At 47.7% G+C, this 71,621-nt stretch overlaps 3 protein-coding genes across 5 annotated transcripts; 1 reads left to right on the top strand and 2 right to left on the bottom strand.

Annotated features, from left to right (window-relative positions):
- Positions 1-22,880: 22,880 nt before the first annotated feature.
- LOC112902661 lies at positions 22,881-24,388 on the bottom strand. Of its 3 annotated transcripts, none has more exons than XM_025971813.1 (2): positions 23,840-24,388; positions 22,881-23,755 (listed from the first exon to the last, which is right to left on the bottom strand). In XM_025971813.1, the coding sequence occupies exons 1-2, from the start codon at positions 24,266-24,268 to the stop codon at positions 23,513-23,515; spliced, it is 672 nt and encodes a 223-aa protein (XP_025827598.1). In that variant the 5' UTR covers positions 24,269-24,388; the 3' UTR covers positions 22,881-23,512. The 3 variants fall into 3 exon arrangements, with proteins under 3 accessions (XP_025827598.1, XP_025827599.1, XP_025827596.1); XM_025971814.1 differs by having other exon boundaries at positions 22,881-23,752; positions 23,840-24,385; XM_025971811.1 differs by having other exon boundaries at positions 22,881-23,758; positions 23,840-24,376.
- Positions 24,389-30,599: 6,211 nt separating this feature from the next.
- On the bottom strand, positions 30,600-31,875 carry LOC112901933. Its single transcript, XM_025970804.1, has one exon. It carries the CDS (start codon positions 31,769-31,771, stop codon positions 31,031-31,033), a length of 741 nt encoding a protein of 246 aa, XP_025826589.1. The 5' UTR covers positions 31,772-31,875; the 3' UTR covers positions 30,600-31,030.
- An 18,277-nt stretch (positions 31,876-50,152) lies between these two features.
- On the top strand, positions 50,153-54,536 carry LOC112903031 (protein LAZY 1). The gene is made up of 5 exons (XM_025972236.1): positions 50,153-50,341; positions 50,764-50,836; positions 51,927-52,795; positions 53,750-54,017; positions 54,263-54,536. Exons 1-5 carry the CDS (start codon positions 50,336-50,338, stop codon positions 54,280-54,282), a joined length of 1,236 nt encoding a protein of 411 aa, XP_025828021.1. The 5' UTR covers positions 50,153-50,335; the 3' UTR covers positions 54,283-54,536.
- Positions 54,537-71,621: the final 17,085 nt, after the last annotated feature.

The raw sequence follows: 71,621 nt of genomic DNA, 5'->3' as shown, positions 1-71,621 counted from the left end.
TTCCGTCACAGCCTGCATCTGCTTGCCCCATCCTATCTCGTGCTATCCCATCGAGCCCACAACCATCAACGAGAACCGGGGTAGGCGGGCCTTTTTAATGCTGGTCGCTTGGTTTGGCACATCCTGCCCTGTGGCGATGCCCTGCCCCGGCACGGAATAGCGGCGCTGGGCTTCTAGTTGTTAAACCAAGATCAAACGGCCAAGCCTCCAGTAATGCTTGGTAGAACTAGGCCTTCTAGAGCTCGGGTTCGGCTCATTCGTGCCGTATCCCAGCCCCTCATCCTCGGCTTCACCATCATGAGGCGATTGAATTGGTTCAGGTGTTGGTTCCTCGAGAGGGTGGAGGCAGATTCGTCGCTCTTCATGAAATCGTTGGGTAGGTGCTGACTGACCCGCAACACCCTACTTCTTGTAGGGAGGCGGGGGCAAGCCTTGCCGCACCTGCCCTGATTTCACACGGGACTACCGACTCTGTTTGGTGCCGCATGGCCTCGCTGATCTTCCCTCTTTCTCATGCTCCTCACTACCATTGCTAGAGTCACCTTACTGTGGCTGAGGCGTATATCAAGGCAGCATGAGATGTACGCGTCGACGGCCGCGTACCGCTCCTGCTTCCGATATAACCTCGCTGTTAGGGGATGGACTACGACAGGGTCATCCGTTCCATCTCAGCCCTTGCTGAAGCAGACCTCGGGCAATTTTCAGCACTTCCCTGCATGGTGGCACTTAAGTCATTTGTACTTGTACATGGCCAATGGCCAGCTACCCCCTCTATCCAAAATGTAGGTCATTTTCACAAATATGATTCATGGCTTTCGTTATGTGCCCGGAGCACACCATGTAATTGTGTCCCTTGGTAATTTTGGAATAAAAGGAGGGCTTTTTAGTGCTCAATTCCGATGCCCCACTGTTGCCCCCAAGCCCGTCGAGCGGTCAGGCGCTATCCTTGGGGTTTTTCTGTTAAGGAGGAACACGAAAAACGGGGAGATCTCTCTCCCTCTCTTTCGGCTCCCGCGCCCGCTTCGTATGCGACCACGTGTTAGCGGGAGTCCGGTCGAGAGGCTGTTTCATCTTACAATCGCTTCCTTTCAAGCGTCTTTTTCGGCAAGGCAGAAAGGCTAAGCCGTGCCATGTTTTTCCTCGTTGGTCGAAACTTGGTGCTCGGTGAGCTCTTAGCGGGTTGATCTGAGTGGGGCCGCAGTTCCCGTCCGCAGGGATCCGACGTAGGTCAGCTGGTGACTGACTTTAGATTCTTGACGGCTGATCTGTTTTGTTATCAGGTCCGTTCGACTAGTCCCGGTGGCTCGTTGCCTTTCTTTAGAGAAAAACCATGGATCATGCTCTAGTCAAGACTCGAACACGGGTCGGGATGCCTGTGGTGCTTGCGCGCCTGAGTGTTGGCTGCTAGCGGGCCCATCCATCTCCACCCCTCACTCTTGTGGTGCCCTGGGGTGGTTGTGAACCCGTTAGTGGGCCAACCTACGAACCCTCAGGCTTTAATGGGCCATCAGGGCATTTTCAGCCCGTATCAATTCCTATCTGCGGCGGCCTTTGGCCCCTTCATTGCTGGGCACGTTCTTCGGGGGGTCGAGCTCGAGCGCGGTGCGAGCGCACCTCGTGATGGGACAGGGGCGATGTGACATGACAAACACGGTCATCATGGTGTTTGTGAGGTTGAGGCATCAGTTCGTCTTCCGTTCCCCTCGCCTATAATTGGAGTTCTTGTCCCCTCCACCATCACCTTGCCTTTCCATCTTCCTGCCCTCCTCAACTCCCCGCTGCTAAAGCTCAACTATTGCCCATCTGCGCCCCTACCCTCGTGAGAGAACCTGATCCTCTTTCACCACCAAGGAATGGAGTCGTAGTACTGCTCGGACGTGGGCCAGGCGCGTCTGGGGGGTCTGGTCAAGCGTAGGCTTCTCTGCCCGCAATCCGCTGCAGAGGAATGGCTCTTACCTTGCCGTGAGGAGGTACCAGCGCCACACGATGGCTATGTTGTCTCCTTCGCGCACTTCCATGAGTGCAGGTTTAGGGGTGCCCCCTCATCCCTTCTTCCGGGGGCTCCTCCATCACTACCAGATTGAGCTGCAGCACCTCAACCTGAACAGGGTCCAGCAAATCACGGCCTTCATCATGATGAGTGAGGGGTTCTTGGGGAATGAACCTTACTTCAAGCTCTGGAGGTACTTCTTCGCCATCTCCTTGGTCAGGAAGAGGGACAGGTCGACGGCCCTTATAGGCTACACCGAAATCCATCTCCGTGGACCTCGGGCCCACGAGTACATGGCCATCACCACCACGAAGTCCAACAAAGGGTGGCATTCACGGTGGTTCTACATCAAGAACTATGATGTCACCCCTCTTCCGCTCTTTACCGGCCATACGATTGTGGCGGCTCCGCCGATGTGGTCATGGGGACCTATGGACAAGGAGAAGAAAAGGCTCGCCCCACTCCTGGGCGCCATAGCGTACCCGAAGGGCTACGGCCTCTATGGCGCCAGCGTCGTTGATGGCGTGCGCACTTCTGTTGTATGAGATGGTGCCGGGTGTGCGGCTTGAGGGCATGGTGCTTGACCAGGGTTTGCTCCGAGATTCAGAAATCCAGCAATGCATCCAGGAGGCGCTGGACGAGCTCGACGCGATCTTCCCGGTCAAGGGTCATCCGGTGATACGGCCTGACACCGGCTTCATCGACCTGGGGAGTACTTCCCGACCTCCTCGTTGTGTCTTGCTTATTTCTCGATTCTTACTTTCGACTTCGTGGGTTGGTGTTTGTAGGGACAGTTTAGCCCCTTCCGCGATTCTCGCGCGCCGTTGCCGGAGGATGAAGCTGCATGAGCGGTGAATCATGCTGCCGATGATGCGCGCAAGAAGAATAAGGACACAGAGAAGGTGAAGAAGGAAGCGTGAGAGCAGGCAAAGCTGCAGCGCGGGAAGCATCAGCAGGGAACGGACGAGGAATCGATGGAGGATGATGACAATGATGGCAACGATGTCGACGAGGAGGAGGAGGACGAGGAGGAGCAGGAGTAGGATGACATTGCCTGGGACAAGCTGGCGCGTGACGATGACAAGGGGCCATCCCCTCAGCCGTCAGTATCACCACAGGTGCCCCTAGCCCTACGCCCACCCCGACGCAGCAGGGGGAGGTTGTGCGCATGGAGGCGACAGATATGGATCGTGACACCCCTTCGTGGGCTCCCACCGCTCCCGTGTTAGTGAGGGTCTCAAACGGCAGCGTGCTAAAGAGGTGGAGCTAGGGTCGGGAGGCTGAGTAGGTACCCTGGTGGTGGCGCCATGGAAGGTCCTCACGCTCCGGCGAACGCCTCCGGGGGTGGCCGCCATTTCATCGGGGGCGAGCATGAAGGGTGCCGAGGAAGACGCGGTGCATGCAAATCCGGGGTTGTGGACGGTGGTCAACGAGCCTTCATGGGGTGATCCACCCGTGGAAGAGGTGCTGCCGTCAGCGACGCTCATCAAGGATGGATCTAGAATGGGCATGCCCGATACGCTCCCCGAGGTTGAGCCGCAGACGGCGCCGCTGCCCCATCATGCCGACGCGTCCTCCATGGGGTGGACAAATGAGGAGATGGTGCGGGAGGAGCCACCACCACGCGAGGCCATGTTGGTCACCTAGGATGAGGCCTTCGCTGTTGCTGGCGAGGCAGCCAGGGCTGTCATGTGCCCGCCACCTTGGCGTTGACAGGAGCGTCCGACCCCAGCCATGGCAGGAGGGCCTCACCGTCCTTGGCTCAAACGGGCGGCGATCTGCCCACGTGGGAAGGCGGTTGGGACTTGCGGGACCCTATTGCGTCCATCCTCGCTCTTGGCAATGAGATGGAGGATGCGGAGTGGCAAGGTGTCTCAGAAGCCTTGTTTGCCGCACTGGGCGCATTGCGTGACATTGTTGTCTCGACCTGCCAGATACGGTACATTGGCATACTTGACCCTCGCGCCCTTCCTGGGCACTTCTATCATGTTTCTTCTTCTTAGTTCCTCATGAATTGCAACTAGGATCACCATGCCGAATAGGTGAGATGGTGTAAGGAGCTGGTTGAGCAACTCACTGCAACCCACCAAGAGGTGGCCGATGCCCGAGCCAAGGTGCTTGCAGATGCCGACGCGTTCGAGCGGCTGCGGGTGGAGCAGGACCGATTGGTTGGTACCGTGGATGAGCTTCGCGACGAACTCGAGGCAATCGACCAAGAGCGTGACGTTACCATGCGCCTATCCGAGGAGCGGGAGGAGCAGGCGCGGGCCTCTCAGGGGAATCTCGCGGGTAAGATCCATCTCCTCTTCCCTTTGGATTGTCGATTTCTCAGGCGTGGCGTGTTTGATTTTCCTTCCTAGCATACACCCAGTAGCAGGTGGCACTCGTTCAGCAAGAGTGCACCATCGAAGTGGAGCGAAAGCTCCAAGCTAAGGTAATGGTCGTCGAACTCGCCGTGGAGATTGCTACTAGATTAGAGGAGATTGCTCGCCTGAATACCGAGACGAGCAAGCTTTACGATAGCATGAATGGTAAGACCTCACTTGCCTTGGCCGTCCCTTTGAAGTTTCCCGGCAGGCTTTTTGATATTGTTGACGTGTGTCTGGACAATGCTCGATGAGAAACTTGGGAAGGAAGTGATGGTGCACCGCCAGCTGGAGAAGGAGCTCAGCAGGACAAACACCACACTCCTCCAGGAACCCGACGAGCATGACACCTTGCGGATTGCCGTCGGGTTGGTTTTGAATGACTTCGAGATGACTTCGGAGGCGGGACGAGCTCGCTTGCGGTCCAGGTTGTTGATGTCACGGACCGGGCACGTGGGATGGCGAAACGGGCGCTGCCCCTCGGCGTGCAGCGGTTGTTCGCGATCGCGCGTTCCCATTATGAGAACATCGACCTGCAGCAGACGAGCCACGGCTTCGCGCCCAGCTATGATGACACCGAGCTGGACTAGATCGAGGAGGAGGTGGCCCCCCTTGCGCAGGTCTTGGCTGCAAACATGGAGGAGGAAGTCATTCCTAAGTAGTTAGTTTAATTTTGGCGGTGAGCTGGGCCTTGACATCCGAGGTTGTGTGAACAAACTTTTAAACTTTGGATTTCAGCTGGGAGGGCCTTTGGCGAGGAAAGTTAAAACTGCCTGACTGTTCCTAATATTGAAGCAATGGGAAACGAGATGTGAACGAGAGGACTCTAATCACGCTGGTGAGCGAAGGCACCATAGCCGCTGGGGTGTGGGTTTCCCGCAGTTCGACCAACTTTACTCAAAGCGCGCTCTTTCATAACTTGTATCTTCTAGCCCCAACCGTAGGAACAGGTTGGGTGTAGGTATGGCTTTGGTAGCCCTTGAGTGAGGCCTGACCTCCTACCGTGACTGGCGTTGAGCATCACTGAAGAGCGACGGAAGCGAAAAGTGAAAACTTTTTGCAGCAGAGTTCGACAATATAACATGAAAGTCTACATAGCTTGGAAGTACTAAGGGTAAAAGCGATGTAGCTATTCGATGTTCCAAGCGTTGGTGCCTGGTCTGCAGCTTGCAGGTGTCTGGTCGGAGCCTAGGGTCTGCAGCTTGTAGGTGCCTGGTCAGAGCCCCTCGGCTATGATAAATGGCCCCTCCCAGGGCGGGGAAAGGTTATGACGATCCTTGTTGCTCTGGATGAGCTGTAGCACCAACTTGCTGATGTTAAACGCATGCCCCCGAACTTGGCGGCCATGGTACCATCGCAGTGCTTGCTGATATTTCGCTGATCGGAGGAAGGTGACGTCGTGTGCTTCATCGAGCTAGTCCATCGCGTCTTCGAGGGATGCCTCTGCCACTTCCTTGTCGTACGCCCTAACTCTCGGCGCTCCATAGTCTAGTTCAGTTAGGAGGACTGCCTCGGAACCGTAGACCATGAAGAAAGGGGTGAAGCCGGTCACTCGGCTAGGAGTCGTCCTGAGGCTCCAAAGAACTACAGGAAGCTCAGCAACCCACCGCCTGGCGAACTTCTTCAATTGATTGAAGATCCTGGGCTTGAGTCCCTGCAAGATCATGTGGTTCACGTGTTCGACCTGCCCATTCGTGCGGGGGTGTGCCACGGTGGCCTAGTCCACGCGGATGTGGTAATCATCATAGAATTTGAGGAATTTCTTCCCTCTGAACTGCGTACTGTTATCCATGATGATGGAGTTCGGGACTCCAAAGCAGTGGATGATGTCGAGGAAAAATTCAACGGCCTGCTCGGATCCGATCATCGCGATAGGCCAAGCCTCAATACACTTCATGAACTTGTCAACCGCGATAAGCAGATGCGTGTAGCCCCCAGGTGCTTTCTTGAGGGGCCTGACTAGATTGAGCCCCAAGGCCGCAAACAGCCACGTGATTGGGATCGTCTGGAGTGCTTGCGCTGGTAGGTGGGTTTGCCGAGCATAATATTGACACCCTTTGCAGGTGTGCACGATCTGCTCGGCGTCCGCCACCGTGGTCGGCCAGTAGAAGCCTTGTCAGAATGCATTTCCGACTAAGGTCCTGGGTGTGGCGTGGTGCCCACAGACCCCACCATGGATATCCTCCAGCATCTGCTTCCCTTGTTCAATCGGGATACAACGCTATAGGACCTTGGTGTGACTTTGCTTGTAGAGCTCCCCCTCAATGATGATGAAGGACTTAGTGCGGCATGCGAGCCGTCGGGCCTCTGTCTTGTTAGTCAGGAGCACCTCGCAGAGGAGGTACTCAAGATAAGGCGACCTCCAGTCGGCCGGAGGGTCGGGCCACGTCGCCGTTCCAAGTTGAGCTCAATGACCTCGTGGTTGGAAAAGGTCAGCGGTTGGCAAGCCCCCGAGTCCGAGGCAAGCGGTTCGGCCCTGGCCTATTCCAGCACCTCATAGCAGATCGAGGGCTTGTAAGTCTCGCTAGCAAAGATGTTGGACGGGACGGGCTAGCAGCTCGACGCCATTTTTGCCAATGTGTCAGCTGCTTCATTGAGCCGTCTTGGGATGTGGTTAAGTTTGAGAAAGTCAAACTTCTCTTCCAGCTAACAAACCTCTTGGCAATACGCAGCCATCTTGGGGCTAAGGCAGCTCGACTCTTTTATGACTTGATCAATGACAAGTCGTGAGTTGCCCCGAACCTCAAGTCATCGGATGCCCAGCTCGATGGCGATGCGTAGGCTGTTGATGAGCGCTTCGTACTCAGCCACATTATTTGAAGTAGGAAAATGAACACGGACCATATACCTCATGAGCACACCGAGGGCAAAGACGAAGACGAAACCCAAGCCGGCTCCTTCCTTCACCAGCGACCCATCAAAATACATCGTCTAGTATTCCTCGTTGATAGTTGCCGGGGGCATCTGAGTCTCAGTGCATTCTACGATGAAATCGGCGAGCACTTGGGACTTGATGGCTGTTCGGGGAGCGTATGAGATCCCTTGACTCATCAACTCAAGAGCCCATTTTGCAATCCTCCCGGTGGCTTCCAAGTTGCGGACAACCTCACCAAGAGGGAAAGATGTGACAACTGTCACCGGGTGTGACTCGAAGTAGTGGTGCAGCTTCCTTTTAGCGATCAGGACAACGTACAGGAGCTTCTGGACCTTAGGGTACCGAGTCTTGGCATCGGCCAAGATTTCGCTTACGAAGTATACAAGGCGTTGCACCCTGAGGGCATGCCCCTCATCCTCCCGCTCCACAACCAGAGCAGCGCTGACCACATGCATTGTCGCTGCAATGTAGAGCAGGAGTGGCTCTCTGTCGGTCGGCAGGACCAAGATTGGGGCCTTCGTTAGGAGGGCCTTAAGCATGTCGAGCGCCTCCTGAGCCTCGGTGGTCCATGCAAAATGGCCGGTCTTCCTCAGAAGCCGGTAAAGGGGAAGGCCTCATTCGCCAAGGCACGAGATGAAATGACTGAGTTCCGCGAGGCACCCAGTGACCCGCTAAACCCCCTTGAGCTTCTGAATAGGGCCCATCTTTGTGATAGCCACAATCTTCTCCGGGTTGACTTCAATGCCGCGCTCAAAAATGATGAAACCAAGCAGCATTCCCCTGGGAACCCCGAAAATGCATTTCTCGGGGTTGACTCTGACGCTATTTGCTTGGAGTCTTGTGAAGGTTTGCTCTAGGTCAGCCACCAGCTGGTCGACCCGCTGGGACTTGACCATGATGTCATCTACGTACGCCTCAACGGTTCGCCCGATGAGGTCACCAAAACACCTGAGCATGCAGCGCTGATATGTAGCCCCAACGTTCTTTAGACCGAACAGCATGGTGATGTAACAGTACGACCCGAAGGGGGTGATGAAGGAAGTCGCAAGCTGGTCGAACTCCTTCATCACGATTTGATGGTATCCGGAGTACGCATCAAGGAAGCAGAGGGTTTCACACCCTAAGGTTGAGTCAACTACCTGGTCTATACGGGGCAAAGGAAATGGATCCTTTGGGCATGCCTTGTTGAGGCTCGTGTAGTTGACACACTTCCTCCATTTCCCGTTTTCTTTCATACAAGAACAAGATTGGCTAACCACTCAGGGTGATACACTTCCCAGATGAATCCGGCCGCCAAAAGCATTGCAATCTCCTCCCGATGGCCCTACGCTTCTCCTCATCAAAGCGGTGCAGACGTTGCTTGACCATCTTGGAGTCTGGCCAGATCTTCAAGGCATGCTCGGCGACTTCCCTCGGTACACCCAGCATATATGAGGGTTCCATGCAAAGATATCTTTATTGGCGCGGAGGAAGTTGACGAGCACACTTTCCTATTTGGGGGAGAGCGCTGTGCCGATCCACACCCTCTTGTCCCTCGAGTTGTCGGGGTCGATGAGGATCTCTTTGATGCCCTCCGCGGGATCAAAGGATCCAGAATTCTGCTTGGAGTCGGGTGCCTCCTCCGTGGTTTTCTCCCAGATGACTGTGAGCTCCTCGGAGGCGATGACCTCCGAGGTGAACTTTCAGCTCTCTACCTCACACTGGTAGGCACACTGGAAAGAGAAGCTGATGGTGAAAACCCCATGCGGGCTTAGCATCTTGAGCTTGAGGTATGTGTAGTTGGGGACGGCCATGAACTTCGCATAGCACGGCCGCCCCAAGATGGTGTGGCAGGATCCATGAAATCCGACCACCTTGAAGGTGAGGGGTTGGATCCCAGAACCCTGAATGTTACGGGCAGGTCGATTTGCCCAAGTAGTATTGCCTGCTTCCCCATCACGATGTCGTGGAATGGCGCTCCGGACGGCCGGATGCGCGACCAGTCAATACCCATGGCATCTAGGGTCTCGACATACATGATGTTGAGGCTGCTACCCCCGTCCATCAACACCTTGGTGAGGAGCTTCGTGCTGACAATCAGATCGACCACGAGCGGGCACCTCCCTGGCTGCGGTACGCTGCTTGGGTGGTCGGATCGGTCAAAAGTGATAGCCGACTCTGACCACCGGAGGAGCAAAGGCGTAGCCGGTTCAGCCATGTAGACCTCCCGATGTGTAAGCTTTTGACAATGCCTGGACTCGTAAGCTGTCGGCCCGCCAAATACCATGAGGCAGCCGTCGGTGTCGGGGAAGCCGTCATCCTTCCCCTCAGCGTCGCCCTCCGTTGACTCGGGCTTCTTCTTCTGCTCCCCCTTCCTGGAGCCTCCCGATAGGTACTTCTTCATCAGGGCACAGTCCTTATACAGGTGCTTGACGGGAAAGGCATGGTTCAGGCAAGGCTTCTCCAGCATCTTCTTGAAATGATCGGGGGTCTCCCCGAAGGCCGCCTTACCTCCCTTACGGTCGGTGGTGGCTACGAGGAAACCCCCATTGTTCCTCTTGTTCTTCTTCTTCCCCGGGTGGTTCGAGGCACCCTCACCGGTGCTCTCATCACGCTTCACCCTACCCTTGGCATGATCGAAGATCGCCCCAACCGCCTCCTCACCCTAGGCGTGGCTTGTTGCGATGTTGAGGAGTTCCTTAGTGGTTCATGGGCTCTTGTGTCCCAGCTTATGGACCAGGGACTCGCAGGTGGTCCCAGACAGGAATGCCCCGATAACATCAGCGTTGGTGATGTTGGACAACATGTTGTACTCCCTAGAGAAGCGCCAGATGTACTTGCGGAGAGTCTCTCCCGGCTTCTACCGGCAGTTCTTGAGATCCCATGGGTTTCGGGAGTCCCTCGAGCAGAGCTGCTGCGGCAGCGATGTTCTGACTTGCCCGGACAAAGAGTTGGGGTCCCTCGTTGTCTTCGAGGATCCTCCGGTTTACATCATGGGCGTTGGCGCGTGCACACCCACCGCCTCCGTGACGTCCGATCTTGTGCTCGAGTTTGGCATGTTCCTGCTCTAGCTGGAGGCGTGTCTCCTCGAGCTCCTTTTGCCGTTTCCGCAGCTGCTCCAGCCGCACGCGTGGCGGGGCTTGGTTTCTCTCCCGGGCTCCATCGTCAGAGACGTCCGGGGGAGTGTTTCCATCGTGAGCGGATGCGCCCCTCAAGAGAGTCCACCATGAAGCATTCCAGGGAGGGGTGATGGCTTCCACTGCTAGAGTCAGAGTCAAAGATTGTCTCCGACTCCCCCGCGAGGAGGTCGTGGAAGAACTCGGAAACATAGTCCACCATTCCCATGAATTCATCATCCGTGGGGGGCGAACCAAGGCATAACGCCATGAGGCGGTCGCACGTCCTCCACTGCGTTGCGCAGACCTTAGGGAAATACCATCCGGGCGTTCCCAGCCATGATTTTTGGGGAGAGCGATCCTCCTCCGGAGAGCTGCACCGTGACGTTTGCGAGCGAAAAGAGAACCTGGTGAAAATCCTCCTAGGTTAGTCAGGGACCCAGGAAGATGTGGAGCTGACGCCCCAGCCTCTCATGATCAAAATCGAGGAGCCAGCCGCCCCCGGAGGCGCGATCCCCCGGGGTGTGCAGTCGCAGCCCCTCGAAAGCCTCGACAACGGGGTCAAGGTTGGCGGTGCGGATGGGGTGGACCGGGACATGAATCTGCTCCAGTCCCCCTCCCGTGGCGACGATGAAGTCTAGGCTCCCGAAACGCACGAGAGTGCTTGGGGCCCATCCTCCGGCATGGTTGGCCATCCGCAGCCTGATGAAGTCGTCAAGACACGGAAAGTCCCCTACCTGACGCGCCAACTATCGGTGTTTCGGACCGCCGACTAATGAATTTGTGTTTGCGCGTCTGGCCCGGATGGTGTGCAAGGAAGACATAGAGGTTTATACTGGTTCAGGCGGAATGTACCTACATCCAGTTCGAGCTGCTCGTATTCTTGCACTAGTTTGCAGTAGAGGTTACAAACAGGTGAGAGAGGGAACGGGCTCCCAAGTCTCCGGTGACGAAGTGTTGTGTGGGTGCGTGAGTGTTGTCCAAAAATCCGTCCCCCTCTATGGGAGTCCTCCCCTTCCCTTTTATATGCCAAGGGGCGGGGGTCGGATACACGAAAGAGAGAGCTCGCTAGGATCCCGCTTTTCCTCCTCCTTGCGCATGGTCCCTGCTGGTCCTGTAGATGATGATGGGGGTGTCCCTGCACCACTCCCTGGCACGACATGCGACGTATGTCTCAATAGGGCGGGCGGCGCGGGCCCCCGCGTGCTTGGTGGGCGACGTGCGGCCTGACAAGATGGGCATCATGAGCCCCCGGCGCGTTCTACGGCTTGTCCCCCGGCGCGGCGGACGATGGGGGCCCGCGGTAATGGCCCATGTTCTCCAGAGGTCATGTCGAGGCACGTCCTTACCCATCCCCGCGCTAGAAGTTCGTCCCCCGGCATGACCCGTCATCTCGCGAGACCTTGAGGGCCCCACATCCTTGCGGCGGGTACGGCCAAACCTGCCCCCTCAGGGTCGGGCAAGGTTGAGCTCGTGCCCTTGGGGTCGGGCTAGGCAAAGCCTCTCTCACAGGGGTCAGGCGAGGCCGCGCTCGCATCCTTGGGGTCGGGCGAGACGGAGCCTGACCTCTGGTGGTCGGTTGAGGCGGCTTGTGCCCTTCGCTTGGGCTTGGTATTGGGCCGTTAGTGCCCCTCCTCCTGGTGGGCCGTCCGTGGCCATGCAATAGCCTGATTAGGTTGAGCCGCATACACCAGGAGAGCTAACCTGTAATTAGCTTCCTAGGAAACATACTTTTGGGGGTCTGTGATACTCGCCCCCGACAATGGGCAAGGAGCATATTTTATACTCAGCACGTCGTCCAGGCGTCATTGTTTAGAGACTCTGAGCTGTCTCTCAGGAGTGAAGATAAATGAAGCAGCAGCGTCCCTCCGCTTGTCTATATAAGCAGAGGCAGACGTTCAGGCACAGGACATCGGGAGCAAGCAAGGAAGAGACCAGACAACCTTCGAGTTCTTGAGAGCACTCTTCTGTAGTAGTAATACCAGTAGTAGTAGTGTTTAGCCATCCACTGTGTAATATCCAGAGAATCTATTGTGTAATCCCCGTTCTTTGTAGTTGTTTATGGGGTTTCCCGGAAGGGAAAGCCATATATAAGCATGTTTGTTTTAATGGAGTAATTTATCTTTGAAAATCGTGTTGTCTACTGGTCTGTTTGTGCGAGACGAGTTTCTATGCTAGGGACCACATAGGAGAAACCTATCCGGTCCCGTGTACGGCGTCTGAGAGAATCTATTGATCGCTAAGAAGTGTTCCTTTTGGATGGAACTGCGTGAGGAGACGATAGGGCTCATTTTGCATAGGCACAATTTGGTACATCTGGGAAAGGTTACCTGCTTCTTAGGACAGCTTACGATAGATATGTGTACCGAGTAGGACTATCACAACTGCTGAGACACCCCGGCTGTGTTGTTGGTTTCTGTAAGAATCCTGGAATATATCTGCTCGCTAATATAATTACCTCGCTCTAATACCGCGATCAACATAGACGCAATATTATATACGACGGAATATTTTATATACCCGATTAAGCTAATTGCAATTAGCTTAATTAATCACCCTCTTAATACCCCTCTCACGAGAGCCATACCATCTTAATATATTGGCCGCAATATTCTAATACTCCGCCGTTATTAGCATAGAATATATATGTACTAATCGCGCTTAGCGTGTAATATTTAGTACATCCCGCCAGATATTGATATATGGTGAGATTGACAGGTCCACCGTAGTTATTCCTGGGTCTTTTCCCGCTGAGCATCAAAATTTATTTTTAAAAGACGTTTAGCTAATGCCTAATGGCATTGTGCATTCACAGTCGGTGGGCTCAAAGTATTAATGCTGTACCTGCAATCCATGGAGAAGTATGATTAAGCTAATATAATAGGTTTCCTTATTTTTCGTTTTTTTTTTATAAGTGGCTCAAGGTCTTCTATTTGCAAGCAGAATTTGCTGCTTGCAATGTTTTCAAGGAACTGACGTCAGTACTCAGTGGTCGACTGATCGCACTCACAGCACAGTATTTTTGTAACCCTACTCGCCGAAATATAATGTGCTAGTCGTCAGGGAAATTTACCTTTTGATTCCCAGACCAGCACAAACATCAGGGAAACTGGGGCAAACCGCCAGATGGTTCACGTCTTGAACAGGGAAAGAAACATGAAGCTATGGAGCAACGACAGCACCTCATGAGCAGACCAAGTCTATCCCGGAACCCGCCGGGACAGGAAGACTAGGGAGCACCGCAGGTGACTGCGTGTGGGGACTACTGGCGAGCGGACACCGGCAGTCATCCATCCTGACGACTTATGCTGCACGGTATCTGGAAGAAGGACCTCACGCCATGACGATCAGTCAACACATATCACGTGGAAAGTGGAATCGTGTGGTAGCTGTACTCTAAAATTCCAGGTCGTCGGTCTAGATCAATAGTGCAAGCTAGCATTAGCAGCGAAGTTCTACATGATTTTGACAGCACTGATAATCCATGGTGGTCTGGTGGTTTACTAGTCTTGCTTGACCACTGTACTAAGGCCACCTATTCAACTGCTGTGACAATCACATCAAAATAGTTTGACGCGTCCAGGATATTATTACAAAAAACTAGCGAAAAGTTAAAGAAAATTATTACAGCTAATCATGATACTATAGTTTGTGGAATATTCATCTAGACTAAAACAAATTACGCACAGAACTCAGGGGTTATATATATCTGAACTTATGATATCTTAAGGTAATCTAAAAGTAGATATAGAAAAATATTTCTTAGGAAAATGTCTATTTTTGGCTATCGAACAATCTACTGCGTCTAGATTGAATAATACAACTCTAAAACCAGACATCCGCAGCCACCCAACTCTTAAAACAGTTTATATTTGACCATCAGACGGTTTTCCTAGGCGGTTTTGGTGACATGGATGCCACATAGCGGTGGGGTCCGCCTGTCAGCCCTCCTCTCTCCTCTCTCTTTCTTCTCCTCTCCCTCTCTCTTCTCTCCTATCCCTCTCCTCTCACCCTGCACCTGCCGCCGCCAACCGCACCCCCCCCCACCGCCCCCGCCTCTCCAGCTCGCCCAGCCGGTGGCGGCCAGCGGCGGAGCTCGAGCGGTGCTAGCCTGCGGCGGAGCTCCAGCTCGTTTGCCCGGCGGTGCTCGCTCGCGGCGGAGCTGCAGCTCGCTTGCTCAGCAGTGCTAGCCCGTGGAGGAGCTCGAGCTCGCCCGGTCGGCAGTACTGGCCCACGGCAGAGCTCCTGATAGGCAGTCGTAGAGCCTGAGGGCCTCCTTGAAGCAGCCCTTCCTGTACTGCTCGTGCCCTGCCCTCTTGACCTCCTTGGGGTTAGCGGCCGCCGTGGCCTGCCTGACCATGACCCTACCCTCTTGATGCTCTTATGGCCGTAGTTGGCGGTGCCGGTGTCAGACCCGGGGCTACGGGACTGTGTTCATAACGTAGTTTAAACAGGATTAAGAGATAAAGCCAGTCTTATCTCTTAATTATGTTGTTTTCTACTCGTTTGAGTAGGAGATAAAGCTAGTCGGTACATAAGGAAACTACTCGAGTTATACCCGAGTACGATTCCTTAGCTAGTATTGGCTACATGTAACCCTGACCTCCTGGATATATAAAAGGGGGTAGGGACCCATTCAAAACACAACATCAACACCCGAGGGAATACAAACCACCATACAGGACGTAGGGTATTATGCACCTCGCGGTCCGAACCTGTCTAAATCTTGTGTTCCTTGCACCTCCGAGTTTCTGATCTCGGCGTCTCCTCACCGAAACTTACCACCTCGGGTATACCCCTCGGTGGCCAGCCGGTAAAACACCGACAGCTGGCGCGCCAGGTAGGGGTGCGTGTCGAAGATCCACCGGCGAACTCGATGGCATTGTTTAAGTTCACCAATGCCGTGCTCCCAGAGGGCACGACGCTCGTTTTCGGCTCATGGGTCTGCGTCGCAGCTGGCGCCCACCGTGGGGCCAATCATCGTGATCGTTGGGCGAATTTGAAGGATCTCTTCATCAACATCAATCCACTCAAGGTGGCGGATTGCTACTTCGTACATATGCATCGGCAGATCAATTCATCATCGGATCTTTCAACGAACGGCTACATCGACCTCGACTACTCGGCTCGACTTCACCTCGCGCTGCAACATCGATGCACCGCGACCGCCGAACTCGACGACCCGGTTCAACTTCGGCTTGTGCCGCAATGTCCGCGCGCAGCAGCAACGAGTTCGACTACTTCGACTTCGCGAGGATGATCGGCGGCCGGCTAACGACTACATCAACTACTCACCTCGACTTGAAAACTAGTTGGAATCGACTCCGACTAGTCGAGCTTCATCAACAAATCATCGCAGCTCCATCAACGAGCTCCAAAGTTTCGTTGACATTCGTCCATGAATCAAGCTAAGTGACTTATATCTTTTCCGACTTGTTCTTCACAAGATCGGCTACCTTTTTGGTTACGCCTCTCGACGGGCATGAAACCCTCGGGGGCTACACCATGATCGGCTACCTTTTTGGGTACGCCTCTCGACGGGCATGAAACCCTCGGGGGCTACTCCATGATCGGCTACCTATCTGTGTACGTCTCTCGACGGGCATTGAAACCCTCCAGAGCTACACTTCGCCGACTACTTATCCGTGTACGACTCTCGATGGGCATTGAAACCCTCCAGAGCTACACTTTGTCGACTACTTTTGCGCACTGCGCATCCTCTTTGTCGCATGACGACTACTTTCTGCTCGTTGTCTCCTCTTAACGGTCGCTAATCTACTCGGGTAGCACATGCCTTAATTCGTGAAACCTCAGCTCTTCTATCATGCCTAATGCCTTTACGCGTACACAAGACAGATCTCATACACGCTATGAGCAATGGCTAAAACAGGACCAGGTGCTTAAATGTAACAGGCATACTACTCAGGAGTTTTAAATGGCCTAAAAAAGAGCTCGATACAGCAATTTTTACACCGAATAAATTTTTGTGTCTTCACATTATTACTGAGTACTACTCGGTATCTTTGCATTATGCTACATAATGTATGCATTGTCTTTTTTCAGATCAAGCTTCGGCAACAACTTTTCAGGCAGCACGGCGTGCTATTACAATTTCGCTAGTTCCTAGGCTCGGGGGCTGGGTGATGCACACTACTCGACATGACTCTTTCGGCTCTTCAGGCTCGTAAGCTCGGGGGCTGGATGCCGCAAAACTACTCAAAGACGACTCATATGAAGACTGAGAGTGCAGAAGAAATTTTAAGTCACCGCGCGGTTAAATAAACCAGCGGGAGGCTCAATTTCACTATGCAGAAGGCAAAGAGTTTTTCTCCGAATTTCAGAGTAACACCAATGCCACGATTCTTGCATCCTATTTCCAAACCTAAGAGATTTGGATTCAAAGCTCGGGGGCTGCGGGATACGTAGCATCGACTACTTATTTTTTCAAATTTATTTAAAAAGTAAGTAAGGAAGATTCAAGACTAATGTGACCCTCAGCCTGATTCTCCGATTCAACCTAAGGCTTGGGGGCTACTTCACATGAAGTGCGATTTTTCAATCGCACACCATACAAAGAAGTAATTCGGGGCATGAGCACCTCATAGCTTCGATGCAGCCAAGAAGGTAGCCGAAGAAGAACTTCAAGACGGAGTTTCAAAAGAAGCCGAAGACTACTTCAAAAAGTACTCGAGAAGCCTGCAGTACTCAGCTACGAAGAGCTCGGGGGCTTGTCAGATCCAGGGCTATAGGACTGTGTACATAACGTAGTTTAAATAGGATTAAGAGATAAAGCCTATCTTATCTCTTATTTATGTTGTTTTCTACTCATTTGAGTAGGAGATAAAGCTAGTCGGTACAGAAGGAAACTACTCGAGTTATACCCGGGTACGAATCCTTGGCTAGTATTGGCTAGGATTCATGTAATCCTGACCTCCCGGATATATAAGGGGGGCAGAGACCCATTCAAAATACAACATCAACACCCAAGGGAATACAAACCACCATACAGGACGTAGGGTATTACGCACCTCGCGGCCCGAACCTATCTAAATCTTGTGTTCCTTGCACCTTCGAGTTCCTGATCTCGGCCTCTCCTCACCTAAACTTATCACCTCGGGTATAGCCCTCGGTGGGCAGCCGGTAAAACACCGACAGCCGGAGCCGAGGATGTCGTGTTGTGCGGCCCACGACGGGGGCAAAGGCGGCGGAGCAGGAGGACGGCAGCGGCTTGGCGAGGCGGCCGGAGGGGCAGATGTTGTCCGCCGGGAGCGCATTGGTGAGCAGGGAGGTAGCAAAGCTGGAGCATGCGCTGGCACTGGCGGTGAAGATGAGGGGCCTGGAACCGGTGCGGCGGTGGCCCAGGCGCGCCCCGCGCCGAGACGTGTCGGAGGGGAGCGGGATCTTGCCAGAGTGGCTCCACCTCGCCTCGCGGTGGGGCGCGGGTGGGGCGCCCCGCGCCGAGACGTGTCCGAGGCGTGCGCGGGTGGGGCGCGGGGGACGGAGCCGGAGGAGGCCAAGGAGGAGCTCAGGGTGGGGTGCTTGGAGGAGTGCAGGAGCGGGTATACTGGCGAGAAAGATGGTTAATTTGGCCCGGAGCCGGTGTGGCGGTGGCCCGGCCGGCTGTGCTGGCTTGCAGCGGAGCAGCAGAAGCGAGAAAGAGAGAGAGGATAGAAGAAAGAGAGAGGAGAGCTGACAGGTGGGTCCATCATCACGTGGCATCGATATTATCAAAACCACGCAGCAAAACCGTCCGATGACCAAATATGAACGGTTTTGAGAGTTGGGTGGCTGCGGATGTCTAGTTTTAAACTTGCATTGTCAAATCCGGACGCAATTGATAGATCGATGGCCAAAAATGGACTTTTTCCTATTTCTTATCATACTTGTAACTGAAGAAAAATTAAACCTAGTTAAAATCCAATCCTCTTATTTTCCTACGTATGGTCATTGATGTGCCGTTTTATTGACTGTAGCATCTTTTCCTTTTTAGACTAAGTTATTATTCATCTAGTGGACCGAAGTACTGTTGTTTTTCTGATGAACAAAACTATTAATTCTCTTACTCTTGACTAGGTATGTAAGACGGCTACGTTTCCTGTTAACTATTCAACTGTCACCCTATTTATACCATCCCCCTATAGCTCGAGTATATGCATACACGACTTGAACCTCTCATCAGCAGCAGCAGACGAGCAGAGCTAAGTCCACACACAAGCCAACATATACTCCTAGCCACTTTTCGCTCATGGGGATGAGTACTGTTGCAAATATATTCTTGTTTGCATTGTTGTGCCAGTGCTCGCACGCTCGGATGAATCCCTCTCCGAGGAACAGCAATGCCACATCAAGCGATGAGCGCGCTCTTCTCTCATTCAAATCCTTGTTGCTCTCAGCTCAATCGGGTTTGCTGGCCTCATGGAACACGTCCAGCCACTTCTGTGGATGGCCGGGAGTTTATTGTGACCGTCGCCACCCCGAGAGGGTCGTGGCACTGCGCATATATAGGCGCCTTCAATCTATCAGGGCGCCTCTCGCCGTCCTTGGGCAACCTGTCCTTCCTCAGGGAGCTAGATCTTCGAGACAACCAGCTCATGGGAGAGATACCCTTCGAACTTGGTCGTCTCGGCAGGCTTCAGTTTCTTAACCTTAGCACTAACTTTCTCATGTCCTACAGAGATATCTGGGTGCACCAACCTCAACTCCCTCGAACTTAGCAATAGCCATCTCCAAGGGGAGATCCCTGCTAGCCTTGGCATCATGGAAAACCTTTTCATCTTGGATCTTCAGAAAAATGGTTTGTCTGGAGAGATCCCCCAGTCCCTGGCAGGTTTGCCATCTATAGGATTATTGTTTCTGTATGATAACATGTTAGTCGGGGAGATACCGCCAGCTTTAGGTAACCTATCCAGCCTTCTCCATCTTGATCTAATGAAAAACATGTTGTCGCGGGTGCCATTCCTTCATCTTTGGGCAGCCTATCCAGTCTATCCTGGCTCAGCTTGGCTTACAATAACTTGAGCGGCACATTACCCGATTCTATTTGGAACATCTCCTCTCTATGCGGCATCAATATCGAACAGAATCTGCTCAGTGGCACGATACCAAAGAATGCATTCAGCAAACTTCACAATCTACATACAGTCTCCTTGGACAATAATCTTTTCCATGGCCGTCTCCCGGCCTCAATTGGGAACGCCTCGCATGTGAGACTACTTCAACTAGGTCCAAACGTTTTCAGTGGCATTGCTCCTCCACAGATTGGGAGATTGAGATATCTCAACTGGCTGCTGATCTCAGACACTTCGCTTGAAGCTAAAATAGCCAGAGATTGGGAGTTCATAACTTCATTGACGAACTGCACCAGGTTATGGAATTTAGAGTTTGGTTCAGGTATGTTTGCAGGGATTCTTCCTTCCTCGCTTTCAAATCTTTCAACGTCACTAATGATTCTTTACCTTCCATGCTTATATTTCTGGGATCATACCTGAAAAGGTTGGCGATCTAATTAATTTACAATCTCTTGTTCTTGATAACAACTCTTTTACTGGGACAATTCCATCTTCCTTGGGTGATCTGAAAATCTTCAATTGTTATCTGCACCCAACAACAAAATCAGTGGAAAAATCCCATTGGCTGTGGGAAATCTTAAAGAACTGATCAGTTTGGACCTTAGCGACAATGCTCTGACACATCAGATACCAAACACACTTCAAAACATGACAAAGTTATTGGGACTACGTCTTGGTTTACAGGCACAATTCCAAGTGGACTGTTCGGTATCCGCACACTCTCCATAGTTTTGGATTTATCCCATAATCAATTGGTAGGATCACTACCGGAGGAAATCGGCAATCTTATAAATCTTGTGGAATTTCGGGCAGATTCCAATAGATTTTCAGGCAAAATCCCTTCCAGGCTTGGTGAATGTCAACTTCTCCGGTTTCTCTATCTTAACAGTAATTAAACGGTTCTATCCCACCACTGCTGGGTCAACTCAAAGGCCTTCAATCTCTTGACCTCTCAACCAGCAATTTGTCCGGACAGATACCCATCTTCTTTGGGAACTTTAGCATGCAATTATCTCAAACTTCATTCAATAGATTCTCGAAGGTGAAGTACCAAACATTGGTGCTTTTGCAAATGCTAGTTTAATTTCCATTCAAGGCAACGGGAGACTTTGTGGTGGTATACTCGACTTACATCTGCCTCTTTGTTCCTTCAAATTGCCAAAGAGAAATAATGAACTTCTTGCCACTACTATGATTATTCCTCTTGTTGTGATATTACCCGTCCTTGCTTTGCTCTATAAGATTCGTATTTGGCGCACAAAAAGAAAACTGGAAAATCCCCCAACAACATCCTTGCAAGGGCACCCGATGATCTCATATTTGCAGTTAGTAAGAGCAACAGAAGGTTTCTCAACAAGCAAAGCAATCTGCTTGGTTCTGGCTCATTTGGGTTTGTGTACAAAGGGGAGCTCCAAGCAGGTGAAACAATAAATCATGTCGCTGTGAAGGTATTAAAGCTTCAAACTCCTTCGGCACTCAAGAGTTTCACTGCAGAATGTGTAGCACTACGAAATTTGCGACACCGAAATTCTACACCGAGTTTCACTGCAGAATGTGTAGCACTACGAAATCTCGTCAAGATAATTACAATTTGTTCAAGCATTGATGCCAGAGGGAATGATTTTAAAGCAATCGTGTATGACTTCATGCTTAATGGTAACTTAGAAATTCTACATCCTGCTATAAATGATCATACAGAGCAGAGGTTCTTGAATCTCCTTCAGAGTTACCATACTACTTGATGTGGCCTATGCATTAGATTACGTTCACTGTCATGGCCCCACACAGCTGTTATACATTGTGATCTCAAGTCAAGTAACCTACTCTTGGATGCTGATATGGTTGTTAGAATTTGCCAAAACTTAATATTAGCGGCACGTTATCTAGAATCTTAACATAACCTAGTTCATGACAAATCAATCTAATGCGGAATAAACGGTAATTATTATACCAGTGTTAGCAGTAGCAGCAGCCATTTACGCCTGATCCGTAGAAGAAGTAGGCGTTCTTGTCGGTGGAGATGCAGCAGCGAATCGGCGTCCTCCGGGCACCAACGGGAGTGCTTGGCCTTCCAAACCCCTCCAATGCCCTTAGCGATCAGACTAGCGGTGGCTAGGATTTTAGATTGGGATAATTAGGTCATTTAGGTGCTAACCACGACCTTATGTTTATAGGCACTGTGGGGCTGGGGGCCAGCCTCTGGAAACAGGTCTAATGGGCCTGCTGATCATAGCCCATTAGGGTGTTATCATTAGATTTCCTTAATCACGTTTAGATGGTTCAAACGTTTCCTTAACAGTGAAGATCACAATATCTTAACTGAATTTTTATTTCCAACAATGGTAGCCCATGTTGGAGATTTTGGACTTGCTAAGATTCTTTGCGATGGAAGCTCAATCTTGCATCAGTCATCAAGCTCTATTGGATTTCGAGGGACAGTTGGTTATGCAGCCCCAGGTTAGACTAACATGTTTATTCCGATTTCTCTTTTATTACATACGTTCAATCATCCTTAGATGACCAACTTTTGGATAATCTCAGAAAATAATTTTCTGCTGAACAACATATTTTATAATAATATAGAAACATGTGTTACAGAAATCTAACATACTTTTGGAAATGATGTTGGGAACATGGTGTCAATACAAGGAGATATTTATAGCTACAGAATTTTAGTTTTGGAAACAGTGTCCGGGAAGAGGCCCACTGACAAGCAATTTTGTCTAAAATTGAGCCTTCGTGATTATGTTGAGATATCGATACAGAGTAGAATGAAGGATGCTGTTGACACACGACTACTCTCGTTGGAACTTCAAAACGAGAATCAGAGATTGGATGATTCTTCATACAGTAGAAAAATCGAATGTGTTATTTCACTTCTTAAGCTTGGAATGTCTTGCACTCAGGAATCACCATCAAGCAGAATGACAACCAGAGGTATCATAAAAGAGCTGCATGGTGCAAAGGAAACTCTAGCTAGGGAGAGGTTTCAATGAGGTTTTAACATGTATTTGACATGCGTATTTATTTCTAGTAACAAATTACAGCTTAGTACATTCAAATATGTTTGATCTATTTTTCTATGATTATTCAGAAGTATGACTTTGTTGTAACATTGGAGTCCATCCTTATTATCATATATAGTTTTACCCCAAATCTATTATGTCTTTCTTTCCACGCATGGTTGCATATAACGATTGATTTCTTAACTGAGCTTAATTCATACAGCAAGGTTTCTTGTAGTGGGACCTGTGTTGATATGAGAACGTGCCACACACGCGTCAAATACCGAGCACTGAAAGCGCAGTGCGCAGGGATACACCTCATGGCGCCTCTACGCAGACCGGTTTTGTCAGGGTAGCTCGACAAAGAACCAACAAACCCCCGTCCAGGAGGGACCCGTCGAGGCAGGCACACCTTGTGTTGTTCTAGCTCGTCGAGATGATGTTTATTCTCCTCTCTGGTCTCTACACGAAGGATGATAGGTGCTTGGAATATCTAGTCATCCACCGGGAGTCCTACTTTATTATTATAATTTATCCTATAGTCTGACAGAGCATCCAGAAATACAAAATGAAGCAAATTCGACAAACCAGACTTGATTACAAAGACAGAACATATTAGCAACATTACTGTATAATAAATGATTGTACCGAACCAAACCCTGCATGCTCGATCACAGTGCCACTGCTAACTAGTGCGATGAATCATGACTGAATAGGTGGATATGTATCCAATCTGAATTTGGTCCAGAAACGAAGTCGACACGACGATATCCAACCCAAAATACATGATCCAACAATGCAGGATGCATGATAAGATATCCAAATCCATTCCTAGTTTCACACCTTCCCGCGTGAACTGGTCCTTGAACTTCCGGATACCCAAAATATGCAGGACGTTGATGCTCTGTTCGACCCGGGTTATAATCATGCAGGATCCTGACAAGATCGCCGTGCCTCCAACCCATGTCTGCTCGCCGTGGTACTAGCCCCCATCGGTGCTCGCCAGCTCGTCGCGCCACCATGACTTGGGACCGAAGAGCAGGAGCTGTGCAGCGGCCGGAGCTTGGTGCAAGCATGCCATGGCATGGATTTCTCCCTGCACGAGCGCGTCGATCACATCACGGGGCAGGAGGTGGGATCCTCCTCAATGGACTGGTGATGGACAGCGAAGGCGTAGCCATGGCTGTTGGGGTAGAACGCCGGCGTGGGAGACTGGCGGTGCGCCCTGGCCGCCTTCTTCCCTCTCCTCCGTTTGCTGCCCTTTCCCCCGTTCTGCCCGCCCTTGCCCTGTCCACCATTCTTGTCATTCCTGGAGCCGCCTTTGGGCGGCGCGTTCCCAGCGTTGACCTGCTTCTGCTTCTTCGAACAATGGAGGATAAGATTAATCAGGTCACACAACTAGGAGCGCAGGAAAAACAATCCATCAGTTCGATCTCTTACTGGTTTGTTCGTGCGGGGGTGACGATCACGAGCAGCGAGCTGGTCGATCTTGCTCTCGATGCTGACGCCGTTGGCGGCGGCGAGGTCGACGAGGCAGGTGGTGATCCTCTTGTCCACGTCGTCGAACCTGGCGGCCCTGGCGCCGCTGGTGAGGAGCCTGGAGACCAGGCCGCCGCTCCGGCTGCTGGACTCGACGAGCTTGAGCGCGTCGTCGAGGGCCTCCTTGAGCCTGCTCAGTATGCTCATCCTCGTGGGCGCCGCGTCGGCCCTGGCGCCCGCCTTGGAGGCGCGCAGGACGTTGCCGACCGCCTCCGCGCGCCGGGCGAGTTCCCGGCACCGAGTCCGGTTCCGGCGAGCCGACCTCTCCGCCTTGGCGATCTCCTGCAGGAGCTTGATGATGGTGCCCATGACGCTGCTCACCGGCTCCATCCTGAGTTCCTAATCACACTGCCGCGTCCCTAATTTCTCTGACGATCTCACCGCCGGCGGTCTGGGTAAGGGACTTGTTGAATGAGAAGTGGAAGAGCTGCACTAAGTTTATGACGGGGGTGCGTCAACGGTAAACGGGGCTGGGGACGCGGTGGATAACTCGCTTTCGTGCTTTGCTTGTGCGCGTCAAGGTTAGGCGAGAAAATGAGGACAGCGCCGAGCGAGACAGGCCTGCATGCACTTAGAAAAACTTGGAATTTCTTTACTCCATTTGTGTTAACAGTTCGATGAGGACATGACTAAACTGGGTCCTACCAAAACCAGCAATAATTGAGTAGTCTTCCCTAATTTCCTACTCTCACCCTACTGCAAAATATTTTTCGGTAATGCTATGATCCGGCCGTCCCTGGTGGAAATATCGGATACCGGTTCCACATGAGTCTTCTTTCCCACCTTATTCTTTTACGGTTTCACCTGCACTACTAACATCTTTTTCTCCCTCTCTCGTAAGTCGTAGGCTCTGATGGCTCTATAGTCTTCCAATCAAATCCGCCAACAATGCAGCGCGTGAGCTCGAGATAGTGTAGCCCCGCGCTCCAACATCGACGAGAACCCCTGGTGGTCGACAAACTGGACCAGGGTGGGAGGGGTCATCATCACGGCAGCGCCATTATATTGCAGGGGACGCGCTCGCTTAGGGTGCAGCGTGGCTGCTGCAGCACGGCAAGCACCGGACCGTCATGCAAGAGCTGCCGTTGCTGCCAGAGTGCTAGCATGGGAGGCCATGGTGGAGCTGGAGGAGGAGCATGCTGATTGGGCCTTCTGCCTTCCATGGCGGTTGATCTCATACAGATTCTCGCCTTCATCCTTTCTCCGATGGCATGCTCATCCTCAGCCATGAGGAGAGTCTATCTATGCTGCTCTGTTACAGTGTACACATGATCTGATCTATTGATGTTGCAATGGGTAATTGTGATGTTGGTAATATTTTTTATGGTGTATAAGGTTATGGAGATGCTTCATCAGTTGACCTTTTGATGTTGCATAGTTATTTTCTTGATGTTGCAGTATGTATTTATGTGGTGTTGCAAGGCATTATCTTCATATACTGCATGAAAAATGAGGTAGGAAATATAAATGTTAGATAGCAACGAGCTATTTTTAGGATTTCTTGATGTTGCAAATTGTGTTTTTACATGTTATTGAAGGAATTTCTAATGTTGCATTCGGTATTTTGGCATGTTGCAACGGCTTTAGATGTCTGCTCAATGTTACATGCAACATCTTGCATATGTTGCGGTGGGAGTTTTGTGCCTGATACTATCGTCCAATGCCAGAACTGGACGTCGGACATCCGGACGCTAGCAAGACCGTTCTTTTTTTTCTTGCTAGTTATAAAAAAAAAACTCGACCGGTGGGGGAAAGACCGCTCCCACTGCATTGCACTAAGAAGAAACCTCAACCAAGCCGACCAAGAAAATCCTCAAACCCTAGCTTCCTAGCGTCACCATATAGGACTATATCGTAACTATCCCTCCAGCGAGGGGTTTTTTCTGCCGCCATCAAGATTTGAGCTCTGGTTGGTGTCTTTCTCAGCTGGGAAGCTTTTACCACTACACTATAGGAGCGTTAATTTTTTTGTCTAGTTATTAACTGCTACTTGTGCTCATGAACGTCACGTAAGCATTTCTGTGACATAAAAAATTGAAATGATAGAAATAAGCATAATTTACATAGTTTCTGCTGTTTCGTATAGGTAAATGAATTAATTAACGGGATGGTGACAAGGACGAATAAGAGTCGAGTCAAACGCATGTTCACTGAAGGTCCAGTAGCACGAGCTCAAGGATCAAGGAAATCAAGCTCCCACCCCAAGAAAATAAACTTTTTATTTACGAGACACCGTACAAATGCAGCCGAATGGCGATGGACCTCAACTCGAGAGTACTCCGCAAAGTCGGCATACAAGATGTTGCACCAAGGACCCATACCGCTACATAGCCACAAGTTGATCTCTGGAGGTCCTGGGCACCTTTGAAAGTGAAGCTCTTCCTTTGGCTTGCATTGCATCAAGAAAAGACACTGGACTGATCGCTGGCGCAGGCACGGGATCGTTGATGCAAGGGCGGCCTGCTGACTTTGCGACCAAGAGCCGGATACAAGTGAACACCTGTTCATCTCCTGCTCACTAACAACATTTGGACGATCATTCTAACTTGTTTGGAAAGTACTTTCCCGATCCAGGGGCCCTAACACATTGCAGGAGCAATGCGACCAGCTGAGGACTGTCACACCCGGTTTTAGAAAGGAACCGAATGCATCTCATATGTGCGTCAGAATCAAATTCACACATATACATAGACAATAAAAGTGTATATCGAAACAATATCATAACGAAAAAAGTATTATAGTACTTTATTACATGATCAGAAGTCTTAATCTTAAGCGAATGAATAAACGTTTATAACTAGCAGCGGACTTCAACTTCATAGGCAGATGACCGGGAGACATACACCTAGAACTCTTCAAAATCTTTACGGAACTCCGGATAATTATCTTATTCTGAGTAGCATTAGTTTTAATAAAGTAAGTGCGAGTATACTATAGTACTTAGCAAGTGGAGTAAATTATATGACATGCAAGGTCAAAATTAAGGAAAAGCTGATATGGTTTGACTGCAATAAGCATTTTTAAATGGCTAAATTTTATTTAGCAAGCGTTAATTTTTTAAAAAATAAAAGTTGCATTATATTTAAAACGGAGGAAGTAGATCGGTAGATGGTCAGGATTCTTAGCCCACGACCCCAGGGAAAACCGGTGCATGGCTCTGCCTCTGCCAGTGACCGAGAACGGAGGCATATCGCCGGCCGTCGTACCTCTGCTTCCTTCGTTCTCGGCCCCGCATCCCCCCGGTTGGTGTGACACCTGATTCTTTAGGTGTTTCAAAACGTGTTTAGAGAATGTTTAAAGAGTCAAATTTGGGTCAAAAACTGGTCAAAAAAAACTCACTCTCCAATACGCCGCCCATGGCCGCTCAACGCGCGGCGAGCGTCCACTCGCCGGCGCGTTCTGTGCCGTGCCACGCGCCGGCCTCCGCGGCAGCCCTGCCACGGGCCTGCGCAGCCTGTCCGCCCACTTGCTTGCCGTGTCCATGCCGCCTACGTAGCGCACCTCATTGCACCGCCGTACCATGACGCCGGCCGATGTTGTCGCGCCACTTGGCGTCCTTTAATCACTGCTCGCCTGTGCACGGCCATTACTCCGCCACGACTTTATCTCCACCCTGGCGTCATTCCCTTCGTGTCCCTCTCCCTTTTCCTCCCTTCTTCCTCATCGGGCAGAACCGGCCGAGCCGAGCAGAGCTTTCGTTCCCCGGCCAAATTCGCCTCACTCCCTCCATCAAGTTTAAATCGCCTCCACCCGCACCCCCCTCACCCTCTGCGCTGAGCCCCAAGCGCCTCCTATGTATACTGAATAGGATTCGGTAGGTTCCTTCGGTCCATGCATAGTTCGTTAGCATTGCATGCTTAATATGACTCGGTGGAAGTAGAGCGATTTCTGGTCAACTCGCAAGATATAGGATGAATAGAAATAATGATGTGGGGTATGAAAATGGAGACGGGACGGAGAATGATATTGAGATGTAAGTTACGGCAATAGGACAGCAACGTTCTGCTGATCAAATTTAAACAGTACTAATCACATGTCGGCGGTAGAAGGTAGTCGAACCTGGTAAGTGCAGTACCTCGATCACTCTGGCGTCTGAGATACCTGCTTCTCCAGTTAAGTGCTAGTCAGTAACTCATGGCCGACCCGTCGTAGGTATCGGTGGGGATTAGCTACTTGCAGGTTGAGAGGTGGTTCAACCATTTTGTAGTGGTCGAAGGGAATCGTTGATGCATGTGACTCGATGGGGTTGCATGCGTTGTGTGGTTAGATTTTCCCTGCAAGGATTAAATCGAATCGATTCGCCGCCGCTCTCGGATAAGAGAACCTTGATCGTAGCTTCGCATCGTAGTAAAGAAATGAGATGAAAGTTATAAATTGTTGTTAATTATTGTTGTGATCTAATTAATTATTTTCCCACTCCAAATATTTATTTACGTTGCAAACATAGGAAATAGAATATCCCATATAAACTTGTGATAAAATCCTGAAAGTAAGGATTCACTATTAGTAGATTTTTGGTGAAACTGACCCACCAGCTAAAAGTCTTGCATACTAAAAGTCGGTTAAGTATACGTCACTAGCCGAATAAAGAAGATTACTGAGTATTAGTTACTCAGTGTTTGTTGCTCAAATTATTTCAGGATCTAATGATTGTCCATGTTGTGCTAAGTTCATCCACCTTGATGCGGATGGTTGGGAGGACATCATATCGGACACGTAGTCGTTGGTTGATCTTGGGTTGCATACGCGTGGGCTGCGCGTGCGATCCATCGCTCACGCTTCATGCATCGTAGTTGTAGGATTTGCTTTACAAACTTTTATTAAACTACAGTTGAAATGTACCGTACCCTGTATTGTAATGTATTGTAAGAACCCTGTTATGGTTGCACTGTCTTTGCTCATCTTCGAGCGAGAGTTTTGGTGTTTGTGTCGATCGATGAAATCAGTGGTGAAATCATGATGTCACCCGGCATACTGTCAAATTACACGGCATACTGTCAAATTACACCGTTTTAAGTGCGCGTTGATCGGATTAAATATTTAAATAATAGTTAGAGCATCTCCAGCAGTTCCCTAATAAACATCTTCCAATAAGATGGTATTAGGACATCCCAATAAGAGATGCTTTTACAGTTCTCCAATAACCTCGTCGCAATACAATTAACATATTGGAAGAGCTAAAATTCTTCCTTTATTTGAGGGGAGTTAGGGTGAAATATTAGGATGGAAAAGTGAGAGGTTTTGGAAAACTGCTGGAGTATATCTTTTTCTTAATATTATAAGTTTATTGGAGAAAAAAAGTGCTGCAGATACTCTTAGCGCACTTAGTCTGATTTAATTTGGACGTTTGTGCTACAGCTAACAAATAGAATTTCGCATCGCACGTTCACAGATGATGCCATGCCATGGCAGGGCAGGTCAGCCAGAGAGAAAAAAAAGGGCGGACGAGAGCACAGATTCCTTCCTCCGTCCGAAGAGCCACCATCTACGGTACGAGACCGCCCGCACGTCGCCGGCACCGGCAGGCCGACCGGACTCGTTTCCGCCTTTCTTCCCCGCCACATTCTACCCTGTAGCTGCCGCCCACGATGCAAGCAGACACCTTGCCGGATCTGGGTACACGAGCGGCGTCAAAGAAACACAGACAAAAGTGGGCGGCGAATCCGACAGCCGCCAGCCGCGCCCAAAAGCCGGATGCCGGTGGCACCAGACCATACATATGCTTAGCTCCCAAGGAAAGAACACGGTTGGCTCCGGCTGCCACAATCAGGCCTCGAACCAAATTGCCCAACTCACCCGATCAACAACAAACGGATAGCGATCACATCAAAGGGTTGGGCTTCCCTTATCTATCTTGGGCTACAGTTACGCCGTCCACATTAGCAAAAGCACATCCAGTGTCCATTCTCCAGATTCCAGTCAAAAGAAAGAAAAAACTGAACTGGATCAAAGATCTATCACAGAAACAAGTCCATTTCTCCTATAGAACTGGCAGCCAAAAAAAAATACCCTAGAGATTAGTCCTAACACCACGATTAATGCACGCAGGTTCCCACCAAAACAAGGCTCCTCAGGTTTTATCAAGCAAGAAGCTTCGCAGTAAGTTAACTCAGGGCGCTTAATTCAAAATTCGGAGCCAGTCAAAGCCCTAGTTGACTCAAATCATTGGTACCAACCGATCCTAGCCGACCACTGACCATCGGTTACACTGTCCACATTAGCAAAACCTTCCAGCTCCAAAAAAAAGAAAAGAAAAGCCTCAAGATTCGACCTACCAACTGAACCAAGGATTTACCACAGCAAGCAGTTCATTTCTTCGTTTCCCCTGTAGAACTAGCAAACAACTTGAAAAGATTCATGGCACACAAACCCCCAACCCAAATAGGGCCCTTCAGGTTTCATTATCAACCAAGAAGCACAAAGTTAATTCAGGATGGCTAATTCGAGTTTCAGAGCCGTCAAAGCCCTAATCGACTAAAATTACCGGAACCAGCTGAAATGAAAAGTCCTAGGCATTCAAATCATTTGCATTGCACATGTATAGTAGCAAGCACTGACTGAACAACAGCCTACTGAATGAACATCGGCACCAACTGAAAGTCCTAGACATTCAGATCATTTGCACTGCACATTTATACTTAGATCATTTGCACTGCACATATATACTGTAGGAAGTACTGACTGCTACCATTCATTTACAGTGATGCTTACATCAACCACACGCTATCAATTCCAACAAACAAACAAACCTGTTACCTGCATACATATGTACACCAACAACAACCTGCTACTGAACACAGATGATCCACCACCCCAAGCTGATGAACACATCCTCATTATTATGAAAGTACTGCTGGGCGTATGAGAGTGTCAATCCTAATTTGACATGCTAAGAACGTACTACTAGTAGTATTGAACATTCCCTAATCAACCTGATTTGAGCTGCTTGCTAAACCCCCAACCCAATACCAGAAGGAAAAGAAAAACGGGGGGATCAAAACCCCCCAAGAACTACGGCACGAACGAACCTAACTGAGCAGCAGAGAGGAGGAAGGGGGGCACCAACCAACAGGGGAGCGAGCCGCCCGCTGACTAGTGGGACCCCCACAGGCCCCAGGACCTCCAGTTGAGCACGCCGCCCCACCCGCGCCGCCGCTTCTCCTCCTCGCCGGCCGCGGCGTCCTCCGGCTCCTTCTCCTCCTCCGCCGTGAGGTATTCGGCGCCGTCCTCCGCCTTCGGGGCCTCTTCCGGAGCAGGGGAAGCCGCCGCCGGCGGCGGCGGTGGCGGGAGGGGGAGGGGGTCGACGGCGACCTCCTTGCCCTTGCCCTTGCCCTTCCCCTTGCCGGCCTTCTCCTTGGGGGCGTCCTTAGCTGCTGCCGTGTCCTTGGCTGCACGCTTCTTGCGGCCGCGGCGCCCTCCGCCCTTGCCGCCCCCCTCCCTCTCCTCCTTGGCCAGGTGCTCCTCGAACGCCTCGATGGCGCGGTGGATGGCCTCGCGGTCGGCCTCCGGGGACCCGTTCCAGCGGGACCAGTAGGCCGTGTAGCACCCGAAGCACCCGCAGCCGAGCTCCGGCCGGTGACCCCGCGCCCTCGCCTCCTCCCCCGCCCCCGCCGGGGCCGGCGGCGCCGAGGACCGCAGCGAGGCGAGCACCAGGTACGCCAGCACCTCCTTCCCCTCGGCCCCGAGCGGCGCCGCGGCCGCTAGCACCGCCGCGGGGAGCAGCCGCATCAGCACCGCCTCCGCCGTCACCTCCCCTCCCGCTCCTCCTCCTCCCGCCGCCAGCGTCGCCGCCGCCGGCAGCGACGGCGACGGGTGCACCTTGCCCTTCCCCATCGCTCTCCTTCGCTTCGCGAGCCTTCCTCGGCTTCGATTTGTTTTTCTTTTGTTTTGTTTTTCGGAAAATGGAATAATTTCCGTGGTTGGTTAGCTTGCTTGGGTTTTAAGCGACCTCTGGCCCCGCCCCCCGCTTCGTGTGGGCCCCGCTGGGTTTTTTTTATGGGACGGGGCGGTAGGGTCGGATAGGTCTGTGGCGGAGTGGATTAGGTGCGGCGGTCGGCGGTGTGGCGGCGGGGGCGGGTGGGGTCGGCGCGGGGGTGGAGCGTCGGATGGGCGGTGGACGGATGGGATGTGGCCGGAGGTGGCGAGGGACAGGGAGCACGGCTACGGCCGTGCGGTGGCGTAGTTTCTGACGTTCGGGGAACCTGGTTGGTTTAACTTTTACGACCATGGTTAGGGCCTTTTCGTTTCCTACCTTCTAAATTTTAGACCCATCGTATCAAAGAGAATCTTATTATTTATAAGTATTAAATAAAGTCTAATTACAAAACTTTTTGCACAAATGGGTGCTAATTCGCGAGACAAATTTAATGAGCCTAATTATTTTATAATTTGCCACAGTGATGCTACAGTAATCATCCGCTAATCATGGACTAATATACCTCATTAGATTCGTCTCGCGAATTAGTTTTGTAATTAGACTTTATTTAATACTTCTAAATGATAAGATTATCTTTGATGTGATACCTCTAAACTTTAGACCCTAAGAAACGAACACACCCTTAGTTGAGGTTAGGAGAGGATGCACGGCTGATTAGGGACTGCTTTTATTTTCCAGTCAATGGATTACAATAGAATCCTTAATAAATAAGGAACTGCATGTAAAGTGTATTGTAAACAACTTTCTTAGTATGATGATCGTAGCTCTCATGCTGTAACACCCTAATTTTCAAATCAGAAACCTAAATAAATTTTGCTAGATTTTCACAGCATCTATAAGGTTTTTATTCAATTTTTTTATTGTAGAACATTACCGTGAACTAGAGATAATTTATTTAGTTATAAAAAATATACATCTTGGCATTTCAGGCCGCATTGTATTATTTTATTACTTGTCTTTCATTTGAATTTAAATTTTAAATTTAAATTTAAATATATTTGAATGCATTTCTTTTTCTCTCTCTTTCTCCTCTTGGTCCGGCCCAGCTCCCCATCCCTTTTTCTTTTTCTTTTCTGCGCGGCCAAGCCGGCCCAACCCTCTTTCCCTTTCTTTCTCCCTCCCCCCCCCCGGCCCAGCCGGCCGTTTCACCCCTCCCCCGGCCCAGCGGCCCAACCCGCTCCCCTCTCTTCCCTCCCTCTCTGCCTCACCGCTAGGCGGGACCTACCTGTCGGACCCGTCCTCAAGCTCGAGCCAGGCTCGGACTCATGCCTGAGTCCGGCTGTGGCCCGCCTTCCCACGCGCCTCGGGCCTGCACGTCGAGGCCCCATAGCCGCCCCTATATTTAAGGCGTCGTCCCCCACCCCTAGATCCCATCGAAGCCGCCGCCCCTCGCCTCGCCGCTCTAGCCTGCGCCGCCACCTTCGCCACCCGAGCTCGACCGCCCCGTCGCACTACCGTTCCGCTGCCTCTCCCCAATGGCAAGTCGCCGCCGAGCTTCGCGTTGTGGGAAGGAGCATCACCGGCCCTCTTCCCCTCTTTTCCCCGCCTTCTCACGCGCCCGATTCCTCGTTGGAGTTGCCACGCCACGCGCCACAGTCGAGCGCCCCCTTCAGGCCACGACGCCCCACCTCGAGCCCCTAGATGCGTTGCTCGTAGCGCCCTCCATCTCCACGGCTTTTTCTCGATCCAACCCGAGCCCTGGAGCACCGATTTCGGTGTACACCAACATCCCCGCCGCCGCCAGCCTGTGCCAGTGCTACCGCCGCGCCGTCCCGATCGACCCGAGCTGTCGGATCTCGATCCGATGGGTTAGATCCAATCTAACCCAAGTCAACACAACCCCGTATCGGTCAACCCTAGGCCCTTTTGCAAGTTAGCCCCTGAGTTTTAACGAAATCAACCCGCGATCCACGACAGTTTAAAAGTATTTGCAAACAGATCTAAACATATCTAAAGTTTTAGCCTCTGGTCTTTTCTAAAATAGAACCCGCCGTCTCTAGCCCCTTGTTTTCTCAATCTAAACCCTAGATCTAAGGTTTATTTATATTTTAGCCCTCGGTTTCTTTTGTTCAGAGGCCTTTTAGTTTCAAATCTTTTACAAATAAGCCCCTGGACTGATATTTTAGCCATAACTTCTTCATTTTAACTCCGTTTTCATCGATTCTCACGCTCACGCGATCCTTGCAACGCGTACAGTAGCTTTATAATATTGTTTTACTCTGCTTATATTGTTTGATGTACTGTTTCTTATTTATTTTATTTGCTTGTTTGTATGTACTTGTATGTTGTGATAGATGGTGCGCAGTTCGAGGGTCCACAAGAGCAAGGCTTTGAAGACGCCCCTGAGCAACAGCAGTACTTTGAAGAAGGCAAGTGGTTCTTAATCATATTCCGGTCCTAATAACTTTCTAAATACACATATTTACCTTATATGCATGCATGTATCTATAATATGATGGATCCCAAACTAAGGATACGCCTAGTTTCTATTCGAACTTGTTTGATTAAAACTGAGTTGTTTACTTTATGTTGTAGCTATGCTAGTTGCTTCTACTTGTTTTATGGTTGGATAACTTGGAGACTATGCTACACTTGTTTTACTTCATGTTCTGAAATACCTTTATGGTGATAATTATAAGATCATTGCATTAATTGGAATATGAAAAATAACCTAGAAAAATAGTGCAACCACAATACTACAGCTACATGGCTCTGATTTTAGCTAATTAATTAGAAACTTTAGTTTATGATAATCTTACTGAAAGGGCAAGAGGGGTTGCAGCGTCGGGGTATAGCTCGTCCTTTTGAGGGTATGATATGATCCTGGTTAAGATGTCTGCCTCATTAGAGAGAGTTATGACTGCTTTGACTTGAAACCTTAGCGGATTGTCATAAATTAGGTTTAATCTCTGCCACTCACTTCGGAAGTATTTAAGGGCCTTGCAAACTTAGACATCAAGGGAAACACGAGTGTGGGTAAAGTGTACAACCTCTGCAGAGTGAAAACTGATATATCAGCCGTGCTCACGGTTAAGAGTGGATTGGACCCTCACATGATAATTGAACTTGAAGATGATCTAAATTGATATTATTTATTTTATAATATTGTTACTTATCTCTTTTATTTATTTAAAGGTTGGTATATACTTACACTTAGTTAATACTTTCTAAATAAAATTTGGTCAACTAAAAATACTTATCGCAGTCAAACCTTGTCAGTTTTTTCTTGAATTTTGGCCTTACATGTCATATAATTTACTCCACTTGCTGAGTATCAACCATAAGTGTACTCATGCTTGCTTTATTAAAACCAATGCTGCTCAGAATAAGGTAATTGTCCGGAGTTCCCTGAAGATTTTAAGGAGTTCTAGGCGTATGTCTCCCAGTCATCTGCCTATGAAGTTGAAGTTCCGCTATTAGTTATAAATATTTTTTCTACGCTTAAGATTAAGACTTTCGGTTATGTAATAAAGTACTATAATACTCTCTGTCGTTATGACATTGTTTCGGATATACACTTGTATTGTCTATCATATGTGTAAACTTGATCCTGGCGCACATGTGAGATGCATTCAGTTTATTTCTAAAATCGGGTGTGACACCTGCATATTTGAGATAAAAAGTTCAGAGTAAAAATTTAAGATGTAGATGTCGATTTTTACCGTATTGGCTCAATCATGCTTAGTGCACTCATATATCTTTGTCAATAAATAAATGGAGGAAAATCCATGAATGGAACCTTGGCAACGAAGTGCAAAGGTTAATTCACTATTCCCAAAGTTTATGGATCCATATGATATGTTTATGGTCCGTCGGTATATTTTATTTTATTTTCTATATTTTGCATGCAGCCGATGTGTAATGAGAAAAGTGGGAGTACAAATTTCGCTTTTTACCGAATCCGTCTCGGTAAATTTCTTATTATATGCAGCCGATGCATATGAGACGGGGCTGAAGCTTATTATATGCTAGTGCCCCCATGGACTTGTTGTATGCGGTGGGCCGAAAGGTTATTGATCTAATTGGAGGAGAGACCGAGAGAGAGAGCATCGGGGAAATTAAAAGACACTACCCTTTGAAGCTCTCTCCGTGGTTCCCGCGACGCGTGGCGCTCCACACGAGGTCCGTGACTCCGAGCGCCGCAACTGCAAGAGTGAAAGGTTGCAGCTAATAGGAACAGCACACTCCCTCTTTTAAAAAATGAAACTGATGCTGCGCGTGGCGCTCCACGCGAGGTCCGTGGCTCCGAGCGCTGCACTGCAAGAATGAAAGATTGCAGCCAATAAAAACAGAACACTTCTCATTTTTTTAAAAGAAACTATATGCTTTTTTCTATATGCAAGAACCGTATGAGGCTAGAGTATTTGACATAGTGGACTAAGGTACACAGCGATATCCCACTCATCGGCACTGAGACGATGCGTGGAACCGGTGTACAACTTTTTCTCGAAACATAGTAAACATTCAGACGCTTATATATACGTACACAGACTCATTTTATGAATACACATATGCAACTCTACTCCAATGAGTATTTTAAAAGGACTAAACCGGCAGATTCTTAAAATTGATGAAGGCATCATAGACACCTCGCTGTCAATAAACGCGTTGCCTACCACCGAAAGAATAGCGCTGGTTAAATATTGGAATAATCAGAAAAAATACGAACACCGTATTGAGTCTACGACATAAACCTAGATGAGCGGATTCCAAAAATAAATAACCATACCAGTTGATGCCACACTCAGTTGGCGGAACCGGCGTAAGTTGTGCTTCACGGGACTCGTGATGCGGCGGCTGGGCCCCTCGCTCGACCCTACTGCTGCTCGGATGCAGGCAACATGCGTCCGTTACCATGCGTATCTGGTTCAAGTTAGCTACTATTTCTATTAGCTTGATATTTCTAATATAGCATTTGTTATTCTTAAAAAAATTGTACACACTTATGCCCCTGACCAGCAGGTTAGACAACACATTAATAAAAGAAAACACCAACACATCATTTGAACATTGTACAATAAATTTTGAGTTACCAATAAACTTTTTTCTATACGCACAAGAAGTAAAACATATATGATAGACTTGCCCTTAATGTATTTAGTCAACTTGGAAAGAAAAAAGAACACCTACAGCTAATTTAGGCATGGTGCAGTACAGTGGCGGAGGACGTGATAAAATCAAGGTATTGCCGAGACAACGAGCTAAGAAAATGCATGCCGATGTGCGACAGTGCGAGGCGGGCTGGAGCCACTGGAGCTGGAGGCGGGGGTAGCCGGAGCAGCGCCGATGCCCGCGCCGTGTCGAGGCGGCTGCGCGCGGCGGAGGCCGAGGCGGGGCGCGCGCTCCGCCGCAACGCGGAGCGCCGGAGCTGGAGGAGAAGGCCCGGCTGGCGGGCGCCGAGTGCCAGGCGTGGATGGGCAATGCCAGGAGCCACGAGGCCGTCGCAGCCAGCCTCCGCGCCACGCTCGAGCAGCTCCTGCAGCCGCCCCGCGCGGCCGCCGGTGGCTGCGAGGGCGACGTCGAGGACGTGCGGTCGTGCTGCTTCGAGGCGCCGGCGGCGGCCGCGGACGGCTCCGACGAGGACGGTGCTGCGTCGTCTGGGTCGAAGACGTCGTGCAGGTCGTGCGGCGGCGGATAGGGTTAGTTTTTTTTACAGGGTGAAGTTGGGCTGGACCGAGGTATTGCCCGAGCAATACCCAGCAATACCGGGCCCTCCGCCACTGGTGCAGTAGTCTGTCTATGTTAGTCACCTGAGTAGGTGAGTTGTAGTGACCTTAATTGCTTCTTTTACGTGTTTTTCCATAAGGCAATGTTGTTGCTGTCAATGCAAATGCATCTGACTATTCTACAAACAAGATAAAGAAAAGTGTTACAAGAAAAAGTTAAGTTCACTAACATCCTAATTTTTAGTTTTGGTCGATTTGTAATAGAAATAGAACTTAAACTTACATATATATTTTTAGGTCTTCCCTATCTTCTAGCAAAAATACACTGCTAGGACGCTATTAACTGACGAAGGGGGTGGCGTAGATGATAATGGTGATAACAATGCAGATGCTGATACTAAAACTAAGTAATTTCTTGCACCATCTTTATTCATTGGTTTGCACACAATTTTAATATTTAGGATGAGATCTGAGTAATAAGTCCTTTGCATATCCTAATTATATAGCACCAAATGACATGATTCATATAGTATTCTTTTTTTCTTTACAACCCAAGCAAGGATGCATAGCTAGAAGGGGAGGTCTTATCCAGTTTGGCCATAGCAGTTGTGGCTAGCCTTTTTGTGGGTTTGATCATCTGCTGAAGGTCGCATCCATTTTACCTATACCGGTTGCAATAAGCCTTTTATGTGTCTGGTCGTATGCTGGTTGAAGTCCGATGATATTAAAATACTAGACCGATACGTGCTTTTGTTAAGCTCATGGCTATAAACATTTTGATTCACTATTCTCCTCATTTGGATCAGTATAGCTAAATTGTTTGGCAGCTACGAATTCTGGTCATGATACATAAACATGTAATGTATAGCTATACAGAACTTTGGGGTCTCTATTGCTATAATTTCAGGATATGCTGTTATTTCATTGCAGATATTTTCATATCTAATATTAGAGTCACGATAGAGCGTGCAAAGCGGGCTGAATGTTGTAGTAGAAGGAAAAGCAGGATCGGCGACCAAACGAGTGAGGTCACGGCCTCACGGGTTCACCAGTTTCATGATTTGATAAGTATACTGTGTATCATTTATTGAACCGTGGTTCGACAAACTACATATTTCTTGTATATTCCCATCAATCGCACAAACAAATAACACCTGGGCTGTGGCATCCGAGTACTTTGTGTACTAGCTGTTCTAGTTTTGACCAATGATAAATGAGAGTAAAAACATATAAGTGATCTTTTTTTTCTTGGTGTTGTCTAGATTCTCGAACTCTCAAAATGCATTTTTAACCCTTAAACTTTTCTCAAGATATCATCCAGATCCCTAAACATTTAAAATATATATTTTAGATCCCTGAATTTTTCCTAGGATGTTATCAGGGGACAGGGGTGGAGCTGCATAGTGGTCCCTGTGGGCCATGGCCCACCCTAAAAATATGGCCCATTACTCATGTTTAGATGTTTAAAAATCGATCAATAGAAGTAAACTTTGAATCAGTACCATGTACAGGTGATAATTAATAGTACATACTATATAGCGATCATAGGAAAAATTCACTGCTGTGAAAACAAATTGATAGTGAGGAAGACAACTCATATGCCAAAATTGAATTTGTGCAGCAGTAACTAGTAATTGAATTACGAACAGAGCGTAGTTCAGCTGGTAATTCTACTTGCAGCAGATCTATCCATCCAGGTTCGAGTCCTCGACTCAGCACGGGTGATCATATTTTTCTCGATTTATTTTAAGATTTAACCAGCACTATTCTTTCAGTGGTAGGCGATATGCCCGTCGACAGCAAGGTGTCTGTGGTGATTTCATCAATCTCGAGGATCAGTCGGCTTTGTCTCTCGAAGGTGCTCCTAGAGGTAGTTTTGCGCGTAATTATGCGTGCGTATACATGAGCGTTTGCGTCTGTACCTGTTTTTAAAAAAACTAGCAATTGAATTGAGTACTGGCATAGTAACACTGAACAAACTGCAAAGCCCAGCCGGCAACATGCGTGTTAATGCCTACAATATGCAGTACAAACTCCCTATCTAACAGTACCAGATATCACCAATTAGTCGGATGCTATGCCTTTCTTCAAAGTTCAGAGAAGCACGGCAAAATGGCAAATATGTTGCGGCGTTGCATCCAACAATTAATTCTTTCTTTACGTGTGTCCGTGTGTTTCCGAACATGCCTGCCGGCCAAAACCGCACCTCCCGGCACTTGCATGCCCAAATGTTAAGGGTCACGCGCGCGGGTGGGAGTGGATCTGTTGCAAAAGCGCGCGTGTGACCCTTCTTCCTCTTCGTGATGCCAGCCGGTGAGTGGTGGGAGGTGGGGGACCGGTGAGGGGTGGGAGGTGGGGGATCGGCGAAGGATGGGAAGAGGGAGGAGCGGCCGCCGAGGTCGCCGCCGGTCAAGTTGGTGGTCGAGGTGGTGGTTTTAAGATTTCGGGTTTTCGGGATGGGGGCGGCTCCATGGCCAGCGGCTATAGAACGGAGGTCGGGGGCAACAGCGGTGGTGGCAGTTAGGCCGGCTGCGAAGGCGAGACAGCGTGGGAGTGCCGCTGGCGGGGCGGAGCTGGACCACCGGTGGGCGGTAGCTGACGGCGTGTGCAAGAAGAAGGCTATGGGGTCGAAGGCCGGCGGTGGTAGCCGGGCGGCACCAGCGGGTGGTGGCGTATCTGGCAGCAAGAGCCGCTGGAGACAAAGGAGGTGCCCAACGGCGGGGACGAGCTCGAGCTCGTCATGGGCTTCGTGGGCTGTGATGGTTCGCATCCCAGTCGTAGGAACAGCGCCCCTTGCATGGGCGGGATAAAAAGAAAGATGTTCCAAATAAAAGAAGAAAATTTGCGGCAGTACAAAGTTTTCCAACCCCGAAAAACACATAAGCATTTATCGGGCGGGCCAGTAGAAAAGCGCATTTTCTTTCAGGCCGTTGGCCATGAGATGATTGGACCAGCTCCTTTTAGCCGTGCTCAGGACCGACATGAAGAGTGTCTATTTTGTTTTGGGCTGAAAATCGCTGCCCAAGCCCGCCCATTCGGCAGATCGGCCCAACAATTTTGGCTGGGCTCCGGTCGGGCTGAGCTGCCAGTACGTTTAAACACTGCAAGGGGGAAAAAACCCATCTTCTTCTTCTAGCAGCCCAGGTGATCTATGAACTAGGATCATTTTAGCAGCCCAGCCGTAGATCCTATATATATAAAATACTTACTCTCTTGGTTCTAAATTGTAGATCCATTTAGTGAATCTAGAAAAATAATTTTTTTACTATGCACGTAAGTATACACTATCTCTAGGTACGTAGAAAAACTGTATATCTAATTTGCTAAAACAACTTGAAACGAAGGAGTAAATGATTGTTTGTCCATTCAGCAGTTGAAGTAAATTTTACTGACTTTCCATGCCCTGTATATGTGGCAGCGAAGAATTGATGCTGCTCCTGTTATAGATGGCCAACGGGCTGGCCTGGTGCGGGCATGGGCTAGGCACGGCCCGAATGAGGTCGGGCCCGCACGGCACGTCGTGCCTCCCGGGCCATGCCTTTCCGGCCCACGGGCTCAGCCTTTGACCCAAGCACGGCACTACGAGCTGTTTTTCGTGCTGTGCCGGCCCAGAAAGCACGGCCAAGTTTACGGGCCGTGCCAGCCCACGGTCTAAAAGAATCCTCTCATCTAATAGTTGGCGATTTTCATAGTTTCATTTATAGAAAAGTTGCACAGATACAATTAATTCATTCACAAGTCAAAACTTAGGAAAAAACTGACCAAGTCAACAACATATGCAAACTCCAAATCCAAAAAAAATCAAAAGCACTAGGGAGACAACAGAATTAAGATAAATGAGCTGTTTGTGCAATGCTGTCTCGTTAAAAACTTTTTTAGGTAAAACTTACCCTTGTAAGAAACCCTAGAAAGGAAAAAAGAGTGCAACCACCTCTAAATTAAGTCTTACAAGTTACATTACAAACTATTGTTCAAAAATCTCACAAATGACAGATACAAATCACTCTCTTTACACCCTCTCAGTCTCTCACTAACACTAAGCACCAGCAGCTCCAGATTACTCTCCATCAAGATACAAATTTTTGAACGAGTCTTCCAAATCTTGGTTGTCCACAGAGTGTGGTTCCCTTCTTTCTCCTAGCTCCCAATCCTTTATTCAGGTCAGCATCTCCACGATTTCAGGCAACAGGCATCGTCGCCGCTCTTCAATTATCCTGCCTGTCAAACTGAAACAAGATTATGAAGAGATAGTAGATACAGGAACTGCCATAATATCTCTAGATATTATAGATAGGATTGGATATGTTAGTTTATGGTCATGTCACCAGAGAAGTATGTCAAAATTATCCTCATAAGCAGTGACATTGTCAGTGTCCAAATAAACTGAGAGCTCACAAACAATAGATGCAGAAGCATATGAAGATGAAATGGGGGCAAAGGCAGGGGAAGGACCAACAACACCTGTTCCACCGCCTCCAAAGATTCTTCCCCATGCATGTTTTTTCTTACCTATATGGTTTGATGTTTGTGCAGCCCTTTGAGACCTAGCTGCACCAAATTTGTTCTCATATTTGTTAAACAGCTTATATATTTCACTTTTCACCTTAGCGTAATATGAACCGTACTCAGAACCAGTGAACTCAGCAAGTAATTGCAGAACATTAATGAAACCTCTCATCTTAGCTCTAGGATCAAGAATGAATGCATACAAATACAACAGAGGTATATCCTGCCAGTATTTAAGGAATTTAAGCTTCATAGGATATACAACAGCTTCTGATCTTTTTCACATGCATGCAAATGAGAAGCAATCTCACATTAATGAGAAGTAAACACCAGAAAGAACAACAATAGAGTTTCTACCGACAGCGATACCCAACAACGCAACAGCGTCCTCACGGGTGTCGTCGTCATCCTCGGGGGGCAGCCCTGCCGCGATCAGGTCGTCATTGCCGATGATCGGATAGACGACATCGTCTTTGGCCATGGCGCCCTCGACCGCAGAGGACTCTCCAGCCCCATTCCTCAATGGTGCGCGCGGGCCTTGCTCGCCCTATGCCACAGCTAGAGGATAACGCATCGACTACCAACCTGCACAAGGAAATGAAGGAGGAGGAGGAACAGAACAGATTAGAGAGAGATCAAGCTAGAACTCAGGTTTACGAGGGTTAGGATTAGGGTTCATACCTGCGCAATCGGAGCCCGGTGTCGAAGAAGACGAGGCCCACCTAGAGGAATCACAACGATGCACGGATTAGCAAGCACGGCGAGCGGCAGAGGAGGGACGAACGGGGAGACAAACTCACATAGGCACAGTGAGAGCGAGAGGAGAGGGAGGGAGAGGGAGAAGGGAGGGGATCAGAAGACTCAGGGGGAGATGGGGGAGCGGCGGGCCAGCGGCAGCGGCGGGCGGATTAAGGTTACCAAAGTCGGGGACGGATGCCACCACCCACCAGAGGACGAGCCGACGAGGAGAGCCGAGACGAGAGAGGAGACTAGAGCGGCGCGGCAGCCAGCGGGTGGGAAATGATTTAGGTTTAGGGTTTCGGGGGGAGGAGTTGGCCGCGCCATATATATGAGTGGGGGCTGCGGGATCCGTTGGGTGGGTTGGGCTGCTGTGGGGTTTTTGGCCGGGCCCCTACCAGGCCTGCCGTTGTAGGCTGGACCGTGCCGGGCTAGCACGCATGCCTGGGGTCAGGCCAGGCACGGCCTGCTACTCCGGGCCTGAAGCGTCCCCTCATCCGAGGTGACTAAATATGATACAAATATCAGTTCCAGGAGGCTGATAACACATTTATTACATCAGATGGTTCATTATCGTACAAACCGTCGAGGTAGCGGGTACCGAAGCGCCACTATCAAGAGGGAAAACATAAGGACTACAAGCCAAACTAAAGTGCCAATGAAATCTAAGATAACATCAGAGTCTTGCCCCATGGTAAGCTTCCTGTGGAGACCCTGAACTACAGGCAAGGTTGGGTGCAGGACGGCGACCTACTTGACGTCTTCAGGAACGAAGTTCGGATCCTCCTCTATAAAAACTAGGCAAGAGTGAGTACATACGTACTCAACAAATCCAACCACACCCACGGAGGGGGATAATAAAGATCATGCACAGGATATATCAAGGGTAAGGCTAGGGTTCATTTGCAATAAAGCGAGGTTTTACACATGCAAGGGTTCACTTAATAAAAGAGTTTTCTCAAAATATTTCTGTAGTATTCGAATAATAAGTGGGGTTGATCCAACATAAAGGATCCAAGTTTTAATGCTACCGGATTCCATATCCACAGTAGCTCACGGCACAACTGCCGGACACTTTCAAAACAACTCACGCCACCAAACCAACCATCCCAAAATATCTATTGAAGTGACCATGCTGTAACTCGTCCAATACCGTGGACACGGCTATTCGAATAGATTTTACACTCTGCAGAGGTTGTACACTTTACCCACAAGTAGGATATCGCACTACGAACACCTTAGTGTCACTGCGGATCCTAACAAAGCCATTACCTACCTTAGCTAAATCTAACTAGCCAACACGGAAGCAACCATGGGGTTAATAACCTATCAATAAAGTCATAACCGGGACATAACTCACACAGATCGTATTCCTTCTCCATGATCTCCCATTGCTCACCAGCTCTCCTTTTGGCTAGCAGAACAACTAGTGGGGTTTATGCTAAGGCGGTTCCCACACAACGGTCGAGTGGTTGTAAGATAAGTGGGTTAGGCAAAATGACACCTCAGTTCATCCTTACATTGACAAGACGGACATCTCCCAACCATGCTCAACCACAAAGGTGCAAGCTTACCCGTGGCATTTCACACAGGAAACACCGTCCATCTCATCAGATTATATCCTTCTTTTATTTTTTCAAAATCCCATTTTATCTTTTATAACACTCACACCTTTATTTTTGATAAAGTGCGTTGTGGTCATGATTAAAATATAATAAAGGGAATAAAAGGTCCTAAGCATCTCTAGCAAGCATCTCTAGCAGTAGTTAACGTCCAGCAGAGCAAACCCTATATAGACATTAATATAGGTCATCAAGGAATCGTCATAGCAATCAAGGGGTGGCTATCCAACCATGTCTTGCAATAATGCATTTTTGTAACAGGCCAATAGGTTGTGTTTATAAAACTGGGATAAATATGTATCAAAGGATGGGATTGGACTTGCCGTCCTCAAAGCCTTCCGGAAGCTCCTCCTCGAGGTAGGGGTCTTCGGGCTCCGGCTCAAGGTCCTGCTCCTCCTCGGTCACACCGTCGGCTACAACACACAAACAATCACACAATAAAAATAAAGTTCGCCGATGAGCTTAAAAAAAGAGGAAAATAGAGAGCTTCGATTAAAAAAAATAGAGAAGACTATTATATTTGTCGGATGTGGATCCTGAGACTTGGAGAGAATATTTGATGGGTGGTGGAGTTTGGAATCGATTTAGAATATAATGTCGCATGAAATGGAGGGCTGCGGACTGCATAAGGAGGAAAAGTGGAGGGGGTTATGCACAAGTCTACCTTTCTTCTCCCTCAAGACAGAACAGGAGGGGGAGGGGAATGGTAGGAGGGGAGGGGGCGGCCAGGCCATGGGCGCCGGCCCCCTGGTGCATGGCAACGCCCGGGGAGGAGGGAAAAATAGAGAGGAGGCCGAGGGGGTCCGATTCCGGCTCTCACCTCGTGCGGAGACGGTCTACGGAGGGCTGTCCACGGAGATGGGTGGTGGCCGGCAATGGTGAGCGGCGGCGGCGAGCTGCAGCGTGAGGTAGAGGAGGGGAGGTTCTGGGGCGGTGTGGGTGGAGTGAGGGGCGGCTTGGGGTCTGATTTATAGGCTGAGAGGAAGAGGGGAGATGGCCGGTATGGGAGGGTCACGGGTAGTACAGGAGCCTCGCCATTAATGGCGGCCGTGATGCTCGGGGATTAGACGCAAGCTGCGAGGGTGAGGGGACGGGACGGAGACAGGCTAGCGTAGTAGCGGGCCGCATGCCGGCTTGGCGTGCACGGGCAGCAGGCACGCAGCGGCCGCGGCGGCCGTGGCGTGACGCGGGCGGCGTGATGCGAGCGCGCGTGCACAGCCAGCAACGGGGGCAGCGGCGGGTCGTGCGCTTGCCCGCGCGTGCGCGCAAGGAGCGGGCTACAGCTCGAGCAGACAGCAGGCAGCACAGGGGAGAAAAAGAAAGAGGAAGCCAGCGCAAAAAAAAGTCTGGGAAAAAAGTTAGAAGAGAGAAATAAAATGGATTTGAACAAAATATGAGAAAAGAAAAGAGGGGACACGCGCGCGGCACCGACGATCATGGCCGGGCAGGCGCACGTGGTCGACCGCGATACGATGGTGATGTAACGGGACGATGGGGCTAGTGGAAAAGGAAAAGGGATGGGCGGCTCCGCGGAAAAAGAGGAAGAGACTGCGCGATGTCGGAACGGCGGAAAATCGGGAGGTGGACTTCGGGAGCTCAAGCGGCGGAAAAGCTTTAAAAGATTTTTAAATAAGGAATTGGTAATGCAATTTAAATAAGATAAAAATACGGGCATTACAGGGCCGAGGCAGCCTGGGCCAGGCCGTGCTCGAGCTGGGTCAAAAAAGCAGGCTACGTGCCGGGCCGCCGGGCCTCGGGCTGCATGGCCATAGATACTCCTGCTATGGAGAATAATGCATCCCTGCATGCTGCTGGTTCCTAAAAGGTGCAACCTGATGATATCTCTCCGCACTTTCCCATGCTCTGTGACGGTCATACTCTAATCTCTCGCCCACTGCTACTCCTGCCATCTTGCCACCCGTACCCGCACGCCCGCGGCTCAAAACAAGGGACGTGGGTACTGTACGTACCGGTGTACCGTGTACGTACGCCGATAGGGCATCACCCTTGATCCGACTGCATCGATCCCCCTCACATTTGACCCGGTACTGATCAGACTTTTTCTAGCAATGAGACGTGTTAAAAAAAAGAGCATGATGGACACTCAAGTGCCACTTCCATATCCTAACTGCAACTGTGGATTGCCGAATATCATTTCAATTTTTTTTACCTTTTATCTCTTTTCGTTTTTGGACTTTATTATTGTACTTTTAATTTGCTCGAAGCTTCATGCATGCCCCTGGGCTTCTTGACCGGATCCGGCGCGAGGGCGGGATCCACACATGTGATGATTGAATCAAACATCTAATCGAGAAGACAATTCCACTATTATTATTAGGAAAAATATGAACCGACTGTCTGCGGAATTGCTTAGCTAGGTTTGTTGTTCTTTTAGAAAACAACTTGATTAGACTCTAACCACCTTAATTAGAGCCTAATTACACAACACAACACAACACAACACACGAGACCTTGCGTGCACACTGTTTAATTGTAGTGTGAGTGCTACCTTTAATAGCTCTCTATATATAGGCACCATGCATATGTGCAGTCACTCGACCTGTAAATCGATCTGAATGAATCCAGTGATCACATCTACATGTGTTACTATTAGTTTACACTTGCACAGGCATACATCGACAGATCGATCGATCACCGTGTATCCTCAAAACAGGATGGCCAATAATTTGCCCACTGGCCATGTTCTAGAGAACGCATATTATCGCTAGTTAATTTGGTAGATGGTGGGCCCCCGAGCCTCTTTCTCGATCAGCTCAGTGCCCGGGCGGCCAAGGAGGCCATACCCGGCTGTCTGCATATACCGTACCCACACAGGAATATGGGAACAGGAATACATGTGATATATTGACTTTGGGGGCACAAATAAACATGGTGCCGTACCCAGATCTCTTTGTCTATGCGTCCACACGTATGATGCCGGTACCACGGACGATCCTTGATCAAAAGGAAATGTCCAAATAAAGACGTACCAACCAGATTAACAATGAGACGTAACAAGATAGATATAGATTGTCAAAACCGTGACTAGATTCTAAACTAGGTTGAAGATTTTAAAGCATTACTACAAGATATATTTAACCCTCATCCCCACCCGTTCTAAACTGACACCATTTAAGCAACAGAATAATATTGCGAGCATCTATCCCTTCTAGTTGTGCAACCCCCAACCCGCCGCTCTCCTCAACGATGTGTGGCAGGCGGGCGGCAGTGACAAAGGCCGTGATGTGGAGTCCCCTCCCATTAGGTGTCGACCTGTTATCCTCCCTCTCGGTGCATGGCTCACGGATATTATTGGTGCTATGGAAACTTTCCTATTTGATATTGAAAAATTATAGACTTCCTTATTTATCACTAGCAAATTTTATTTTCCTTATTTGCCACTTCAATCCATTCTATCAGTTAACTGGGGTGAACAATTACCTATGAATTCTCCGCTATCTTTCTTGATAAGTGAATGTCCAAATCACCTCAAAAAGTCATATATGTAGGTGAACTCATTTTGTATAAAAACACATATGTAGCATTAGAAATCTTAAAACTAAAACTCACCAAAATAGGCTCCGCTTGATTATGAGAATTTTTAGAGCAAAAGATTGCTTTCCAAAAATTGTGGAAGATTCCTAATATTCCTACCAAGGGATGAAAAAATTTGAAAACCATTTTTTACCATAAGTTACTTAGAGAATTTTGATGTTATTTCAAAATTTTATTTTTTATGAAAAGAACTTCAAAGTTTTTTGTGAAAGAACTTCTAAACTCTCTATGTATATATGAGGTTTATAATTACTTCATTCCACAATAGGAATATTGTTTATTTTTTCTTAATTTTCAAAAAGTATTTTTGTGACTTAAAAATCTGTATTGTACTTCAAAAGTAGCCTATTTTGTGAATTTTAAGTTTAAACTTTTAAATGCCACTTATGTGTTTTTATGCAAAATGGGTTCACTCTATTTCTTATATCACTAAAAAACGTTTCATAAAATTTTGAGGTAATTTGAAGGTTTTAGTTATCAAGAAAATAGGAGGGAGAGAGGGGGGAGGGGGGATCCATGTGTTACAGTACATGTGAGTTAATTAACGGAATGGATGGGAGTGTTCCATGTGTTATTGTACATGTGAGTTAATTAATGGAATGGATGGGAGTGTCAAAGAAAGAATGAAAATTCATCCTATCACTAAATAAGGAAGTTGAAATTTTCATACCAAATAAGAAAGCCTCAATTTTCGCAGTGTCAAATAGAGCTTTTCCCTCATATTATATTCTTAGTTGATTTACTTATTTGGTGGGGTATATGTTAAAACTATTACTTAAAATTTTGGTCAATTGAATAGTTTGACTTTAGATAAACTCAGAAATCCTTATATTTAGCAACAGAGGGACGCAATCTTGACAACTACACGATAGTGGAGTGGTTTGATTCATTGACTTGTCATTGATGTTAAACACCAGACTCCCCTCACAATTATCTGGGAATCAAAACTGACTAATTTCCCTCCAATGTTGTACTTTACAACCCTTTTCTAGTGTATGGTATCTTGTTGATTTTGGAAAGGGAAAACACGTCACTCTTTTGTGATTATTAGGGTGAAATTGTATTCTGTTTAAACCACAGTTTCGATCATAGAAACAACTGTTGATAATTTTAACATCAATTAATGAAGTACTTCAATTTAATAGTACGATTGGCATGTATACAAATACCTAATTTTGACTCGGTAATATATACATCGTGTCGTGTCGGTCGTTACATGAGTCCACCATGCCACTTTTACCCATCGATATTCGCTAAAAGCTTATTGGCGTTCAGGATAGCTCAATGGCTATTTTCCTCAGCTGTTTTTTGTTGCGACATATCTGTCCACAATATACTCACGGAGGATCCGTTGATTTAGCTCTAGTTTTCTTGATGCTCTCAGTTCAGTTGTTCACTCACCATCTCACATTCATTGTAAAGGTATTTGTACGGCTAGATCCTATTGAATTTGCGAGTACACGTTACTAGGGCCTTGTTTAGATCACCTCCAAATTCCAACTTTTTACACTATCTCTCCATCACATCAATTTTGGGACACATGCATGGAGCAGTAAATGTATGTAAAAAAATAACTAATTGCACAGTTTAATTGTACATTACGAGACGAATCTTTTGAATCTAGTTAGTCTATGATTAGATAAAATTTGTCAAATACAAACGAAAGCGCTACAGTGGCAGTGTTGCAAATTTTTTGCAATCTAAACGGGGCCTAGCTACCAATTGCTTTTGTTAAATGAGTGACGAATGATTAATCAGATGAAGAAAAGCAAGCAGGAAAGTAAAGGAGTACCGCTGCGCACACCTGCTGATTTGAAGGTGTGAAGTGACCACGGACAGAGAGGTTGCAGTACGCAAGACATGCTCTTGTGGAGTTTGTACCAAACTACCCAACGGAGTCATTACAAAGGCTGTTTGGTTTTAGGCACCAAATTAGCCGTCGTTGTTATGAACCTTTATTACGAGATTATCTTCAAATTTGGTACAATTAAAAATATTTCTTACTTCCACTACATATTTATTTTTGTTTATGGGAGATGAGACACGTACATCTTGTTCAGTAAAGTTGTCTGATTCCTCAAACCAAATAACCCCAGTATGTTAAGTTTTTTGGTTTGAAAAAAACAAGCACGTACGAATTTATTTTGAGAAGTCATACACAAGACTACAAAGTAGGGTTGTGCAGGTTGCGGTGGCTTACATGGGACCTTCCCCCTACTCGACCATTTGTAGCCTTCTCCATGTTCTGATCTGCCGACTGATGGATCACTCCTGCAGCTGCAGTCCGCCTGTTCTGCCTCTGGCAGCTTCCCTCTTCATCTTCTATTAATGCCTCGTCCAGCTCCTGCTCCCGGCTTAGACAAGCCTCTCCAAGATGAAGGTCAGTCCCTACCTTGCTCTTCGTTACCATCTTCCGGCTATTTCGTTCTTGCCTGATTATCCGATTGTGGTTCTTGAACTATGATTTTTCTTTGAGAATTAGTAATTTCTTCTTCCATGAATATGGGTTCTCTCTTCAGTTGGTGCTTGTGGTGGCTTTTGGATACATAGACAGCGGATCAATGAACCTATAAGCCTATAGCTACTTTTAAGTATCTGTTCTTCTGTAATTGTCCTCACCGATCTATAGGAGAACAACCTCTGAATTTACAGTTCAAGTTTCATTTGCTACTGACACACTACGACAACATCAAACTCTGTATAATCTGACGGCAGCATTATAGTGTTGTTAGAGAAACATCAGATTAGTAAATGGCAATAGAATTACCCTCTTTTGATATTCTTTATGCATGTGATGATCAGCTCCTGGGGTGGATGCACCGGAAATTACGACAGAATAGTAATGATGTGTTCAAAGATTTCAACAACGGTGGAGGTACATCGTTCTGGCTTCTCTCTATTTGATTTCTTCATTTCTAGCACCTCTTTCTGCTTGTGCATACAATTCTAACTCGACCAGAAAAAAGGGCTTCTGTCCTCCCAAACAAAAAGAGGTAGAAGAGAAATGAAAGTAGCCTTTCCATGCTGATCTATCAGATAGTAATCTAACAACATAGTACATAGGAGTCTAGGACTGTATGGGCCACAATATGGACAAGCTAGTTTTACCATATTGTAATGGACTGTCACTGACAAACAGGCACATGTGCATGCAAAATACACTCCTGCTGGGATCCACATCGTATGCTGTAATTTCAGAATGCTAAGTTTGAACAGTATGGATCCCTAAAATCCTAGTTGTTTGTCAAGTTGGACTGGACATGGCACATGCCATTCCTTTCCAGCTTAAGCCTAGCTCAACAATTTGCAGCGCTAGCAGGAACCCTATCATATTCTAGATAATATTTCTTTATAGCAACATTGTCCTATACGAAGGTATCCTGGGAATGATATGTATACGTATTGCTTGATTTTCATCATTTTTTGATCAGAGATCACATGTTTATATTTTTGTTTTAGTTTGATCTGGAAAAATTCAGCATATCATGGTCGTCATGGTGTTTAAAGTTCAGATATTTAGAATCTTTATAGGTAAAGCCAACACAAATATGCTAAATGTACAAAATAATCAATCCAAATGACGAATTTTTACCTTGTGACATTACAGTGACCTGATTCAAATTTGTTCTTTTTTCGAAGAAATTCGAGCCAAATTTGCATATCGCGCTTCTACTTTTTCAGCATACAGACCATAGATGGCAATGGTTTTCCTCGAGGGAAATTATTTTCCTTTTTGCCATGTAGATGATATTTCCAACTTGAACACGCGAATTGAATAAGAACATTTAGATTGGAAACTTTTATTTGGTTGAACACTTTGTCTTACTGCCTCCTCAGAATTTCTCGTTGGGAACATTTTCTTATTTTTTCAAACTCATCTATTTCTAATTTCTAAGACATCAATTAAGTGCTTTTTGTAAAAGAAAAATGTAGCAAACACAACTTAATTCACTGTGTCACTGCAGGTGGGACCTGCAACTGCATCACCGGGCTGGCCTCGCCGGACCCCGTCACCTTCCTCTCCTCGGCCAACGAATACTTCGCCGACGATGCCTTCACCACCAACCATCCATCGCCGCCGTCAGCCGACCTCTTCACCTTCGGCGGCAGCGGTCTCCTCACCATTGGCACTCTAGGCATCGCTGCTGTCGCGGTCCCTACAGACGCAGACGACGATGAGTACGACGTCGACGTGGTTGATGCCGAATCCGACTCTGACGACAAAGATGACAACGTGGATGAGGAAGACGACGTCGACGGCGGCGCCGTCACGCCCACTTTCACCTACCCTCCGCCGCCGCCGACAGAGGCCGCGGTCGTCGTCGAGAAGGCTGTCGCCGCGGTCGAGGCCATCGCCGAGAAGGACGACGACACCACCACGGAGGACGACCTCATGGTGGTGAGCGCCGAGCTGGAGAAGGTCCTCGGCGGCCGCAACAGCGGCACCGCCAGCGACCTGGTGGCGTCGGCGCGGGTGAGCTTCGCCATGGGCGTGGACTGCCCGCTGCAGGGCTTCCTTTTCGGCTCCCCGGTGAGCGACGCCGAGTCGCGCCTGGAGCAGCCGCGGGACAGCAACGGCGGCCGGCGCACCTCGCTCGGCGAGCTGTTCATGCGCACGCGCTTTGCCGACGAGAAGGTGGCGCTCGTCGCCGTCGAGGAAGGCGAGGACTGCGGGGATGGAGCCGCCGGTGGAGAAAGGGTGGACGGGAAAGCAGGGAAAGAAGGCGGCGGCGGCCACAAGATAATGAAGAAGAGGAGAGTGAAGGATGGAAAAGTCGCCGGTGGTGAAGGAGCGCCGGCGAGTGCAGCTGTGACCAAGAGCAAGTTTCAGAAGGTATATGATCAATTTTTCTCAAGTTTTTGGTTCAACCTTTTCTTTTCATTTTTCTTACTTGATTCAAAATCTTGATAAACATTGTGCCTGTTTGGTTTGGGCCAAATAGTTGCAGTTTTTATCAAATAAATCAACTGACGTGAATATCCTACTCGTTTGCATAATACATGCTTCATTGTCTTTTAAGTGAGTTTTATCCAAAGCTTGCAACTAAAACATAAGGATGCTTTATATTTTTCATAGAAATATTAGTAGTTTCACTACCAAACTAGTTCAGACCCGCAGACACCCCTGCTTGAGGTCCTTTTTACCCCAACTAGGTGGCCATTTCTTTTTAAATGGAATTAGCCATTATTTCATTCGCAGCAGTACTTTTTTTTTTTGTATTTTCAATCAAGTGCATGTTGAAACTATGTCAATGTCCAAAACAGGAAGTGGGCAAGAGAGATTTTTCTAGAGCTCGATCGAGCTGTCATATCCAAATCGACAATCTTTTGATGAAACGTCGACTTATGTTACAGATCTGGCACACCAGCTAGGAGTCAAGTTGTTGTTAGGAGTGGGGGTAGCGAGTTGACACGGCGTTTTGTTTGCAATCTCCTGTCCAGTGCTATCTTTATGGCTCATTGCACTTGTCATGTTATCCTTAGCCTCCAATTGAACAATTAGACTGCTCCATGAGATCTTTATCATTGAACCTTTGCCTCTTTCTCTATAGTGATGCTGTACATGTATCATACATAAGTCCCTATAAGATAGGCTCTGAAGAACTTTTTTATTGACAATTATTTGAAGAATCTTTTGCAGATACAACTCGATTCACAGTCCATATAATTGGTGCATGCCATTCTGAAATGTATTAGCCGGTTTTATTTTTTTGTTGATTTCTGCAAAATGATGAGAATGCCGGGCACTCAATAGTTCTGAAAAAGGAAGCATTTTGCTCATTTGCAGATCCTTCAAATCTTCCACAGGAAAGTGTACCCTGAGAGCACGGCGCTGGCGAGGAGCCCGACCAAGAAGAGCCGCAAGCGTGGCAGCAGTGGCGGCGCCGATGACCCCGTGCCGTTGTCACCCAAGCTCAGGTGCCGCAAGGAGCAGCGCACCCCGGGGTTCGGCTGCTGCGCCAACCGCGCTTCCTTCGGTGGCGCTGCTTCTCCTATTGACGACGACGAGCTCAACGGCAGCAAGAGCGGCCACTGGATCAGGACCGACGCTGAATGTGAGTGCATGTTGATCCGTCCACGTCTCGAACTCCCGATCCATAGACCTTGCAACGACAACACAGCATGTCATCCTAATCCCACCAATAATTTGCAGTCACAAAATGCAGACTTGATAGGGAGACTTCCATCCTGTTATTGGCAAAGAATCTTCAGGAGCTATCAATTCTCGTTTTTACTGTATCTGATGCAGCCTGCCTTGTACTGCACTGACTGAACATCTCTTCTCTCTGGCTGGATGCAGATTTGGTGCTGGAGTTATAGAGAGAGAAAGTCAGGATCTGTTGGCTGGTCAATATCAACCATAGTGTTTCCTCAAAAAAAGAATCAAGCATAGTGAGTATATTGAGCATGTTGTGTACTTATGTTTATGTGCTTGCCTCCTACAAAATCCTTAAATGTTTGTTCATCATATTACCTGAATGAGTTGTATGTGTCAGTCTATAAAGGGGAAAAGGACTGTGAATGTATGAACTTAATGTATGGTTTGCATCAAGATGTGATTGCTGTATTATGGATGCTACTAGTTGATAGCCCTCTGTGGGTGCATGTGGGGGGCCTTGCATTGGGCACTTGGCCCCCCCTCATCATGCTGCTTCTTGAACTCTTGTTGGTGGCCTGATTGTAGAGGAAGATCCAGTGACAGGGATGGGCCTAGCAACACTTGTCATTTTCCTCAATAGGCTGGATGTAGTTTATATATGTATTATTCTTGTGGCCCTGTTTAGGACCTTTTTATATAATCACCGTTTGGACATTTGCTTGTGTGCACGATGAATTAGACCAGGCAGGGGAACATTAGATCCAATGTTCAGTGAATTGTGTGTGCAAGATTCTGAATGGTATATTGTTCCTAGTACGGTGAAAGACTACTAGATGACTGAAGATCTCTAGAGGCTTGAACACTTGGTTGGGACTGGGGGACTGGAATGCATTTTGTGCATGCATCTTTCCTGTGCATGCAGAAACTATTTTCAGGTAAACATATATAACCAGTAATTGATCATGATGAGAACATGCATGTGGGTCATGTTAATTTGGCGTGTTTTCGAAGCTGTAGGGAGCAGTCGAGGAGATTGCAGAATGGCTAATAGTTTAGCAAGATTCTGTTGAAGTTTCACACAAATACCTCATTTGATGTTTTTTCACTATGGCGACTATCAAAACTAGACGGGAAGGTGCAGACTGCACCCCACTTTGATTTAAGAAGAAAGCATGACTCGAACCCGGGCTGGCTGCATGAGAGCACGCTCTGCTAGCCCCTAGCCCTCGAGAGTAACAGTAGGTACCTTCATGAATGCATTTTAGTAGTTTAAAAAAGCAAAACATTATAAAAAGTATATATATGTTTTCTGGAGTGTGCAGATGAGTCGTCAAATATCCTAATCAAGCCCCTCTGCAAAAATGTGCTAGCATTGGTTATATATAGGATGTACTTCATGCGACTCGGAAGTTGGATATAACACTTAAATAGTAATCAAATAGTAAAAAGCAAGAAAAAATAGTTTGCTATGTGTTGTTACACGAACAAATAATTGTGCATAGTGGATAAAGTATGTGATCATATATCTGATTATTCTGCACGTCGGTTATCCTGAGGCTTGATTCTTTAAATTTAAAACAGAGTTTCCACTTATTGGAGGGCACAATATCTAATCACTAAAACATTCATGGTGTAAATTTGAAGGATTGGTTCACTAATTGACTTACCTATAGTTGTAATTGTAATAATTGAATTCTACAAATTGCTATATTCCAAAAAGAAACAAACAGAATATCCTTAGGAAATAGACTCCAGTGAGTAATAAGGTGCACCACAGTTGGTAACTTTCAACACTTTCACCACATAATTCTTTTAGGTACGACTATATGGGATATATGGATCTGGTTTGGTTCTTGATATGGGTTAGTGCATATGCATCCGTCCACGTCTTGGACTCTCAGACCATAAACTTTGCAATCAAAGCACAGTCAATGCTAATCCTGCAGCAATTTGCAGTCACAGCTCACAAAATAAAATCTTGACAGTGAGATGCCTAGTGGTTGGGTGGCAGTGTCGATCTTCACCATGTTTGACTCTATTCGTCGATGATATAGATTCCTTGTCCATGAAAGTGCAGCAATTCGTTTCAAAGTAATTTTTCCCCCAAAAGTAGCAACATACGACATTGTAAATGGGGTGCAACTTGCAACCAGCTAATCGCAAAAAATGCAACTTCTCGATTAGCAAGTGACTGCAAGAACAAGACATTCATTTGGAGTCTGGCATCTCAGTCCAATGTCCTACTGATATGAATTTGTAGGACAATGTCAAAAGTCTCCAATTAATAGAACCTATCTAAGCAACACTGTGCACAATGCAATAATCTAATGCTTTTATCTTTTAGTAAAGAATAAAGATTGGCATTGACCTATAATGTCGGTGAACAGTATTTACGACTGAAATGCATCATATGGTATGGTAATGGTACATAGCACAAGACATCATAAATAGAATCCTGACCAGTGCAGAAGTACACTGCAACATGATGATGGCTTTTTTTTTTCCTCCGGGAAACAAGGAGCCCAGCTTGTGGCAACATACTGACCCAGCTACTTGGGTTTGTTAGGATTGATCTCGTCCGACTCGATCCAACGACCGAGTCAGAGTCGTTGATCGCGCTCTGATCGGGGGTGCCCAACCGAGATGTGCTGTGACAGTCAAGTACCTGTAAACTAGGCACATAATTTGTTAGTGTGAAGTATGTGCTTGTTAGTGTAAAGCTTGTGTATGTTTACGTGAAGCTTTTGAAAATTTGAAGTGCAAATAAAAAGGGTATTTTTGTAATTATGGAAAAACTAGGGTTATTTTTGCAAAATGTAATTGGATAGGAGATAACTTCAAAATAAGTGAAGGGTGGTTTTGCAAACATATTTTTCTTACTTTATGTCCTGTAAAAATATATATTATCCAAAAAGTTGCATTAGAAATGCATGTGTTGAATTGTGTAAAAGTTTAGGTAAAGTGGTGAAAATAAGGGTGTTTATGTAATTTTATAAAAGTACAAGTCCTTTTGTGCTAGTAGTTGAATTACAAAAGTAATTCTCAAAGTTACTCAGGACTAAAGTGTAAAAGGTGCAAGTCATCATGACATGTCTATCCAATCATTATGACGTGTCTATCCCGTCATCATGACGTGTCATAAATGCTTGCATTTAGGTCCTAAATTTTATGAAGTTACACTCTTTAGAACAAAAGTAATTCAAATCCAACTTTTGTTCAAAATTTAACGTGTAAAGATATAAGTTTTGAGTTTTTGAACTTGAGCCCTAAAGCAATGTTGTAGAGTTTGAAAAACTCTCCAACTTTCGTTTTGGGTATTTCTTCATTAGGGTTTTAGATTGATGAGAAATTATTCGTTACAGAGAGGTCCCTAAAATTTTCTAGATTTACGCACAAGTCCTTGGGAGAATTCCAATTCTCCTTCTCCTCTGTTTCTCCACTCTTATCTCCACCGCTCGGCATGAGCAGGGGTGGCTCCATCCGTGTGCTTCTTTCCTTCCTCCCTCCCTCTGCTCGGCTGCAGGAGCGGCGGCGCCCTGGGGCTTCCTCCCTCGCGGGCAGGCGGCGCAAGCGGGCGCGGGGGCAAGCGCTGGCGCCGCGGCTGCGGCTTGGTGGCGCGGGAGCGGAGCTCGCGGCGGCGGCGCGCAGGCGCGGGCGTGCGCGCGGCGCGAGCAGGCGCAGGCGCGGGCGAGCGAGCGGCGACCGCAGCTGGCAGGGCGGCTCAGGCGCGTGGGCGCGGCGGCAGAGCGGCTCGGCTGGCGCGCGGGAGCTAGAGCTGCGGCACAGGCGGTACGAGCAGCGCTGGAACGCGTGTGCGGGCTGCGGGAGCTGGTGGCGCAAGCGCGGAGCGGGCGTCGTGCGGCGGCGGCGTGGTGGCCTGACGTGGATCCGCACGGGGGCAGCACCGGGGAGCGGACCGCACGCGTGAAGACCTGGAGGTGACTGGCGCCGAGCCTGCCAAGTGGGAGCAGGCCAAGGATGTGCGCGGCTCGGGCATGTGCAGGTGCGGCGCGATAAGGCCGGGGCGGCGCGGATCAAGCAATAGGAGGAGGAGGAGTAGCAGAGACTGGATGTGCGTGCAGCAGAGGCACGCGCAAGAGAGCGGAGGAGCAGCAGAGGTGGGTTCGGCAGCAGCTTGTCTGCAAGCAGCATGGCGTCCAGGGCCTCCTCCCATGGTTCGACCACGTCGAGTGCTCGGCGTGGGGCGGCTGAGGCCACGGATGGTGATGCGGCTACGGTTATGGCGCGGCGAGCCGGAAGGAGAGGCGGCGAATCGAAGGCGTCGACCGGATGCGACAAGCTCGGAGGAGCCACGGTGCAGCCAGATACGGCGGAGTTGCAGGACCCGGAGGTCCGAGCGGAATTGAACTGACGCGTCCGCAGGTGCGAGCAGGAGTGTTCTCCCGGTGGCTGGCTCGGCTCGATTCCACAGGCGAGTGCAGTGCAAGGCAACAGGCCACGCGCGAGCGGGTTAAGAGCCAGCGGTGTGAGAGCAGTACAGGAACAACGCGCAGGAGATGCGACCAAGCGCGGCGGTCCTGCAGGAGGCTACGCGGGTGTGCCGGCCATGTTTCAGCAACACACGTGCGTGAGCAGAGAAGGCTCAGCCTGTGAGCAAGAGAACCCTGTGGTTCGCGGAGGAGTTGGCATAGCGAACCAATCCAGTCCTATCGGCTTCTCCCATGAGTCCACGACATCCAGCAGCTTCTATTTCTCGTCGATCGTCCGAGCGAGACCACAACACCTCGAAGAAACTCCTGGACCCCATCGAGCCTCTTCGATCCCTGTATGCCGGAACATCATTGCCGTGGCAAAGCTGACTACCGCCACCACAGGTTACCGTGAGGAATATCCCTCCGGCCATCCTCCACCCACTACAATCCCCTGGCAAGCTTCTTCGTCACCCACGGAACCTCGTCACCGTCGAGCACTTCTCATCGCCAATCCTGTTCACCACGGGAATTCACTTCCCACCCATTTTCCTCCATAACCAAAGCTACCCCAAGGTTTGCCCTGATCCACTGAATCTTCCTAATGCCGGCCCCTTTGCCGGAATATCGTCATTATCTTCCTATTCTTTGTTTTCCCCTACCAGGGACTAAATTGCTTTGATTTAGAAAGTTCTAGGGTGTTCTCTGTAAAATTTCCAGAGCCTTCCTTATTTCAAACCAGTGAACTTCTACATTTCATAGAAATTCGTAAGAAGTTCATAAAAATACAAAATCAGTTTTGTTTGAATCCTTAGGTCAAATTCTATAAGTCTTATGTTGTGATTTTGAGTGGAAAGCCTTTGATTTATAGTCTAGGTTAAATATTAGGAAATGAATGCTTTATTTGTACCTTGAGTTATATGCATGCGTTATAGCTGAAAAGTAATCATAAGATGTATGTCTTAAATAGAGATGTGTGATATTTAGTTAATCTCTTCACACGAGTGCTCATATCCCTGCCATCAAGATTTTGTCCTTGTTTTGATTCCGTTTCCTTAAGGTCCTTTTCGTATAAGGATCCTTGTTAGTTCATGTGTATCTGCTGCTTAGCTAATACATCTCTGCAGCTATGCTTCAGCGTCGGCTATCAGCTCAGCCGCTAAGCATCCATTTCCATTGAGTCTTTGATATTTCTGTGTAACAACTGTCAGCCGATGTATTTCTTCTGATATGCTTCTACCATCGGCTGGTTAGCTGATACGATTGTTATCTTTTTAGTATCGGCTACTGCCGATACAATTCCTTTGTTCTGTCCTACATCGGCTGCACATAGTCGATGTATCAAAGGTATACACACAATCTTAGGGTTCTTGCTATCGGCCGATCCAAGCCGATTCTAGTTGTTTTCCATATCAGTTATGGCCGATCAATCCTTAACTTTCCCATCCTTATCCACACACTTCTATCAGCCGACTTATCGGCTGAGAGGTCGGCTATATATCTATCGGTCACATATCCTCAACCACACTCCAATCGGCTGCACATCTGTAGAACATATCCCCATCGGCACAAACCCATCAGCCACATCCTCTTTAGTCTAATTCCGCACTTGTGGTCTCATTAGCCAAGTCCGATATTAGTGTTCTGTTCCACCTAAATCTTGTAACAGGTCTAACTTAGATAACCCCATCGGCTGTACGCCACTCAATAGTTGTGCTGACGTAATCGAGCCGATACAACCACACCTAGTTACCTAGGATAACACTTAAGCACATCTCAGTTAAGACACAGCTGCTTTAAGAATCACCCCTCTGCTAAAGTAATCGATGCTTTCATCGATCAATTAGGAACCCGATGCACCTATCAATCGGCTACACAGGCCAAAATACACAACCCTAGATCAATAAGATAGCACAGTAGACACGCCTCTGTTAGGCACGACCAAAGCACATCAATCGGCTCAACCTGATGCATCCTCATCGGTTAAGGCCAAGACCAATACACCAACCAATTAGATAGACCAGAAACATGCTGATAATCCAATCGGCAAAATCCTCCCTTTTTCTGTCCTTGAAGTATTATACCTTCAACGTTCCTCTCCATATCAGCCGATTTAACCTCAGGTGAATCAAATCGGCTAATCTTTTCTACTCATATACCGAGATTGCTCCTACTGATTTCTCTTTCAAACAGAAATCAGCAGATCTCCTAATACTATGTAGATGGTTCCCTCCTTTGCCAATTCTATCGACTAAACCCCTGTAGTTTGTTAATCGGCTCTATTGTAACCTTCAACAAGTAGCCGATTCTAATTAGTTGTCCCCCTAAAGCTCTGTCTAAGTTTAGTTCAGATCTTTCTGGTTGTATGTGAGTAGTATGTTAAATGAGTGCTAGATTGTAACTTTATTGTGAAGTAAAATAGTTTTATGTACACACTTTGAATGTAATGTTGCATTGCATGTAGATACGACTACTTCCGCAGATGGTACCTAAGAGATCTTCCAGAAGTCTGTAGAGGATGTTTCCGAAGACCAAGTGAATGTCACCAAGGAATTATCTAAAGCCCCGAACCAAGTTCGGAAGACAACAATACTAACATCCCTGACTTCAGCCCCACCAGTGAAGGCAAGCCCCGGACATAACCCACTATTTTAATTACACTGCAATCTATATCTATTTATGTAATTCTATGCATTAAGTTCTTAGGAATTGCTTGGAACCCTAGTTGCATAATTCCAGGAACCGATGTACTGAACACTAGAACTTGAGTCCGACTAGCTGCTATGCTAATAGGACCGGTAGAAGTCGGGTGATTTCCTGTCACTCGCGCGATATAGGAGTTGTAATGTTTACATACCTACAATCACTATAAGGATGACGGACGGGAAGAATGTAAGGTATCATGGTTGAGGTGATACCCCGTCTGTGTTGTTAAAATTGATAAGGTCGCAGTGTGTGGTGATCGGGGTTAAGCGTTTGAAAGTACTAACCACATGCCGCGAAATATGGTAAGCGGTAAGCCTAGTAACCAATCGGCCCGAGGAGTGGACATACCTCCCACCACTCGTATTTTGGTTCTTCCTGTTACTCGATTCGACGTGTTGGAATACGTGTTGCAAGGGCAACCAGGAGTACGGACATGTAGTCGCGCTACAGGCGTACGTCCTGCACTTTGAAAGTGCGTATGGTCCTACAGTCGCTTATGGTGGCTCTGATCCACGAGTCGGAATGAAAGGCAAACGGTTGCTTCGGAACGACCCTTTGGTGTTCCAAGCGTGTGAGTTAGTTTTATCCTTGCAAGGTTGGAAATTCGATTCAGAATCGTCCGTTTCTCGCGGAGATTGAGACTGCTTGATCCCTTTGTCACATAGAGTAACAAGAGCAACTTTATGGTTATCAAAGATGATGTTTGGCTAAAAATTTTACCATGCTTGAGTAGTTATAGGTGCTTACCTAGAATGGATAATCAACTAGAACCTGAAAGCTAAAAGTTGAAATTAAGGATCTACTCTTTGTTGCTTTTCAGCTGAAACTAAGTCCAGAACCATTATAAGCCTTCATACGTCTAGTTACATGGCTAAGTATACCATGAGACGGGTAAGCCTTGCTAAGTATTAGTATACTCAGTCTTGCTAGTTATATGTTTTTCAGGTAAAGTCTTTGAAGGCCCTACTCTTCCCCTGCCTTGGCCCTGTGCTCTTCCAGATGGTTGGTCCGTGGAATGGGACCCGTCCCCGGCCAATACTGATGATACCGAGTGATATCATGCCCGGGCTTAGCATAACATCCGTCTTGACGACGTGTTTTAAAACATCGCGTATGTTTTCCGCTGCCAAAAATCATAACTTTAACAGTTTGTAATAATTTTACCAAATTTGGAACCTCGTACTACTTTTGGAAACTCTTGTAATGTAATTCCCTGTGATGTAAAATATGATGGTGACTACATCTCTGGACTCACCTTCGTGTGAGATAACCTTATTCGATCCTGTATCGGTGGTTTATCGGGACGTTACCCGACAGGCCAAGGGATTATACCGTTTGAAGTACGTTGGAGCCCTCTGGAGTGGACTTGCGTACTTGAGCCGGTATAATTCAGGTTGGTTCTGCCACATGGTTGGTGGGCTCCCGTCGCGCAGTGCTGTATAGAGGAGGTGGAGGCCGCAGGGGCACGCACGTCAAAGTTTGCCGTGCCCCACTTACCCACCTAAAAGCCCTTACGATCTAGGGTGTGCTGAAGCGGCGGGAAGCGCCACCACACTTGATGAGGACATCACTAGCATGGATGCGACCGTATTAGTACCTTCTTGTCCAAAGGTGAATCAACTCTATATCATGATTAAATTTGATACATTTGAACAATTAATGCTGCACTATGATTTCGTTGCATTCTCGTTTTCAGAATTACTTGACTGGATAAAGCCGTGTGTGGAAATTATATGGAAAACACGGAGGACCAAAGAAATTGACTAGGGACCAAGCCCAAGTCTTCCCAATATTCTCCACCAGGCCACCACGTCACTTTTGGTGCAAGGAAAGGAAGAGTCCAAATCCAACACGTTTTGGATATTGGATTCGGACTGCAGGACAGAATCAAATTGTAACGGCTGCCACGACTTCATACGGACTCCGATTGGGGAATTCTTGGACTTCACGGAAAGCTTATAAAGTCTACTTTCATATGGATCCGGACTCATGTCCATATCTTCTCCGAGGCGGCCACAATCGTTGATTTACCATAAAGATCTTTTCTATCCACGGTGCTGCGTCACCTGATTTTGGCCCGATGGGGCGTGTATCAATTGGGGCCCAATAGGGGCGCATCCTAGGGTTTAGGGACGACCTCCACCACGTTCTGGTCATCCTCTACCCTCTCATATATCTCCATAGCCACCACGAACAGATTGGGTTTTGTTTTGTTGAAAGTTTAGCCATTGCTACTTGCTTGTAGACGCATGTGTCGGCTAGACCATCCGTTCTACTCGATTCAGAACCCCACCTTTATGATTTTAGATTGGTTCTTATCTCCATATTTGCAATTGAGTTGCTTGTTCTACTTGTTCTTGCTTGTTCTTCGATTGCTTGCAGGACGAGTGCCCTACTGATGTGGACCCGTTAGGGTTTGTTCCTCGTCCTGCAAGTAATCGAAGAATAAGTAAGAACAAGTAGAACAAGCAACTCAATTGCAAATATGGAGATAAGAACCAATCTAAAATCACAAAGGTGGGGTTCTGAATCGAGTAGAACGGATGGTCTAGCCGACACATGCGTCTACAAGCAAGTAGCAATAGCTAAACTTTCAACAAAACAAAACCCAATCTGTTCGTGGTGGCTATGGAGATATATGAGAGGGTAGAGGATGACCAGGACGTGGTGGAGGTCATCCCTAAACCCTAGGATGCGCCCCTATTGGGCCCCAATTGATACACGCCCCATTGGGCCAAAATCAGGTGACGCAGCACCGTGGATAGAAAAGGTCTTTATGGTAAATCAACGATTGTGGCCGCCTTGGAGAAGATATGGACATGATTCTGGATCCATATGAAAGTAGACTTTATAAGCTTTCCGTGAAGTCCAAGAACTCTCCAATCGGAGTCCGTATGAAGTCATGGCAGCCATTACAATTTGATTCTGTCCTGCAGTCCGAATCCAATATCCAAAACATGTTGGATTTGGACTCTTCCTTTCCTTGCACCAAAAGTGACGTGGTGGCCTGGTGGAGAATATTGGGAAGACTTGGGCTTGGTCCCCAGTCAATTTCTTTGGTCCTCCATGTTTTTCATATAATTTCCACACACGGCTTTATCCAGTCAAGTAATTCTGAAAACGAGAATGCAACGAAATCATAGTGCAGCATTAATTGTTCAAATGTATCAAATTTAATCTTGATATAGAGTTGATTAACCTTTGGACAAGAAGTTACTAATATGGTCGCATCCATGCTAGTGATGTCCTCATCAACACTTGGACTGCACCGCCACCGCCTCTGCGTCCACTTCACTGACCTCGCTGCAGCCTTGGTGCACCTCGTAAGCCTCAACGACACCACCATCTGCGACCTCGACCTCAGCCACCGCCCCTACGCTGCCTCACCGTCGTCCACAACACCATCATTTTCGCCATGGCCGGATCCAGCTCCACCACGCCGGACGGTCTCTCTCCCCCTCTCTCCCTCTGTCTCTCTCTCGATGTAACTCAAGAACCGCTATTGTTATCTCAAATTAATGCAAAACACCCTCTGATCTAACACCTAGTGACCCTAATGATCTAACAGGGTTGTCTCCGAAAGATGGCTTGAAATGCCTGTCGCTTTTTGGAACACGAATGGACGACATGCTTTAGCTTGTTTGTTGTGTGGGTTATTCTTGACCAGGTCGTGCAGGGACCTAGGACAAGAACTTGGATGAACCACATATAATCGAAAGCAGAGTTTTGGAAGTTGAAAAATATCTGTGAGAAAATCGATGGTCCTTATTGCTTGAAAGATATGTTTGGGAAACAAATTCACTGCCATTCCTCATGAGAGAATTCACAGCTATAATGCTGTCAATCATGCAGATCTTGTTGATCAGATCTACGAACGCCGAGGATGCAACAACATAACGTAACGGGCTGGGGCGGATGCTGCCAAAAATTAACTAGCTGCTAGTACATGGGCCTAAAATAGAGCCTAACTTTTTTCTTGAATACGCAGGAGAGCTGCGTATCTCTATATTAATAGATAAAAAAAGTTTTTACAACATGTAATGCTTGAATTATTTGTTTGTGAAACAAGTTCACTGCCATTCCTCATGAGAGAATCGACAGCCATAATGCTGTCAAGCATGCAGATCTCGTCGATCGGATATACGGATGCCGAGGATGCAACAACATAACGTAATGGGCTGCGGCGGACCTTGCCAAAAAATGACTAGCTGCTAGTGCATGGTCCTTTTAGCATCTCAAAATAGAGTCCAACTTTTTTTCAAATATGCAGGAGAGTTGTGTATCCTTGTATTAATAGATAGAAAAAAGTTTTTACAACACGCAATGCTGTGGCAAGCGCCTTCTAGTTGCTTACAACGGTTATTGCACAAATTGATGCAACTAAGATTATGTAACCTAAGTTCTTTGCAACGGCTAGTGCTCGGAGCTGGGCTTCATGTTTGATTTGTAACAAGATGTCACACCCGATTTTCAAGATAAAACCAAATGCATATAGCTGATTTTAAGGATAAAATCGAATGCATAACTGTATGTATGACAGGATCAAGTTCCATACATATAGTGAATTCATCAGTGAATAATAAGCAACAGTATCACGAAAAAGAATTAAATGACTATAAAGATTATCAGAGTTATACAACTTATCCTGAAAATGAAGGCTTCAAACTTCACAGGCAATCGACTGGGGGTTGCGTAGGTCTAGAACTCAGCATCATCTTCAAAAGATTTCACTTTAACTTTCTCTTCTAAGCAGCAATTATAATAAGCATGAGTACACTTATGGTTGGTACTCAGCAAGTGTTGGGAATTATATGACATGAAGGCCAAAATCAAGGAAAGGCTGAACGGCTTATTGCAATAAGCAATTTTAGTTGGTTAAGTTTTATTAGCACATGATCACTAAGGTACAAGTTCATAGCAAAACCCATATTAAAAGAAAAAGAACAGGGCATAACAGAAACATAACCATAACCATAAACATGATCCACGATTTAATTTATCTTCAAGTTCATTAATCATGTGAGGGTCCAAGCCACTCTTAACCGTGAGCGCGGCTGATATATCAGTTTTTACTTTGCAAAGGTTGTACACTTTACCTACAATTCATGTCTCCCATATCGTCCGAGGTCGCGAGCCTCTTAAACATTTCCAAGGTGAGTGGCTCGAGATTCACTACGAGGCCTTTATAAAGATTCCCTAACTTATGACAATCCGCTAAGATTTCAGGCCGCAGTGGTTATAACCCTCCCTAATGAAGAAGACACCTTAACCAGGATCATATCTAAGCCTCAAGAGGACCGGGCTATACCCCATCAACGCATTACACTCTTGCCCTTTCGGTAAGATCATCACAAGCTAGAGTTTCTAATTAATTAGTCAAGGCTAGAGCCATATAGTATTGTGGTTGCACTGTTTTCCTGGGTGGTTCTCCACGTTCCGATTAAAACATATGATCTTGTGATTAACAACAAAGAGCATGAACATGGATAAAACAGGTCTAGCATCATCATTGTTGTCATCATGGTTATATATTAATCCCAAACCGGAACCAGTTGTAGCAACTAAGCAATAGCCACCCAACATAATGGTAAAACCCATGTTGACAAGGAATGATCATAAAGACTAGGCATATCCTTAATTAAGATCCATCAAGTTAAGACATATGCACGCATAAAAGAAAGTTATATTTATTGTGATTATTAGGATAAAAGAATGATCAAGAAAATACTTGCCTTTCTTCCAAAGAATAACTGTTTAGGATTTTCAACTCTTATTCTTGAAACTCTTAATCTTCAAAACTCTTCGATCGCGCTCCTTCTAACGTCAAACGAGCTTCGGGCCCAAACATACAAGCAAACAAACAAATAAGAACAACTAAGAACAAATACACCAAACAAAAGGAAAGCTTTAAAAGAGTGTACAAAAGGATAGGGCTTGTTGCTACGGCCATAAGAACGCAAGAAACGTGAAAGACGGAGCTACGGTTGAAAAGAAACAACTATCAGAAGATTTGTGTTATAAAAGAACAAAAGAACTATAAGATTCATTTATTTTAATTTAGAAAAACTAATGTAAAAGATATTCGAAAGAGAATATCCCTGATTATAATTAACTCATATTATATTGGCATTTATATAAATGAGGTACCACTTGTAATTGTCTATATAAAAATTACAATAATTAAATAATTAATTAAAAAAACTTGTGAGAATATCTAAGCGTATAACTTTATGATTTGTGTTGAACTAACAAATTATAATTAAAACACATTTATGTTGGTATTAATCAAATTAACATTAATTAAGAAAATCAGAGTATAGACTTAATTGGATTTTATTTAGGAAAACTAGATGAGAGGATATTAATCAAATTAAATCTATATTTAATTTTAAAATAGGAACTATGGTACAACGATAGCTTACGATAAAACAAGACTAGCGCCACAAGAACGGGTCGAAATAGATCTAAAACGTGGAAATTATGGAAGAAACAATGTTGCAAGGACCTATACGTGATTAACCGTAGATTTTAGGGACTAGCTGCTGATTTTTGCCAGACACAGGGAATAGTGCTTGCGAATAAATCAAGAGCTAGGTTAGATCCATAAAAGACCACGAGTGGGGCTGGGTTGAAAAGATGCAACAGATGTAGGGGGTTTTCTGTAGATTTTGCAAGACACAAGAAAGAAGAGGAAAATTACACAGTTTCTCGGGGGCTTAGATGCAAAAATCTTGGAAATAGCTCCCATGGTGGCCAGCAGCACTGGCTGCTCTGATTGGTGGCGTTTTGGTGCATGGGAGACCTTGGTGCGTGGGGGAAACAAAAGAGGAGATGTAGGGGGTCCGATTTGATGGCTTACCTGCAGTAGGTACTCACCGTGGCGGCCGGAATCGAAGCTGGAAGGGGGCCGTGGTCCGTTTGATGAGGCCATGAGTGGTGACGCAAGCCTGGGTGATGCGCGGGCAGAGGGGCGGCGCGAGCACGGCAACAGGAAGCGCAAGGCTGAGGGCGTGGCTGTAGGGTCCACGAGGTGCACAGGACAGGCACGCGGCTCTTGGCCGTTTTTCATGCGCGGTAGGGGGTGCAGATGCGCACTGCAGGGCGTGGTGGTGCTGGCCTGGCAATGCGAGGAGAGTGACGTGGCGTGCAGGAGGGCGCGAGGCTGAGGGGTTCTCGAAGACCGGTTTCGGATGGGTTTTATAAGGGGCGCGAGGCCTAACCGTGCGTGGCACGCATGTCAAGGAGGAGGCAGCAACGTGCAGCATCCGGACTTGGTTGAGGCCCGCTGCTGGTGGACCAAGTGGCTCGTAGGTGGAACTAGGCTGAGGAGGGCGCATGCGGTGATGCAGGGGCTCGGGCGCACGGGGGGCTGACGGGCGGCGACACTCTTGGTGCCGCGCGAGCAGAAGAGGGGGCGCGCGCGGCTTGGGCGCTTGGCCTCCTGGTGGTGGCGCACAGGGGCGCATGGAGGCCCGCGAGGTTGGGCAGGTGCACATGGCGGTGACAAGGGCAAGGGGAGGCCTGACCTTGCAATTTATAGGCACAACAGCCCTAGCGTGAGCATGGCACGCACGCCATGGTTCCTGGCGGCAACACAAATGCGATGGAGGCTGTGCTAAGGCTGACCCAGTCTAGGAGCCGCGGGCAGGGTTGAGTTAGACTAAGATGGGTTCGAGTGTGGGCCGAACAGTTTCAGCCATGGGCCGAGAGCTAAACCTGGGCTGGCCGAGCAGGTTCGGTTGGTGCTGGGCTGGACCACCGAGCTAGGCCGTGGAAAGAAGAAAAGATGGGGAGGTCGAAACTGTGTAGACCGACGGGCCCACCAAAAAGAAACCTAGCCACAAAGAGAAGAATGGGAGGCAAGGTGAGCAGGCTGCACTTTTTTCTACAGGCTATGAACAGCAAGGCTTGTGTGACGTACACGCCTAGGACAACCGCGAGAGCCAATCGGTCTCGAAAGAAGTCCAAAACGAGCATGTGGCAAATAGCTAGCTCGGCCTGCAGATGGCATACAAGAATACGATGAGATCGGGCATGTGTGGCCAAATCAGACTCGATCAACGAGTCCTAGCACGCAAACACAGGAAAGCTGAGCTTAGCACGGCATGGTTGTCGTGTGGAGAAAGGAAAAGAGTGGAGAGGGATGTTGATAGCCGAACTAGGTCGGATCAGATTTGGGTCAAGGTAGGTTCGGCTCATTAGCGAAGATGCTCTGTTTGAGAGCACGAAAGAGTGAAAGAGAGAGAGAGAGAGAAAGTGAGAGGTCTGCAGCTACGATGCTAGGTGTCGGAGTTGATGTTGATGACAACAGAGTATTACCGGAAAATGCCGAAATTGAAGTACGACTTCGTTTCGAGCGAGATTTGATCGAGGGAGAAAGATTAGAGAATCCGGAGCTCGATGGAGCATCTTATGGTCTCGGATAGGATTGAGCAAACATGACGGATACTGAAGAAATGAATTGGTCTAACTACGATGAGATATTAGGAACTATACAGAGAAAGAAGGAAAGGGCAAACGGAAAGGCTTCTAGATAACTCCAGCTTGGCGAAGAAAGATAATCGACTGCGAGTGGCGGTCAGCTAACTTCGGTGAACTATTAAGCTTCAGAAAGGAAAAGGCAAAAAAGTGAAAACAAGAGGGTTTTCTTCAGTACATCAAAGAGAAGCTTTTGATTTACTTTTTGTCGATGGAAAAGCAACGAACAACGAGATTAGGGCGGTGGTTGAGCTCAAGCTTTTGCATGGCACTGTTCTAGCATCTAAGGCGGACTAGACCCAAAATAAGTTGAATCCAGCTTGAGATGAAAAGAAAAAGGATTTCATTTTTTTGAGAATATATTTTCTAGCTTAAAATAAGTCTAGAAAATTCCAGATAAATCTTTTAAACCATGAAAAACATATATCCAGAAGAATCCCAAAAATTTTGAGGAAAACTCTGGAAATAATTTGGGATACGAGGAATCCAAATACAATACTTAGAATTTGAGAAAAATATTTTAGTACTTTCCAATAAATGGATTTAGCTCTACGAAAAAAGAATAATTGCCAGAAAAATTTGGAAAATTCATGAAAAACCTTAAAGATGGATGAACACAATATAAAAGACATTCACATCCTAAAATGAAATATTTTAGAGTGTGGCAGAAGTACCCCCCTTAAATAGAATCTTGTCCCGAGATTCGCAAGGGCTGGTGTCAAAGAGAATAGTTAGGGCAAAGAGATTCATCAAGGAAACAACAAGAAAACAAAACGAGTTTTAAGAAAAAGAGAGATTCACAAGCTGATGGCATTGACGAGTGATTCACAAAGTCTAGCGATAGCTAGGAGAGACAAGGCAAAGAGCTTCTCACAAGAAATGAAGCGAAATGACAAGATGGGTATCGAGACAAAAAGAGGGAATTTGGATTTGGGTCTTCTGTGCTGGCTTATGCTTTAGAACGAGAGGACATTGTTGATGAGAAAACTAAGGGATAAATGATGTCATTGCAGGCACAAGTCCTACAGCACACCAACAAACAAGACATGGAGCCTAACAAACAAGAACAAAACAACAAGCATTACAAGCACACTAACACAAAACTCTCAAACAAAGCGAGTCTAACATTTTTACTGTTGAAAAGGGGAAACCTCCTAAATATGGGTCATATCTTAGAGCTTCAACATTCTTCATGTAGGCATCTCTTAGGTTGTCTTTGAGTCTGGCACAGTATCCATGTAATACCCTAATTTTGAAATTAGAAACCTAAATAAATTTTACTAGTTTTCTTTTAGGATCCATAAGGTTTTTATTCCATCATTTTGATTTTAGAGCATTTACCATGAATTAATAGCTATTTACTTAATCATAAAAAGAAATATAAGGAAATATAGGTTTTGTGCATTTCATGCCATATTGCATTGTTTTATTGTTTGTCTTCCATTTGAATTTAAATTTCAAATTCAAATTCAAATGCTTTTGAATGCAATTCTTTTTCTCCCTCTTTTTCTAATTGGGCCCGACCCACTCTCTCTTTTCTTTTTCCCTCTCACTTTCCTTCCTTGTGGCCCAGCCCAACTTGGCCTTTTTCCTCCCCTTCCTCTCCTCCCGCACAGCCTAGCTGGCCTTCTTTCTTTTTCTGTTTTTTCCTCCCGCATGGCCCAGTCCAGCGGCCCAGCTTCTTTTTTCTTTCCTTCTCCCCCCACGCAGCTCAGTTCCCTTCCCCCGGCCCAAACCGCCCCGCGCAGCCTGTTTCCCCTTACCCCTCCCCCTTCTCACGCTGACAGGTGGGACCCACCTGTCGGGGCCGTCTTCTTCCCCGAGCCAGACTCGGACACGAGTTCGAGTCCGGTCGGCACCCGACGCCGTCCCGTGCCGCGTGAACCTCGGGCCCGCACGCCAAGACCCTCTCGGCAGCCCTATAAATTCGCTGCCTTGTGCCCTAG

The sequence above is a fragment of the Panicum hallii genome, chromosome 8, assembly GCF_002211085.1.
Source record: "Panicum hallii strain FIL2 chromosome 8, PHallii_v3.1, whole genome shotgun sequence".
Classification (NCBI taxonomy): Eukaryota; Viridiplantae; Streptophyta; class Magnoliopsida; order Poales; family Poaceae; genus Panicum; species Panicum hallii.
The sequence above is the reverse complement of the archived record's forward strand: the minus strand, read 5'-3'. Positions and strand labels throughout refer to the sequence as shown.

Bases quoted from the DNA above. Each gene is read 5' to 3' on its own strand.
- LOC112903031 (XM_025972236.1), top strand. The intron at 52,796-53,749 runs GTATATGATCAA...GCTCATTTGCAG, and splicing joins CCAAGAGCAAGTTTCAGAAG to ATCCTTCAAATCTTCCACAG. The intron at 54,018-54,262 runs GTGAGTGCATGT...GGCTGGATGCAG, and splicing joins GATCAGGACCGACGCTGAAT to ATTTGGTGCTGGAGTTATAG.
- LOC112902661 (XM_025971811.1), bottom strand. From the start codon at position 24,268: ATGGAGCCGGTGAGCAGCGTCATGGGCACCATCATCAAGCTCCTGCAG. The intron at 23,759-23,839 runs GTAAGAGATCGA...CATTGTTCGAAG, and splicing joins ACCCCCGCACGAACAAACCA to AAGCAGAAGCAGGTCAACGC.
- LOC112901933 (XM_025970804.1), bottom strand. From the start codon at position 31,771: ATGGGGAAGGGCAAGGTGCACCCGTCGCCGTCGCTGCCGGCGGCGGCG.